Below are 57,765 nucleotides of genomic sequence, written 5' to 3' on the forward strand. Positions count from 1 at the left end.
CTGGCAACAAACAGATCATAGAAGGGAGAGACTGGCCCCAGAGAAAGCTTCCTCAGCATGCGGCCTCCACTTCCTACAGTCCCTTCAGAGGCAGAGAGGCTCCCTGGCAGTGTGACTATCAGCACAATCTGGGAAACATTAAACATCATGGGACTAATGGAGAGATTGACTGAAGCCAGACCATGTTTAGGAGGATTGTGCAACTCCTGTATTGGAAGTGACTGCCAGAGGCTTGAGATAACACAGGAAGAGGAAATCTGGTTTTAGTACATTTTAAAGTGTATTGTTCTTAACCAAGGGCTAAGTATAAGCCTAAATGGTTGTGAGATCTCCAGCCATAAAGCTGTTCTCCACTGGGGGCCCATCCAATATGGGCCCATTAAGATAGAAGCACTGTGGTCTTGACCAACGATGGCTTGACATCTAAAGCTGCCCTATGCAGCAGATATGGAATCTATGGGAGAAGCGCTGGCCTTGTGGTAGCAGGCGTGAATTGTCCCCTTTGCTAAGCAGGGTCCACTCTGGTTTGCATCTGAATGGAAGACTACATGTGATCATGGCAAGATATTCCCCTTTGTGGATGCTGCTGCTCTGGGAAAAGCACCGGCACGTGCAGTGGCCGTGTGCAGGCTGCTGGAAACAAGGAAGCAGCCATGCACAGTCTTTGGCATACCAGTGCCAGTCCCAGATGAGTGGCGGAGGAGCTGGTAAGCACCTGCATCCCACCTTTTTAATGGAATCGATCCCTGCCTTGCCTGCGGCTCCCAAGCCAGCTCATGCACATCCCGACCTTGGAGAAGCTGCTGTCAGTCTGTGGAGACAATACTGAGCCAGGTGGACCAATGGCAGTATATGGCAGCTTCCTAGGTTCCTAAGATAGTTCATTTATTGCAATAGAGCAGTTTGCCATTATACAAAGTCCACCATAAAATAAGAACAAGAGGCCATACACATTGAACATTAAAAAGCATGGAAAATTATATCAGAAATCATGACACCAAGGAAATACCAAAATCTATATAATGGTCCACAGTAATCCATGGCATTATTTTTAGCTTTGGAATGTACTAATAGTGCTTGAGCAAGATATTTTGCTGCAGGGGCGTAGCAAGGTTGGAGTGGGCCCAGAGACAAGATTTTAAAATGCCCCCCCCTCACTGAAGCTCAGTTCATGAAGTAAAGAAATCTTAAATGAGGCTGAATAGTGGTAACAAAAAGCATAGTTATATGTATAACCTATGTGCCACAATAGAACATCATCCGAAATTATTTTTTAAAAGGTTTTGTAAGCTGTGGATGATGCAAGTCATTTAATGCTACTAGAGAAAGACATGCTGTTCTGGTAGCTCCAGGTCTTAACACTCACATCAATTTGGGAGGATGAATATAACTGAAGGAAGCCCAGGTGGTTGCGTGGCTGGGGGAGTGAGTCATGTGATTTGCCTCTGGGGCCCCCTCCAAGGCAGGGCCCCCCCAGACAACTGTCGCCCCTTGCCCTATTATAGTTACGTCCCAGTTTTGCTGTCCTAAATGTGACATACTTTACATTATCCTTCAGCAAAAAATAACTTCTCTCAAGAATATCCCATCTTTGACGTTAACACTGGATAGGGGTTTTTTTTCCATCGAGGTCTCTGGAACTGCCCAGAGGCACGAGTTTTGGACAGTATTGATTGGTTGATTAAGTGCCGTCAAGTCAGTGCAGACTCTTAGCGACCACATAGATAGATTCTCTCCAGGATGATCTGTCTTCAACTTAGCCTTTAAGGTCTCTCAGTGGTGCATTCATTCCTGTCATAACCGAGTCCATCAATCTTGCTGCTGGTTGTACTCTTCTTCTCTTTCCTTCAACTTTCCCCAACATTATGGACTTCTCAAGGCAGTTGGGTTTACACATAATGTATCTGAAGTATGATAGTTTGAACCTGGTCATTTATGCCTCGAGTGAAAATTCTGGATTGATTTGTTCTGTGATCCATTTGTTTGTTTTCCTGGCTGACCATGCTATCCTCAAAAGTCTTCTCCAGCACCAAAGTTCAAAAGCGTCAGTGCTTTTTCTATCTTGCTTCTTCAAAGTCCAGCTTTCGCACTCATAGAGTGTCACGGGAAAAACCATTGTCCAAACGATTCTGATCTTTGTAGGTGTAGACACATCACTGCATCTAAAGACGGGCCTTCTCAGTCGCTGCTGAGATACGATCCTCCCCATCTCTGGCATTTTTAAAAAAACACCTGAAAACCCATCTTTTCGCCCAAGCTTTCTCAGCTTTTTGAAATTTTTTAGGTTTTAATCTCTGGTTTATTTTAAGTTGTTAAATCGTTTTAAGATTTTGCATGTGTTTTTAACTTGTTTTATGCTGTTGTTAACAAATTTGATAAAATAAATAAATATCCTTTCCAAGGCCTTCATTGCAACCTTCATTGGAGTGGGCAAATATTGCTCCGTCTAGATGTGCAAGGTTGATAGAGAAGTATCCCAACAGACTCAAGGCTGTTATTAAAGCAAAAGGTGGTTCAACAAAATATTGACATGGGGGGGGTTGATCCTTTTTCAATCTCAGTAATTCTTGTTTTTTGTCTCCGACACTTTTTCTGGACTGTAATTGTGATGTTTTTCAGTTGGATGTTATAGGTTGCATTGGATAAGTACAGCTGGTGAAGGGAATTTTCTTTGTGTTTTCATTTCAGGATGTAAGGGAACCAGAATTTAAGGTCTACCAAAGGGGGTGATTCTTTCCTATACCCACTGTATATCACTGCTGCCCAATATAGGTGTTTCTGGGATTTGAACCGGCAACCTCTTGCTACCTAGACAAGTTGCTTAAATGGACCATTAATTCAGTTTTAGAAGACTATGTATTGGTTTAACATGCTTGTAGTAAGGTTTAATTTTAACATGTTTTTTAAGAGATAAAATTCATTTTTATTATTAAAAAAATCTTATTCTTACCCACTCTTCCACCACTTTCTGACACCTCTTTAGAACTTTTTCAGCATATATTTAGTAACTGATGTGTGTACCTTCTCTTAATACTGTGAACATTTTCTATTCTAAATATAGGACTAATTAAGTCAAGAAATAGCTCTGCGCAAAGTGCTTTATTTATTTATTTAAAATATTTATACCCCGCCCCTCCAGTGCACTGCTGCTCAGGGCAGCTCACAAGATAGACACAAGATACAATAAAAGTAATAAAATTAACTAAATTAAACAAAAAAGTTGTCCGATTAAAAACCACAATCATTATTAGGATCAAATTAAAGGTTATTTTAAAAGATAAAAACTGAAAGTTATAAAAAGCTAAAGAACCTATCAGATATAACAAAAAGAAAAAGAGCATTAAAAAGTCTCCATAAAGAGGCGTGTTTTAAGATGTTTTTCAAAAACACTGAGGGAGGAAGCTCTTCAGGGAGGGCGCTCCAAAGCCAAGGGGCCACAACGGAAAAGGCAGTCTCTAGTCCCCGCCAACTGGATCTCTGTTAATGGTAGGGCAATGAGCAGGGCCTGAGATGGTGAGCACAGGGCCCTCTGGCAGATTCATATGGGTGAATGCGGTCCGATATTGAGACCCCCTCAATACCTGTCAACAAAAGGCTAGAAATCCAGGGCTTGGGGAAGTGAGGTAGAGTAAGCTGAGTGGCCAAGATCCAGGGGTGTACTGTGTTCAAAAGATAAGTAATCTCTTAGAAGTTTTATATGGAAGGTTTGCTTTAAGGAGTCTCAAACATGGGGCATCTGAGCAATGCAGTCAGGTGGTATTCCTCTGCACCCCTCTAAATACTCAGGGAGTTAAATAGGTTAAAATGTGATTACTACTTATTCTATTCCACTCTTCCTCCAATGAGCTGAGGGTGGTGCACATTGTTCTCCCTGCCCATTTCTCATACTGGTGCTGTGAGGTAGGTTAGGCTGAGCAATGGTGACCAATTCATGGTCTCCCAGAGGGGTTCATGGCTGGGTGGGGATTTGAACCCAGGCCTCACCAGTTCTAGTAAAACCACTGCAGCACACCAGCTCCATACTCATAAAATACAAGTTGTAAGGCTTAGAGAAGTTTCAAAACCAGCTTTTGATACAGCATGGATAGTGTGTCTGTTTACATGTCAGCCATCCAAAGGAAAGAAAGTCAAAAACATGATGTAAATAAGGTAATTCTCCTCGGATCCCAGCTCACCTCTGCTATAAATCAATGCTGAGACAATGTTCTCACACAGTCGTGGTGGGGATTTATGGAGATCAGCTTAGTTCAGTTTTAAACTGAACTAAACCAGAATACAATCCGCAGATCATAGTTTACACTGGTGAATGGGGTCAATAAAGCAGGTGAAGGTTTGTAGTTAGATCAAATTGGTGTACCATTTTGAGCCCTAAGAAATCAGGAAACTATAAAGAAAATATCCAACACACTCAATATGCTATTGCCACAACAGTGCCAGAGATTCAACAGCATCACTTACAACTGTACCCACTTGTGCCTCAAAATATTCACACGTCTGCCATCTTGAATTGGGGTGGATGACACCACCACAAACTACGCCATAGAGGTATCCCTTTGTGTCACTCCCTACAACTGCACCAAATAACCCACTTGTGCCTCAAACATTAACATGTCCACCACCATCTTGAATTGGGGTGGATGGCATCATTACAAACTACACTACTGAGGCATCCCTATGTGTCCCTACAAGTGTATCCAATTTGGTTTGCATCGATCCAGGCATTGTGAAGTTGATAGGGACACACAAAGAACTGGGTGATCTCATAAGCTTACTTTTCTTAAGGATTCCATACTCCCCCTCAGAATTTTTGTTTTTGCATGAAGCAAGCAGCTTTGGGAGGCTGCAGACTTGCACAGAAGAAAGTTGAGGTTGCTTAACCCTTTCCCCTCTGGCTAATTAAAAACAAAGCAAAACTCAAAAGCACTCTTCCCCATTGTTTCTTCTGTGGAGAAATGTTTTTAGCTTTTAAAACTCCACTCCATTATCAGTTAATTCTGCTCAAAAAGATGAATAAGGAACACAGAAATTTCCTTACTGATTGCCCCACTATCAAACTGCTAACAAAACCAAAATATTTTAATGATGGAGTTATTATAGTATTTGTAATGGGTCTGTGTCTCTGAACTTTGGATGTATGTTAAGCAGAGAAAAGCAATGGCAGGAATCCATATAGGAGATAGGTTCTAGCTAAGAGGATTGTGTCAACCAAAACATTTGAAACCGTGGCAAGTTGTCCTTCAACTCATTGAAATTGAAGGACAAACTGTTCCTTGCACAGTGTTACACAACTCTCCTCAGCATGAGAGAGCCTGAGTTAACTGAGACCTTTAGCAGGAAATTTCTAAAATACAAACACTAGATCTGACTGAGTTTTAACTTTTCAGAGCCAGGAACAGAAGAACATACACATGCTGTGCCTATAAAGGGCAATTCACACCAAGCCCAAACTCTCTGGCACCCCAGCTGGTCAACAGTCTTTCAGATAATTTATTAGGAAGCTTTTCAGTAAACAGGCATAAGCAACAGGAGGTGGTCAGACTTGGATCAACCACTTCATCTGAAGTAAACCAAATAAACCTTTAATTTACTGTGAAGTTCAAGGTCTTGTGGAAAAGAAAAATAAAGATGAGTGGAACCTTTTAAACCACAACTTTTATTAACTGATAGAAATAGTACAAATTTTGAATTTAACAGAGCAATTTATTCTCCTCTGAAACACCAAAAAGGTTCCCCTTTCTGGGTGGTTACATCGTCAATTCCTGGAAAGAAAAAACAAAACAGTGAGCTAGAATCTCTCCCTCTTTACTCTTTGGGAAGTTTATGGGGCTTCAACTAGTGCCAATCAGGCAGATTGTTTATCTACCCCACATAACGAAGTGGCCTTGGGAACTATTGTTATGGCTTCCTGCAATTTCAGATAGAGGACAGGGAACACTGAGGGCGTAATTCTAGCTGTGAGATAAAGCAATTAGATGAGGACAGGCAAAGACACAGAGCCTGGTTCCCAAGTAGTTGCCTAGGATATAACATTGAGCACTGATGCATTTAAGTTAACTTTAATGGAAACAATCTGGTTAGATCTGCGTGAGAAACCTGAAGTGGTTTAACTGCCACCACTCTCTCTGCCTTCAGGAACCTTGGGGATTATAGTTCTACAAGAAGACTGGCAGTCTCTAACAAGACATTTCTCAGCACCTTTGGAAAGTTAAGTCGTGGCAGCTAAAACCATCTGTAACCTAACATGTGGCCTTGGGCACACTTTGCTTTGCACTTTAGAGCAGTTTTGTGTACTGTTACTTAAAGACAAAAGCTATCAGGAGTTGCTGATGTTACATCTTTTAATATACACATACCACATAAATACTGCTGCAAAAAAACCTACATGCTGTTTTGATTGTGAGTGCCCTCTGGAAAAAGAGGCTAATTGGCCAAACTTATGTCATTGAAAAGAATCAATGAGTAACTCTTCTTAATCTATGTTTGAACAGAGTTTAAAACATGTACAGTATCTTCAAAAGGGTGTGTTAGTGTGTTTAATTTTCAGACATCCTTTCGATATTAGGAGAGACAGTTAAATGCTGGAAGTAGGTCACTTACAAGAAGTAGAAGCATTAGGGCAAGAGCAATGGAGTAGGAAAACAAAGATTTTCAAGAGGTTGATACGTCAGTGAAATTACCAAGTGAAATGCCCCCAGACACTTCTATATCAATTCTCCAGACTCCAGATGCACTGGCCCAGTCAGAAATGCCATCCAATCAGGCACTTACCATAATAGCGTTTACGATATCATTACTGTTATTCTTCAGGGCGCGGACGGCTTTTGCTCGGGAAACATTCGCTTGGGACATAACTAATTCGATGTCCTTCACCTCAACACCAGTCTCATCAACCTGGATGGGAAGAAATTGATTATTTCTGAGGCCAGCTTGTTCAAGTCTTGTTCTGCTAAACAGATGAAGAGCAGTACCATGCAGCCAGTGAGGAGTTCTTCCAACTTAAGTTTCCATTTAACCTAACATTTTACAATAACCATAACGCTTTCCCTAATTCTACAGGAAGAATAGTGCCCATGTTACCACAATTTCCTGGAGAACTTGAAAAGTCACCCATGTTTTCTCAGTGTTTGATTTGTTGATAGAAATACTAGCACTGCATGACCTTGCGGGGTTTTTTTTTTTGGAAGGAGGGGAGACGAGGGAGAGACAGACATGCTGTAACTGTGAGTTAGCTGCAATATGTGTGCTATATAGAACAAAAACTAATTGGAGAATGGCTGCTTTACTGACATTTAAGAATTGTAACAGACGAAACCCAGCAAGTAATGGCATGGACCTCAGCCTACAGAATGAATTCAGCATACTATTTTTCATACACATATAAAGAAAGTTCAATCAATTGAGTGAAATGGGACTTCCCATACCCTCCCCTCTACTGAAAGGTTGGGAGACCCTGTGGAATATTAAGGCATGTAGCGTGGGGGCTTCAAGAGGTGGGGGAATTTGAGAAAACTGGGCAGAGGCAAGTTGTCAGGATTTCAAATAAATGTTATGTTTTTTGAAGAATCAAAAGACTAGATAAAGTTTAAAGCATTGAGGTGTTATGTTTTTCATGAATGCCAATTTGGGGTGTCTCAATTGTGTACAAAGGCTGTAGTTTTTCCGATGTAATGTAATGTAAGTTTTTCCAATGTAATGGATGTGGCATTCAGGGAACTTGTGTTTAGAAACAGATATCACATTGCTAGACTTGTAGATGATGTTGCTTTGTAAAGTAAGCCTTAACAATTATTCTGTGTTTAAAAGATAGCAGTTTCTCCAAGGTAAATGCAAATGTTAAGAAGCAGAACAAACAGAATAATCTGCTAACCAAAAATCATCAGCATGGCAAAGATGCTTGAACAACCAGCTTCAAAATGTTTTAATTCTGATGGCTACAACATAGGAAGCTGCCATATACTGAGTCAGACCATCCGTCCATCTTGCTCAGTATTGTCTACACAGACTGGCAGCGGCTTCTCCAAGGTTGCAGGCAGGGATCTCTCTCAGCCCTATCTTGGAGATGTCAGGGAAGGAACCTGGAGCCTAGATGCTCTTCCCAGAGCGGCTCCAAGGGGAATATCTTACAGCGCTCACACTTCTAGTCTCCCTTTCATATGCAACCAGGGCGGATCCTGCATAGCTTAAGGGGACAAGTCATGCTTGCTATCACAAGACCAGCTCTCTTCCCATATCGCCAGCTAAGTGCATGCCAACTCATTCCAGAGGGAGTAATGTTTTCCAGGCTCCGGTACAATTATAGTCACTAGTATTCTGTGAAGCATGTATGCCCACTAACAACCTCTGACTTGGAAATATTTCCCTATGAAGAAATCATCAACTCTGAAGACATTAGAAGGAAAAAAAACACCTTCCGAATCTATAGACCCTAATACCCCATAAACCTAATTTAGAAAACAACTAAGTTTGTCTAATCTTTCAATTTAAAACAAAAGCAAAGACAATCCTACACACTCTGGCAATTGCCATTCTTCTCAGAATTCTTCCATTCTCAATGTTCTAAAAACTGTCACTTTAAAACCCAATTGTGTTGCTAAGGAATTTTGAAGCTGAAATGTTTAATTGGATAGTTTTGAACCTCTCTCTAGCCATTTGTTTATTTACACATATTATAATTTATCCTGGGTTCTGTCAGGGCTGGGTTCTGTCAGGGCTCCTGGGTTATCCTGTGTTCTGTCAGGGCTGCACAACTTTGGCCCTCCTGCAGATGCTGGACTACAACTCCCATAATTCCTGACTATTGATCCTTGAGTCTGGGGATGATGGGAGCTGTAGTCTAAAAACAGCTGGAGGAATTAAGTTGTTCAGCCTGAGTACAATGCTGTCTTAAGACTAACGCTGCAAAGATGTGGCCTGTCTGCAGTGAGATGTGAAAGGTCAATCACACCGCCAGTGAAATGCAAGCTTGGAATGGCCAGGAATTACTTCTGACAGTTGTCATCTGTTAGCCAGCTAAGTGCATGCCAACTCATTCCAGAGGGAGTGATGTTTTCCATGCTCCGGTACAATTATAGTCACTAGTATTCTGTGAAGCATGCATGCCCACTAACAAAATGGATTCATGAATTTAAAAATGCACCCACAGAGCCTCTTTCACTTCACCCGTCTGTCAATATCTATAACAAGAGACAGCAGCTGGCTTGATTATTTCTATATGTGGCACTCAATACAATGGTTCTGGAAGGGAACCCAAGGAGGTTCGTCATTTGGGAGTGTGCTCAGTGGTCCCTGTTCTGTCCTATAATAAATTACTAAAGCAGCAGCCTGAAGAGTCAAGTTAGAAGAGCCTGGGGACATGACCAGCGTTCTCTCTAAATTTTTCCATCTGTGTGCAGAATGAGTTTTGTTCTGGGCGGCAGTATCAAGGCAGTGCGCGCACAAATATATTCAGAGTGGAACCTTCCTGATTCAACCTGAGCAGGATCTAAAACTAAGTGGACATTCAAAAACTTGTGGGCGCATGTGTGGACAACTTAGAGGGACATGACAACTCTTTCTGGCTGCAGCCCATGCAGGAAAGAACTAGTAGCAGTGGTGTGGCTACCATGTGAAGGAAAGTGGAATGAAATGTTCAACTGAGGAGACAAAGAAAGCGGAACAATTCACATGGGGGTGGGATGGGTCAGTGCAGGCTGGCTAACGGGGCAATGAGAACAGGTAGGCACACATGGAAAGGCATCAGGGTGAAGCAAGCCTCTCCCCTCCCGAGTCTGCAGTCAGGAGTAAGCTCTAGGAAGAAGCAAGGTTACTCTCAACCAGCAGGGGACGACCTTCCTGGCATCCAATACATCTTGGGCACCATGGCTAAAATTAACAAGATTAATATCTTTGATCTGGTAGTGACTCTGCCAGTAGTTAACTCATGTTTGAAGCATGGCATACCTCCTCCTCTTCACTCTCCTCTTGTACGGTGGGAGTCTGTGTGTTTTCCTGAATGTTTGAAACGGCTTCTCCTTGTACTTTGAATTTCTCAGCAGCAGCCAGCTGTGCTTGCTGTGACAAATCTTCAATCTGGTAAGGAGGGGTGAGAAGAGCAAAAGTCAGTGCATGGCTTACTATTACCATAGAGGAAGCAAACGATGAATGAAGTCACCAGGCCCCCACAAGCACCAGAGCTGCAGGAAGTCCCTTTTGCCTTCAATGGAGATTTAGAACCCATATCCCCAGGCTTCATAACGCACAGCAGCAGGGAGCTGCACACTGCAGGTGTTGTTGATTTCAAATTGTAACTCCCAAGGTCGGCCTGGCTAGCAAAACAACTGTGTTGTTATAAGAACTCCTTGCCTGACATTTCTGGACTGAGCTCACCTTTGCCTCCCCAAAGACAATATAGGTGTCTGATGCAGGACTTTTGTATACATCTGGCTTGGTGATGACGAACAGGATGTTCTTGGATTTCCGGATGGTAACCCTGGTTACACCTGTGACCTGGCGAAGACCAAGCTTGGACATTGCCTTAAAAACAGAAGGAGAATATTGGGGGTGGTGGGGGCAGGGGAAGAAGATAAGCTGCTGAGCAACCAAGTAATGGCAGGAACTTAGTTCTCGTCCATTAACATATGAACTACTACTCATGAGTATAAACCTAACATGATAGTGTAAGAGGAGCTCCCCCCACCCAATTAATGCAAACAAAACTTTAAAGCCCTCTGGCTCCTAGCTATATCAGTGACTCTGGGTTACCTCTGTAAGAGCTTATTCTGCAAAATGGGAACACCATTTGAGCAATGGCAAGTACAGCAGAGGATAATGTTTTCCCTTAGTCATAATAAAACTTCATTGTATACAAAATTCCGCTGATGAAGGGGAAATAAATATTAATAAATTCTTCTCTACATTAAATTATGGGTTTTTTTGGACACAATGATTTTTCAGAGCTTTCTCATTCCCCACTACCTTTTAGGAGAGTCCCAGTAGAGTGAAAAATGATCTTGGGGACATGGGTCCATTATGAACGGTGTCACTGTTCCTGCATTACATCTGTCCCCCAGTTGTTTTTATAAAATGAGGATACTATTTCAGAAAGAGCATAGGAATTCTAATCAGCACACCCCACCCATTCTTGGTAACTGAATACATCATGGACCTCGCGAAAGAATTCTTGTGACATGTTGAAAAGATCTAGAAGTCTCTTAGGGTCAAAGGATTTCAGTAGCTACTGCCTTTCCTAGCTGAACTGAGCAGACATTTCCATCCACTTGATTTTACCTTCCGTGCTTTCTTTTCACTCCGGCTCTGTTTTGCTTTGCTCACTGGTTCTTCATCTATTTCAGCTGCTGCTGCAAGCTGCCAGGAAAAAAACAAAAAACAAAACAAAAAGAGAGACTCAAATCGGGATGAAAAAGAATCCTGCCAATAGGCCAAAGCAAGCACAAACAAATACATCTTACTGTGAAGTTTTCTTGAAGACTGGAACAAAGAAGAACTGATCTATATTTTGCTAGTTTAGGAGCATGTGTGTGTGTTATCCACACTTAAGGTCCTTCCACTCCAACCAGAGGGACCAGGGACTTTGAAGGCATAGGACATGCACAAGCATTTTGGAAGTTGCTCCATCACTTTGGAATTCTCTTTGCATGGAGGCCAAGTCTGCCTGCTTTCTGAAAGCAACACATTACCCTCCGCCCCATGTTCTTGTTCAAACTGACTTTTGTCCAGGGATAGTTAACATTGTTACCCACTCCTGGCACAAGTTCCAATTAAATTAAGGCTACAATTGTATCACATAGAGCATTTATAGCATACAACAGGGTTTCAAATATGAAAACATGAACATTTTGGCTCTATTTTTTAAAAACTACAGAAAATCCTGATCAGCTGTTGGCAGCTTAACTTTTTCTTTCTTTTTAAAAAAGGATGATGTTCCAGTGATCATAGGGATAGGAAGTGTCCCCTTCAACACACAGCTACCAGTTGCCCATGGTGTATCTCCCTTTACCCTATCCTTTCTCTCACAATATTTTTAAAATTTATTTTACATTTTATATCCCACCCTTTCTCCAATGAGCCTAGAGTACTACATACTTTAGTTTCTCTTTACAACAACCCTGTGAAGTAGGCTAGGCTGAGAGAGATGTGACTGGCCCAGAGTCAACCAGCTAGTTTCATGGCTGAATGGGGATTTGAACTCAGGTCTCCCCGGTCCTAGTCCAGCACTCTAAGCACTACACCATGCTGGCTCTTCTTTTCTCATTCCCAGTACAAAATCCCAGGAAGAAACCAAACAGTGCAGCTACCTATGTAGATAGTTTAAGAAGTGCCAATTTAACTTTCTGTACTCTTGATTTGTTAGCACAGAATTCCAGACCCTATACTTATTACCTACTAGGCCACAGTCAGTCCTATACACAGTGGTGGCAATGCAAAAATAATCTAGGGCCAAGACAGCATGCGTAAGTGGCACAAAGTGTAAATGGTGTACTGAGCCTGGGTAAGTTTGCTCCAAGATCAGTGTTCTGTGGCCCTTCCCAGCACGCCCATTAAACACAGTCCATAGTCATGTGCTTTCCATCTAGTCCCACATCTTCACCTGTGCCTGCTGTGTTGTAGCCTGTGTGGAGTCTTGTTCTTCAAGTTCTGGCACTGATTCATCGCTGTCGGATTCTGTCCCAGACCCTATAGAAACAAACATGTATAATTTTTATCCAACTTGGGCTCCACTGGGAGTGGTAGGCAAGCCCGGGCAGAACGTGAATGGCTCTGGTGCTTAGTCATATGGACTCTTTCAATTCTTCATTGTGCCAATGTGAATTAAAAACTACCAAGCCAAGAAACATCACAATTATCTGACACTAGAGGAGTTTATTCCCAACACAGGTAGCAAAGCAAAAGAAACATACAGAGAAAGAATGCAATCTAGAAACAACAAACAGCATTGGAGTGGCTGTGTCTTATTCAATAGCAGCTTCAACTTGTGTAGTTACAGGGGAAAGCTGGGTGGTTTGGATATGGTCAGCCTGAGCTGCAAGACAGTGCACATGAAATTCTAGCACTCTCTCAGACAGAGAGTTGATCAACTCAGTATTTCTTTGTGGGTGTTAAACTGACAAGCATTGCCTGCAGTATTACTGGACCTGGTCATGGATATGTGCGTGGGGTGCAGGGTAGGTAAAAAGAGCGGGGGGGGGGGGGCGGGACACACACATACTACTTTTGAAATTCAAAGAGTTCCAGTTATAAGCTAATCACTATATTATAACAGTTGGTAGGGTGTGGATATTCTAGTTAGGCTCCATAGCTTAAGAGTACTTCATAGAATCAGGGCATTACTGGCATTCTCAGGATTGGGATATCATCTCTGCACTGAATAGCAGCTAGAAGCAGCAAAGTGGTAGTTGTACTCTGGTTCAGCTGAGTACAACTCTCAAACACCTCACAACTATGGAGATCAGAAATATGCTGTGGACTTGAGTGCTCCCTATTTCCCACTTGTGTGCAGATTTCCCCTTCCCATTTATGGTTTGAGATTACCATATTTGCTGTGACATCCCAACTGGGCAAGATATGGTTAGCAGTAACTAGGACTGCCTCAAATCATGTTGCTAGATGTTATGACAAATTATGGTTATCACAAACTATGGAAGAGAAAGGAAGATTTGCATGAGAGGGAGGAGGAAGCACACGAGACACCATGGCACATTTCCAATCTTCAAACCATGGCTTGGCGATCTGATTTAATGAGATCTGAATTGAACCTCTGTGACATGGTGAAGGCATCACAAGGACTACGCTGTATGCTTTTAATTCTTCAGCTGTTTAAAGTAACCAAAACACACAGGCTTTAAAAGTTTAGTTTCCTAACAGTGACCTCGATATGCTTCACCTGAAGAGCTAAGCTAATCACTAATTCCTTCAAAGAGACAGCCACTAGAAACGCCCCCCCCCCCCGCCCTCATTACAGAAATGAATTTGGAGTCGGCCTTTTGCTGGCTCATGAGCCTATTTATTGCAGCATGCAGCAATTGTGATGCAGTTGGGAGAGAACAAGGGTGACTGACCAGAGATGTGAAAGCAACAGAAGATACTGAGGCCACATTCTGTTCCTGGAGCAAGTGCAATCAATTATCCTCTCACCTGCCAATGAACTCATGAAGTTGAACTAATTCCAGAATATGCAGAACCCAGCACATTTCCTACCAGTTGTGTATACAGCAGACTACAGTGAGGCAACTGGCAGTTAGACAGAATTACAGTCTATTTACAATCGCTGGTGAGTACCTGAATTTAAAATATAGCATGCATCTTGTACTTAACAGAGAAGTTCCTGCCAACATTAAAAATCCAAAACCAAACAAAAAAAGCCACATTTCTAAGTCTTAAGTGCAAGTACAAATAGAGACAATGCATGCTAAGAGTGGACGGGGGATGTTAACTTTGGAATGCCATTTATTCTTCCACAGCCAGGACATCATATTACATCATAAATACAGAGTTGGCAACGCATACTATGTCTATGAAAATTTCATTCAGAGCAGCCAAAGTAACTGCAATTAAATTAAGATCTGCTAGATATCCAATCACAAAGCAAGCACTAGTATTGGAGAGAGCAGGCTGAGGAAGACCGCAGGTGCTACAGAAAAGGGGGCTGTGGTTAGTTTCTAGGTTACTGCAATTCCAGAAATACCAGTCAAGGCAGGGCTGACATCACACCCTCGAGAAGAGGCTCACAGCAGCCTCAGTGTGAGCAGAACACTGAATTCATGCCACATATACTTATTCTTAAGTCCCAGCACACACAAAGGAGATTTCAAGCAGCTTCAACCGTGACTAGTAATTGCTCAGCCTGGACTTACTTTGGCTTCGCTAAGTTCACTTCTAAAACTACTTTTCTGGACTAACAAACAAAGCAAAGGGCAGGAGTGGGGCTAAGGGCCCCCTGCCTGGACAGACAGGTTAGTATTCAGTGAGCAGTCTGTGATATCCATGCACACAGCAAACTGAGGAGGCAAATACCCTTGTCATTCTTCAGGACAGGCTGTTTAGCAGGAGGAGGAAGAGGAAGAGTTGCTGGGGCCTCAGCAAAGGCCACAGCTGGTTTGGGAGAGAAATCCACCAGGACTGGCTGCAGAGGTGGCTCTCCAACAGGTGCCTCTGGAGGGATCAGAGGTGGCAGCTCGTCGTCTTCGATGATAGCAGAGACAGGGATGGAAGGTTTAGGTGACGCTTCAGGTACAGATGAAACTGGAGGCGGCTGAGCAAGCACAGGGGAAGCAGTCGGTTTTTTGACAGGGGAAGTAGGAGGTGGTGCAGGGGAAGCAGGCTGAGTGAGGAGGTTACTTGCTGCTGGGGCAGAAACAGGGAGATCAGAAAGTGCCAGAGGCAAAGATATTGGTGCCTGTGGAGGCCCCACATCCCCAGCAGAAGCGGCAGGAGCCTGGGACACAGCCAAAGCTGAGGCAGCTGAGTGAACAGGGACAGCACCAGGGCTCAACAAAGTAGGAGAAGCAGGAGTGGATGGGGCTGCAGATGGTGCAGGAGGAGCCAATGGAGAGGTCATGGCCACAGAGCCAGAAGGAGGGATCACAGGTGTTACTGAAGTGGCTACTGGGCCAGAAGCAGAGACAACAGGAGGCTTAGGAAGAGGAGGAGGAGGAGGGGTCACGGGAGAGGTCGCAGATGAGCCCTGGGAGTCAGCTGCAGGGAGAACTGGAGGGGTCGCAGAAGTGGAAACTGGAGGAGTCACTGTAGAAGGCACAAGACTAGAAGCAAGCACTTCTGGCACTACAGGAGGAGCTTTAGGTCCAGGTGCAGGTGCTAAAGGAGAAGCAGGTTTCACAGGCTGCACTACAGGGGTCAGAAGACTAGCTGCAGGCACTGCTGGGGTCAAAGAAGGGGTTATGGGGGCAGGAGAGGGTGACACAGGACCAGAAGCTGTCAGTGCTGGGGCTATAAAGCCAGATGTAGGTGCTAAAGGAGAAGTTGCTTTCACAGGTGATACAGCAGGTGCAAATGGTTTAGAAGCAGATACCCCTGGGGCCACAGGGCCAGGGGTCACAGGAGGACTCACAGGTTGGGGAATAGGTGTTACAGGACTAGAAGCCGGCATTGTTGAGGGCACCGGGCAAGCTATGGGGCTTGATGTAGGTGCTACAGGAGAAACAGGTTTCATAGGTGACGCTTCTGGAGCCAAAGGTTTAGAAGCAGGTGCTCCTGGAAACACAAGAGGGGCGACAGGGTCATGAACAGGTGCCAAAGCAGGCTGGGAAGCAGGCACTGCTGGGGGGTCATGAGAGGCTATGGGATCAGGAGGAGGTGCTAAAGGAGAAGGAGGTTTCTCAGGTGGCATTTCAGGTGCTAAAGGTCCAAGAGCAGGTCTTGCTGGGGCTACTGGAGGGGTTAAGGGGCCAGAAGTAGGTGCCACAGGACTAGAAGCAAGTATGGCTGGGGCTATAGGGCTAGAAGGAGGTGCTAAAGGAGAAGCAGGTTTCACTGATGGCACTGCAGGTGCCAGTGGCTTAGGAGCAGAAACTGTGGGGGTCAAAGGAAGGCTCACAGGGCCAGGAACAGGAGTCACAGGCGGAGAAGCAGGTGCTACAGAAGCAGGCACCCCTGGGACCACAGGAGGGGCTATGGTGCCAGAGATAGGTGTTAAAGGAGAAGGAGGTTTCACAGGTGATGCCTTCGGTGCCAAAGATTTTGGGGCAGTCCCGGTTGGGGCCACAGGGCCAGAATCAGTTACCAAAGCTGAAACCATGGGCTGGGAGGCAGGTATCACAGGACTAGAAGTAGTCACTGCTGGAGCTACGGGGCTAGAAGTAGGTGCCAAAGGAGAAGTCGGGTTCACGAGTGGTGCTGTCGATGCCAAAGGTGTAGGAGGCAGCCCTGCCAGGGCCTTAGGAGCAGGCACTGCTGAAGTCAAAGGGCAGGAAGCAGGAATCACAGGGCCAGAGGTGGGAGCCAAGGGATGAGAGGCCACAGGACAAGTAGTGGATGTCACAGGGGGAGCTACAGGTGTCACTAGCTTGGATACAGGAAATGCTGGGGCCACAAAACTGGAAGCAGATACTGCAGGGGGGATGGGGCCAGAAACAGCCACTACTGACACTGCAGGCAGGGCTACAGGGCCAGGTGTAGGTGCCAAAGGAGATGCAGTTTTTATAGGTGGCACTGCAGATGCCAGTGGTCTAAGGGCAGGCCCTGCTGGGGTCACAGAAGCAGCAACAGGGTCAGAAACTGGTGCCAAAGCAGGACTCTCAGGCTGGGAAGCAGGTGCTAGAGGCCTAGCAGCTGGGGGCACAGGACAGGCTGTGGGGCCAGATGTAGGTGCCAAAGGAGAAGCAGGTTTCACATGCGGCACTGCAGGTGCCAATGGTCTAAAAGCAGGCCCTGCTGGGGACACAGGAGCCACAGGGCCAGAAATAGGTGCTAAAGCAGGAGTCATAGGCTGAGAAGCAGGTACCACAGGCCCTGCTGGGGGCACAGATTCTGTAGGTGGCCCTGGAGGCTCTGATGATCTAAGAGCAGGTCCTGCTGGAGATACAAGGGGCGCAGAGCACATTACTGAGGCCATGGGGCAGGAAGCAAGCCCCACAGGGCCAGAGAGCGATGACAAAGGAGGAGCCACAGGGTCCCAAGCAGGCCCCACAGGTAGTCCAGCGGGAGTCAGAGGACTAGATGCAGGAACTAGGGATGGCACAGGGCTGGAAGTAGTCACTGCAAAGAGATGAGGAGAGAGAGATGCTGTAACAGAAGTTGTGGGTGTAGGTGCAGAAGCAGTTGAATCTTGCACAGGCGTTTCAGCAATGCAGGGAGAAGGAGAAGGTACAAGGGGCGGAACAGGAGTCACTGGTCCAGGAGCAGGGGCCACAGGAGTACCTGGAACTAGAGGAGAGGTCACAGGGCTAAGCACAGGAAGTGGTGGAGATGTGGGCGGAGCAACTGCAAAAACTGGGGAAACAGGAGATGGAACAGAGATTGGGGCCTCAGGGGCAGCAACTGGAACATGAGCAGTGACAGGAACTGTGGGATTGACAGCAGAGCTAAGAGGGAAAGGGCTCAGGGTGACAGGGAGAGCAGCAGGAGCTGAGGCCAAAGGAGAAACCGGAACAACTGGGAGAATGAAAGGAGCTGGGGCAGGGGGGCACGATGGCACCTGAGAAATGGGGGCTGCAAAAGCTGTCGGCACTGGATTAACAGGAGAGGCTGGGGAAGTCAGACTAAGAGCCCCAGGGAGAATGATTTGGGCTGGTGGAGAAGCTTGAGGCCCCAAGGCAAGGCTTGGAGATGGGGAGCTAGCTATTTGTGCAGAGGCAGTCAGATCTGGAGGCTTCAAGGGAGAGGAAGGAGTCTGGGCGACCACAGCTGGAACACTAGGTGACAAGGCAGGGCCAGGAGTAACTGACATTGGGGAGACAGAGGAGGGAGTAGCCACCAAGGAGAAAAACTGTCCAGGTGAGGCAGCAGTGCCAGTAGGTATCAGTGGGGTACTGAAAGGACTGTGCTCAGCAAGGGGAGAGTTGGCTTTATGGGATGAAGGGGAAAGGTGAGCAGCACTAGAAATGGAAGAGCCGGAAACAGCAGCTAAAGGAGAGAAAAAGTGAATCAATGATGAAAAGAAAAACATGGGGAAAGAAAACATGAGTTATCTAGAGCTGCCTACATGGAAATGCAGCTCAGTTACCTGCAGGGCAGAAGATGCTGCAGCTGTTGCCAAAAGGTATCCTATTATTGGTGTTTCCCCCTCACCCAGGCCCTTGCAGCCAAGGTTCTTCAAAGTGTCAATATTTCACAGAGGGCATGCACAGGATCAAGTAATTTAAAACATGTCACCACTCTACAGTTGGATTCCTTGGCATAACCCCCTTTTATTTAGCTATCTGGCTGGCCACCTTGCTAATACTACACACACACATATATATCTCAATTCTAGATGAAGAAACATCTAGTCCAGAAACAAGCTGCAGTGTGTCTATGCTGATGGCATTTAATCCTCCACTTAACAGCTAGGTTCACTTGTTTGACAAGAGCAATGTATTACCAGACTGTCACTATTTCCAATTTGCTTTGTACTGTAGTACAGGTACCGTTTATAAGGTGATGGCTGCTATACCATGAACTTTAATTTGACTACAGAAACAGAGTTTGGAAATATGGGTTTACCATCTGTCTTGAGAAAACATCAATTTGTTCTCCAAACCCAAGTTAAACCAAAGTACAGCAAGTGTGACCAAAGTGCAATCCTCATACAGGTCCCATCCTATTGTTCCAAGGTGCAGGCTTTGGATTCCAACCAAACTTCACATGCACATCTGGCATCTGGCATTCCACAAGTCAGGAGTACCAAGGGCAGTAACTTCTAGAGCTTTGGAGGCCCATCTCAGGGAGCACAAAATGCCATCAGTCTTTCAAACAGACACTCAAATAACAATATAAGGTACCACAACTCATTTTTCAAACCCATTGTGTGTGCCGTACAATAGAAAACTTTCACATTATAAAACCAAATCCTCAACTAAATCTATGCATAATGCTTTGTTTTCCTTACATTCACAATCACGGGTTTTGCCAATCCCAGGGGAAAGCTGTTACAGTATTCTAATTTATATATAATCCCATTATGTCAGCAGAAGGGCTAGGAATAGAACTCAGGGGGCTGAACTTCACAATCCTTATCTATCAACACCCACACACCCCTACCTACCCCTACCTCACTTTACTAAATGCTATGGTTAATGTAATTCAATCAACACAGCACAGCAAAATATTAATGACACACACACTGGGGTTAAGAATGAATACCTGATGCTTGAATGGGAGGTTCAGAAAAACAGGTTGCAGGTGCTTCAGGAGCACCAGCAGGAAAGGTGGGAATATCAGGAGCTAAATGAGGGAGAGTACAGGTTATTAAAGAGCAGACCAAAAAATCCAGGGTCTACTACAATCTAGAAGGCTTGCAGATCCCTGAACTAAAATCTCATTCACCTCAGGCTTGTGATTAATCAAACCTAGGGGGGATATGGGATAAAACTCACTTGCTTTGAGAAGACAAACTCATAGTGTAAGTTGTCTTCCTATATCAGCAGATGGTGCAGGGTTTGGGAAACAAACACTGCCATGCCAGCATCTGTTCCAAATGATGTTAACAGTATCAGCCAGTCATTTTCCTAAGATATGTTGACGCAAAGCCTTAGAACAGTTTCTTTACCTATCACACATTGAAGCTATTCACATGCACACCAAAAACTGGACGAAGGAAGCCCAGCCTGGTTTTTGGTGCGCATGTGTGCTGCTGGAAGCTGCGCAGCTCCTGGCGTGGCAGCAAGCCCACCTAGGGAGCCCACCATGTAGCCTGGGTTTTGGGTGTGAGGGTGCCCCAAGTGGCAAAAATGCTCATAGGTTGGTGCCATGCAGCTTCGCACAGCACCTACACACAAGTAGACTCCTGACCAGTGTCGAGAGACACCCCATGTGTACTCACGTGGTGCATTATGGAAGCTCCAGGGGCCGCCTGGCCCCCAAACCTCCCTACCCCTGGCAGAAGCTGGGTGGCTGATGGCAGCAACATGGACGGGATTGTCTGCAGGGGAGGTAAGCTTTTTGCGGCTTCCTCCCCATATCCCATCCGAGCCCATTCTCCAATCATGAGAATGGGCTCAGTGTGTGGGAAGAAGGTAGATAATTGCACTAAGGGTGCCGGCAAGTTTGTTCCAATAAGCACCAACTTTTATTAAAATAACTGATTTAAACAAAGTTGGAGGCACACTACTGAGAAGAATCATGTAAGAGCTGAGCACAAGCTGTACCGATGTCTGATTGCATGGTACAAGGAGGCATCTATCATGCAACTCAAGCTGCATGGAATGCTAGACTCGTATTGTTTATATTAGAAGAGTAACTCGCATTTCATTGAGATTGGCCTTCAGAAGCCAAGGACAGGACAAAGAAACCCACTTTGTAAACTGAATTTTGCAATGCAAAAATGAGAAGAGATTCTGAGGGGAATCCGTGGTCCTTCACTCTACTATTCACCTAAACTAGAAGACAAATGGAGGAAAGGATCCATCAGCATGATAGCTTCTGCTAACCAGATTCACACTAGGATTGTGCTAAAACTCAGAATTCAGGACACACAAACAGCAAAAAGGTGATGAAAATGCTAGACTGCACCAATCCTCTCTGCCCTATGGAAAGAGAAAGTCTATAACCTACAAAAATCATACCTACTCAATTCTGAAATTCATGTTACTTCACTCCTTATGTTTGGAGCTCTCCCCTTTGCCCCAAGGTTTCCCCACATGTATACCCTGAAAGGATTAGCCTCAATGCTACCATGCATTGATTCTTATTAGTAAGCTAGTGAACAGTCTGTAGTTCTGACCTCTGTTTCCATTAAGCAGATGGATGGTCTTTTGTCTTCTCTCTTACAAAAGAACGAGTTGGCCATTTACGTGCCCACTGGAGGGTTGCAGCAAATCACCTTAAGGGGTTGTTTCAGTGGCTTGATGCTCACTGTTGTGCATCAGTACTTGGGAAGTAACTGAAAAAGCAAGATGTGGGGGGGGGGGGAGTGCACCCTCCCCTGCCCTTAAAGTTATCTCACCCCCCAGCCGTCAAACTGGCCCCTGCTGGTTCCGTGCACATCCCTACCAACTATTTCACAAAAGCACAGAGTCATTCATCCCAAAGTCATATTAAAGCATTACTTTTAAGCTTTATGGCTGTTTCAGATGAAACAGCCTAGATGGCATTACCAACATGTGACATTTCCACTTGCTTTCTTATAAACTATACACTACAAAGCTTACATCCAGGGACAGCTGCAGCAAACTTTGGAAACACTTTTAAAGGAAACATTACTACAAAAGATCAGGAGATCCTTCTGTCCAGCGGAGAGGATGGAACATTTTCACCTCTGCTCTTTATCAGACAAGGAGGGGAGATAAAGGCTGCAGCAGAACTTCTGTATAAGTACACTTGGTCAGCAAAAAAGATATCTACCAGCTGTGCACAGTTATGAATATTTTCAGACTCCTTTACAGAGACTAGCTTTTCCTTATCAAGATTTCAGCTCAAAAAGAGAGTTGGGATTTTAGGAGCCCTGAATTATCATATGGCTTTTAAAATAATAATAATAATAATAATCTTTATTACGGTCGTTGACCAGCACAAGGCTTTTTCAAGTTTTCATTTTTAAAAAATAAATAAAAATGCAGTGATTTCAAGGCCACCCTGTTTCATCTTGAGACCTACCTGAAGGCTCCAGAGCAGTTCCAGCCTGAGAACCCTTGCCTGCCACCTCAGGATTCTTGGTGGCAACTGGTTTGGACTCTTCAGCTGTCAGCATCAATTTCACGGGAGCCCCAGCAACTGGGGGTGGAGTTACTGCAATAGTGTCAACTGTTCAGATACTACCCAGGAAACCTAAGGGTCTGTACATGCCCCATTAGGAAGTTAGAAATCCAAGCAGAATGACAATCCAATAATAAGGAAGCGTGTGGGTTATCTGTAGCTCAGACACAAATTGTATGATAATTAGCAGAACAAACTCTGTGTGAAGAATTTATAAAATAAAAGTCTATTTTGAAGTGAAATTCAGCAAGTTAGCTAGTCTAGTGATAATCAAGAACTGCTGCCATTGCACTGATAGTAGTGATTCTCTTTATTGAGCAGGGGGAGAGTAAGTGGCCCTATCCACCCCCAGCACAGCACCTCCAGTGACTGTTGCTGGTGTCTATCTTATGTTTCTTTTTAGATTGTGAGCTCTTCGTGGACAGGGATCCATCATATTTATTTATTTATTTATTATTTCTCTGTGTAAACCTCTCTGAGCCATTTTTGGAAGGGTGGTATAAAAATCAAAATAATAATAATAAATAATAGAACAGCCATGTATTTGTTGCTGCCATGGGCTGAATTCAGCCTACACCAAGAATACTCTACAACAGCCAATTGAGGCTGAGTTCACGGAGTTCACTGTAGCAGTGGCCATGTACATAACCACCTTGCCATAGACCACTACAGTTGGGAAGTCAATGAGCAGTAACTAAAAATTGACTGCCACAAGCAGAGGTGGTTGTGAACAGGCTTCAAAGTGTGTACCTCAATAGGAACCAGTACCTAAGAGGGCAGAAGGAGACACCCCACACCCTTGTATCTACCAGACTTTAGTAAACATAAGAGGGAGTGAATGCATTTGGCTGCCCTAGATTTGGAACTAGTTGTGCCTGTACAGTTCCTTCTCCTCCCCGCATCTCGTCTCTAGTTTAGCGTGGGTGGCCCCAGGCAGAGTTGCTGGGTGTTGCTTGTGCCGCTTCTTAAATCTAAGAGCGAGTTGCAAAGCTGGAGTGCAGAAAAGCAAAATACTTGCTGCACCCCATTCACCTCTGCATAGCATTCTGCTAGCAGCATCAACTCGCACACAATGCCAAGATCTATGCTGGCACTTACAGCCACTCCTCTCCTTAACAGAAGGTGATGGGAGTGCTGGAACAATGCCCTGGCACAAACAGTCTATTAGGACAACTGGAAATCAGCATGGCCTTTGCTTATAGGCTGGCCAGCCAGAACGTTGGTGTCCTCAGCAGACATTGCTGCTTGCTTGAGGGCAACACTGTTCCATTCCATGCAGCATCATTTCATCCCCTAATAGAACTCCATGGTTTCTCTTGCTCACACATCCCTTGGACAGAAATAATTGCATTTACCCGTCATGCAGTGTTGCAGCATTCCCATGCGTAGGTGAGTGCAGGGAACACCTAGTCACAAAGTCATGCAGTGTCCCCTAAGCCTCAAGGCAGAAATGTAGCAAACAAGGAGGCCTGGCTTTCTGCTAACTGGACTACAGCATCCATGATACCTTCAAGACAGACAATTGGGAAACATAATATATAGTGGGGTTTAGAGTTATTAAGTCTCAGATAAAACACACACACACACTCACACTCACACTCAACACCCTTCAGAACATAGTCAGGGTTTTAAAAAACATGGTGTAGTGGTTAGAGTGCTGGACTAGGACTGGGAAGACCCAAGTTCAAATCTCCATTTAGCCATGATACTAGCTGGGTGACTCTGGGCCAGTCACTTCTCTCTCAGCCTAACTACTTCACAGGGTTGTTGTGAGGAGAAACTCAAGTATGTAGTACACCGCTCTGGGCTCCTTGGAGGAAGAGCGGGATATAAATGTAATAAATAAATAAATTTTAAAAGCTCAGAATCTGAAGACACCAGAATGCAGAACTATCATAGTCAGCACATTTATCAGCTGTGCATCACAGCCAAGTGCAAGATGCGTGAATACCAAACCATCTTGTAAGCTTCTGGCTTGGACTAACACCACAATATACCCCCTTGCTCTTCATTTAAGTCAAGGTGCATTAGGGAATGCTATCAGCTTGAAATCTAGTCAATTTCAAATAGACAGATTAAAAGCATATTCCAGGTTTGGGAACTGGCCAATTCCCCATGGTCAATTTTTAGTTTAAGAGCCACACCAAAGCAGCTTCTACTACCTTTAACGGCAGCCACTAGCAATTTACAAGAGGAAATATTAAGAGCCACAAAATAATTATGGATCAATCATATCCCAGACACTCCCAATCAGTGTTCCCTCTAACAGGGATTACCAGATGTTGTTGACTACAACTCCCATTATCCCCAAGCAAAGGCTATTGCAGCTGGGAATGCTGGAAGTTGTAGTCAATAGCATCTGGGAATCTCTGTTAGAGGGAAGATTGCTCCCAATTCCTGGTTATTGCACAGGTTTAGGAATATCATGAGGGTACATTCAAACTCCATCTCTCTCTTCTAACAAAAACAAAATCAAACCACACACAAAAGCAGAAATAGTGAAACACGGTAGATGACACACAGTGCCTCCACATTATTTGCAACAGCGCATCATTGAAGTATTACTTTCAAGCTAATAGTCCCACGGCATTAGGAGGCAGATGGAGGATTTCAAAGCCAACAGCACACACAGTTGCAACTTCTCTAGGAATTGTGACTTGTATGATACAACACTGATCCAACTATGCCAATAACTTGCACACAAATGAAAGAAATCTTAACTACCAATAATGTGAAATAATGATTGGGTAAACCCAAGCAGAGATGCTTTAAGAGAAGCAGAGTTTACTTTATTACAAGAGACCAAAAATAAGGAGAAAAGGTCAAATGTTTAACATGTACCTAGCATCTGACCTGGTTTAGAGCAGCCAAGACTCATACTTCTCTAGTGTTTCATTGGATAACATCATCAAGTTAGCACACCAAACTCAGAAGCTTCGTAGTTAGTATTTTAGCACATCACACTCTAAAGCCTCTACAACGTTGGAGAGCAGTGTATATCCAACCTCCAATTCATACCGAGCACACTACCACCATATCCCAGGCAGAGACCCTGCAACTCATCCAATTCGGCAGAGATCAAACTTACACAAGAGAACCACACAAGAGAATAATTTGTGTCAACTGATCTGAATTTTCAAAGTCACAACTGGAGAGAACAAAACAATACTGATATAGTGCTTTTGAAAGTTCAAAATGTTTCATGTATATTACCTCAGTAATCCTTACAACTCTGTAAGATAAGTCAATATTATCCCATTTCAGATGGGAGATGTGTAGCTGAAATGGCGACTTCCTTAAGATCATGGCAGAGGTGAGATTTAAACCAGGGAGCTCAAAATTACCACTACACTACACATTCTCAACTATTTGTGTATGAACTCCATCTATCTCCCAAAATGGTTTTACCTGCTCAGTTAATTTAGCTGTCTGGATGAGTTTCAGGTTTCTTTCTGAAGATTTATTGATCACCTGAGACACTAACCTGTCTCAGCCTGAGGCTGTGGCAGCTCCTGTTCTGTTGCTGGGACCGTTTCTGTGGCTTCACCAGGCATTTCTAGAAGGGGAGAAAAGTAAAAATTCAGTCATTCTTCTCCAGAGTAAAAATACTGCATCCACCAACAATCTCCCTCTCTATAATCAGAATATCCAGTAACTTAATAAACATAAGTTATATATAAACACATGTTGCATGTGGAAAGTTCCTAGTTCCCTCACTGGAATCTCCAAGATAGGACTGGGAGAAATTCCTGCCTAAAACCTTGGAGAAGCCGCTGCCAGTCTGTGTAGACAATACTGAGCAAGAGGGACCAAGGGTCTGACTCAGTATATGGCAGCTTCCTATGTTCCTATAAACAAGAAGCTGAATCATTTTCTACAGTGTGATTACTGCTTCCAGGTTCAATTTATACAAGATAGTCATACTAAAAATATATATACATCAAAATTGTCAAATGACTGTATTTAGAATTTTTTTTACTGTCCAACCATTTGTAGACTTTAGCAACAACTCTGCTAAATGGATAGAAGGCAATCTCCACAACAGTGAAGAACACTGTTTTTAGCTTTCTATTAGTAACTTTTAAAATAGAACTTTTAGAAATTTGTAATCTTAAAGGTGATTTTAGCCTGGTCTTTTAACATGTTTAACTTTATTAATCGTTTATTTTACATCATATCTGTTTTGCTGATGTTGTGAGCCACTCAGAGCAGTAGTGTACTGGAGGAGCAGGGTATAAATATTTTAAATAAATAAATAAAGCCACAAGAAATGTAAGGCCCACAACTTAATCTGAATGGGTATAAATGATTGGTTCAACTGTAGGAAACAGTATGCGTGTCTAAAATCAGTTTGATTGGTTCAACTTAACTTGCATCACTGGATCTTTGAGTTTTTCTACAACAATTTACATCTTCTTCCCTCATCTAACAAGCTACATGAGCAGCATAAACGCCATTCTGAGGAACTATAAACAGGCCAGAAACAGAAACTCAAACCTAAGGCAAACTCAAAATGTGTTTTGTGAAGGGCAGATCTATCAACTACTATTAACCATGATACCCAGGTGAATCATCCATATCTAGGCACAGTTTACCTCTAAATGTCACAGTATGGGGACAACAGGGGGAAGCTTGGAAGCTTCCAAGAAACACTTGGTCGATTACTGTTGGAAACAAGAAGCAAGTTTACACAGGTCTTTGATCGCATCCAGTAAGATTCTTCTTACTGCTCCACTACTATGATCCTTCATTTACCTCAATCTGTCATATAGTGAGAAACAGACTTCAACTTATTCTCATATGCAGATCCTGCCCCCCACTCCTGCTCCTCCTCCACCACAAAAAGCAAACTTCCACTTCTTACCACTCCACTAGAAACCACAAAAGCTCAATGTTGGGACAAACCTAAACTCTGTTCACCTCAAGAGCTAACATCATGTCCAACACTGCCGATGCCCTAATTCCCACCTCTCTTCTTAGAACTTGTGATCTTCTACACAAGCCTTAATTGAGGAAAACTCTGATCAGCAACCGGATTTCCTGGAGGACCATTTAGGAATGGAGACCGGAATGGAGGCCCAAGGCCTTTCTGCCACCACTTTGGCAAGTCCTGCTGTCATACACACCACCCCCTTCACGTCTTAATATCGGTAACTGGGGCTGTACCCCTCAAGCGCCTAGATTTGGTCAGGGGCCTTGATCGGACAACTGCAGAACTGGGAGGGGGAGAGACCAGCTTCTTTGCGGAGGATATTCTACTCCCAGCAAGGGCGCCCAGGGGAGGGAGTGCGGGCGCACACGCCTCTCCAACTGGGGAACCGCCAAGGAGCCCCCCGCCTCCTCTTTCAAGTCCCAGGGAAGCTTCCTCTCAGGGCTCCTGCTGCCATTTCCCCTCGAACTGAGGACCCCGTCGAAGCCCCACTACCGCGGCTACGGGACCCAAGTGGCCTATTTACGGGACAGTCACCGCAGCCCAAGCCCAACCTCGCCGGACACTAGCGCCTTCCCCTGAGCGGCCCGAGCCCTCTCCTGCTTCCAGGGCTTCCCGGCAGCTCAGTCGAAGCGTGCCCTGTGGCGGATGGCGGTGGATTGAAACGGCGAAACTTACTGTACGAGACGAGCCGGGCGCAAGATGGCGGCAGAAAAAGAGAGAGCGGAGGAGGGAGGACAACTTCCGGTCCAAGGCAGGAAGACTTCCGGGTCCCAGTAGAGGCCGCTGGTGTAGTATCACTTCAGCGCCTGTTCCACGCGCTGGTACTTCCTAGTCCTCTTGAGCAGAGCGCTTTCTTTCCCTTCCGTTGTTAAAAAGCTTCTTCCCGCAAACGTGCTAAACACTGCAGGGACAGGGGGGAAAACGAAAGCCACTAAAGAAAGATTCACTGCTCAGAATGGTTAATGTAACACCACAGTTCTTAAAAGGTTCCTGTATGGAAAATAATTAACGCTTTTGTGGCATAGACTAACCAAACTGTCGCGGTATATGATTTCAAATCTATTTTGATAAATGTAGAAAGCTTTTTTAAATTTAGGCTTATATGTGCAAAAGCGGCGGGGGTGGGGGTGGAGTCCTGCACATGCACACATTTATGGCACAACGCACACTTACTTTTTATAACTGTCCTGTAAGGTATATCAGTATCTCCATCTTGCTGAAATGAGGGGCACTATAGTTGAATTGAAGCAGCTTCTCTGACGTCACTTATTTATTTAACATATTTATATACTGCCCAAAACGCAGGTCTCTGGGCGGTTTACAACAAAAGCAAGTAAAAAGATTAAAACATTACAACTTAAAATTTTAAAGAACCTTATAACTATTAAAACCCATCAAACTATTAAAACTATCTAATTAAAAGCTACTTAGTTGTGAGTTTGTGGCAGGAGTGATTTGGATGAGAGGTTTCTCAATACCCACATAGGTAGAGAAAAAGAAATCAAGAGGGTGGTAATGGCCTGTTGTAGCAATATAATACATTTATTATGGCAAAAGCTTTTCTGGCCCTAAACCCACTTTATCAGCTGTCTGAAATAGCAGTGGCCATATGAATATATATATATATACGTATACATACTATGAGTAAAGAGAAGCTGGGACAGGGAAATTTTTATTTATGAATTTTATTATTTATCTGATTTACATACCGCCCTTACAAAAATGGCTCAGGGCGGTTTACATCAAAATAAAAACATAAGAACAGCCCTCCTGGATCAGGCCCAAGGCCCATCTAGTCCAGCATCCTGTTTCACACAGTGGCCCACCAGATGCTGCTGGAAAACACAGGCAGGAGTTGAGGGCATGCCCTCTCTCCTGCTGTCACTCCCCTGCAACTGGTACTCAGAGGCATCCTGCCTTTGAGGCTGGAGGTGGCCTACAGCCCTCCGACTAGTAGCTGTTGATAGACCTCTCCTCCATGAAGTTATCCAAACCCTTCTTAAACCCATCCAGTTTGTTGGCTGTCACACATCTTGTGGCAGAGAATTCTACAAGTGGATTTTGCGTTCTGTGAAAAAGTACTTCCGTTTGTTGGTCCTAGATTTCCTGGCAATCAATTTCATGGGATGACCCTTGGTTCTAGTGTTATGGGAGAGGGAGAAGAATTTCTCTCTATCCACTTTCTCCACACCATGCATGATTTTATAGACCTCTATCATGTCTCCCTGCAGTCGTCTTTTTTCTATACTAAAAAGCCCCAGATGCTGTAGTCTTGCCTCATAAGAAAGGTGCTCTAGGCCCCTGATCATCTTGGTTGCCCTCTTCTGCACCTTTTCCAGTTCTACAATGTCCTATTTTAGATGTGACCAGAATTGTACGCAGTATTCCAAGTGTGGCCACACCACAGTTTTGTATAAGGGCATTATAATATTAGCTGTTTTATTTTCAATCTCCTTCCTAATGATCCCTAGCATGGAATTGGCCTTTTTCACAGCTGCTGCACATTGAGTCGACACTTTCAACAATCTGTCCACCACAACCCCAAGATCCCTCTCTTGGTCAGTCACTGACAGCTCAAATCCCATCAGTGTATACTTGAAGTTGGAGTTTTTTGTCCCAATGTGCATTACCTTACACTTGCCAACATTGAACCGCATTTGCCACTGTTGTCCAGTCACCCAGTTTGGAGAGATCCTTTTGGAGCTCCTCACAATCCGTTTTGGATTTCACTACCCAAAAGAGTTTGGTATCATCTGCAAATTGGGCCACCTCGCTGCTTACCCCTGTTTCTAGATCATTTATGAATAAATTAAAAAGCACTGGCCCCAGTACAGATCTCTGGGGGACCCCACTTCTTACTTCCCTCCATTGTGAAAACTCTCCATTTATCCCTACCCTCTGTTTCTTGTCTTTCAACCAGTTAGCAATCCACACATGTACTTGTCCCCTTATCCCATGACCGCTAAGTTTCCTCAGGAGTCTTTGATGAGGAACTTTGTCAAAAGCTTTTTGGAAGTCCAGGTATACTATGTCAACTGGATCACCTTGATCCACACAGTTTGTTGACACTCTCAAAGAACTCCAAAAGGTTGGCGAGGCAAGATTTACCTTTGCAGAAGCCATGCTGGCTCACTCCCAGCAGGGCCTGTTCTTCTAGGTGCTTTACAATTTTATCCTTGAGGATGCTTTCCATCAATTTGCCTGGAACAGATGTTAAGCTAACCGGCCTGTAATTTCCTGGATCGCCCCTGGATCCCTTTTTGAAAATCAGTGTTACATTTGCTAGCAAGGAGGTTGGCAATTTAACTTTTGAGTGCTTTGAGAACTCTTGGATGGATGCCATCCGGCCCTGGCAATTTGTTAGTTTTCAGTTTTTCCAGACAGTTTAGAACATCATCTCTTGTCACTCCTATCTGGCTCAGTTCTTTAGCCGCCATCCCTGAAAAGCCTGGTTCAGGAACAGGTATATACTCAGTATCCTCTGCCGTGAAGACGGACGCAAAGAACTCATTTAGCTTCTCTGCAACCTCCATACCCTCCTTAATAATCCCTTTCACTCCCTCATTGTCTAATGGTCCAACCGCCTCTCTGGCAAGTTTCCTGCTTCTGATGTATTTAAAGAATTGTTTGTTATTCCCCTTGATACTTTTGGCTAAATGTTCCTTAAACTCTCTTTTTGCCGCCCTTATTGTCACCTTGCATTTCTTTTGCCAGAGTTGTGTTCCTTTCTGTTCTCTTCATTTGGACAGGCCTTCCAATTTTTGAAAGAAGTCTTCTTCCCTTTTATGGCTTCCTTGACGGTACCCGTTATACATGCTGGCATCCTCCTGGACTTAGTGGTACCTTTCCTCTTTTGGGGTATAAAATCTAACTGGGCTTCTAGTATTGTGGTTGTGAGTAAACTCCATGCTCTCTGGAGTGAAGTGACTCTCCTGATTTTCCCTTTCAGCTTTCTTTTCACTATACTCCTTATTTTGGAGAAGTTTCCTCTTCTGAAATTCAAAATGTCTGTGTTAGACTTCCTTGGTGATTATCTCCCCGCATTTATGCTGAATTTGATGGCGCTATGGTCACTGTTCCCTAAAGGGTCATCGACACTGACATCATGCACCAGGTCCTGGGTGCCACTCAGAATTATGTCCAAGGTCGCCTTCTCTCTGCTTGGTTCCAAGACCAACTGTTCTAGGGCACAGTCATGTAGCATATTTAGAAATCTGACCTCTTTGTCAGGACCTGACTGTGAATTTACCCGGTCTATGTGTGGGTAATTGAAGTCACCCATTATTACAGCCCTGCCTCTCCTTGATGCTTCCCTGATTTCCTCCTGCAACTCCCAGTCACTGTCAGCATTTTGATCCGAAGGGCGATAGCACGTCCCCGGTAGCACGTTCCCTTTCAGGCCTTGTATTGTCACCCACAGGGTTTCTGTGGAGGACTCCAGTCCACCTAGGTTTTCTAGCTTCTTAGATTCTATCCCTTCGTTAACACACAGTGCTACTCCACCTCCAAGGCACCCCCCCTGTCCTTTCTATAGACTTTATATCCAGGGATAACAGTGTCCCACTGGTTCTCACTGTTCCACCATGTTTCTGTTATGCCCACTATATCTATTACTGCATTAGCAACCAAGCACTCCAACTGACCCATCTTGGCTCGGAGGCTTCTGGCATTGGCATATAAGCACCTATATGCTGAATCTCTCACCTGATGTATGCTATCTTTCTTTTGACTCTTTGACCAGCTGGCACCGGTTCCTGTCTGCTCTTTATGCAGTTCTGTTCTGTGCCCCTCTGTTTTATTTATTTATGTATTTACTTACTCAATCTATATCCTGCCCAAACATACGTCTCTGGGCGGCTAACAATTAAAACATATATAAAAATTAAAACAACGCAACATATAACACATATATGAAAGTTAAAACAATACAATAATTTAAAAACCATAAAATTAACAAACAGTATTTTTAATTAAAAACCTGAGAAGGCTTGGGTAAAAAAACGGTTTTCAAATGTTTTTTTAAAAATAGCCAGAGATGGGGACGATCATAACTCAGCAGGGAGCGCATTCCACAATCTCGGGGCAGCAGCTGAGAAGGCCCGTCTCTGTGTGACCACCAAACGAGTTGGCGGTAACTAGAGACGGACCTCCTCAGATGACCTCAATGGGCGGTGGGGTTAGTAGCGAAGAAGACACTCTCTTAAATACCCAGGACCTAAGCCGTTTAGGGCTTTATAAGTTATAACTAGCACTTTGTATTCCTCCCGGAAACCTATCGGCAGCCAGTGTAACTCCATCAGCAAAGGAGTAACATGGTCTCTCTGAGATGACTCAGCGACCAGCCTGGCTGCCGCATTCTGAACCAAGTGAAGTTTCCGGACTATGAACAAAGGCAGCCCCACGTAGAGCACATTACAGAAGTCAAGTCTGGAGGTTACCAACAAATGTACCACTGTTTTGAGGTCATTGATCTTGAGAAATGGACACAGCTGGAGTATCAGCCGAAGCTGATAGAAAGCACCCCTGGCCACCGCCTCAACCTGAGAAACCAAGGAGAGGTGTGGATCCAGGAGTACTCCCAGACTGCGGACTTGTTCCTTTTGGGGAAGTGTGACCCCATCCAGAACAGGTAGATCAAAATCATCTCTGGAGTTCTGACCTCGCACAATAAATACCTCTGTCTTACATGTATTCAGCTTCAGTTTATTCTCCTTCATCCAGCCCATTACTGCTCCCAGGCAGGCATTTAGGGAGGATATGCCAGCTGCTGAAGAAGTTGACATGGAGAAGTAGATCTGGGTGTCATCAGCATACTGATAACACCCAGCTCCAAATCCCCTGATGATCTCTCCCAGCGGTTTCACGTAGATGTTAAAAAGCATTGGAGAGAGTACGGAGCCTTGAGGGACACCATACTTAAGCTCAGATTTTGAAGAGCAACAATCTCCAATCGACACCACCTAGAACCTGTCTTAGAGATAGGAGCGGAACCACTGTAAAATAGTGCCTCCCACTCCCAACCCCCTCAGACGTTCCTGAAGGATACTATGGTCGATAATATCGAAAGCCGCCGAGAGGTCCAAAAGGACCAACAGAGTCACACTTCCTCTGTCAATTGCCAATTGGAGATCATCCATCAGGCCGACCAAGGCAGTCTCCACCACATAGCCAGCTCGAAAGCCTGTTTGAAATGGGTCTAGATAATCAGTTTCCTCCAAGACAGTCTGGAGCTGAGAGGCCACCACCCTCTCAATTACCTTGCCCAGCCACGGGAGGTTAGAGACAGGCCAATAATTGCTCAACTCTGAGGGATCTAATGCAGGCTTCTTTAGAAGAGGAGACATCCTGCCCTCCCTCAGAGAGAATCCTTTGCATCCTCACACTTTATCTGTATCCTTTGCACCCTCACACTTTAAAGGATGGCTTTTGCCGAATGGGATACTTCCCAGCTCCCATCGGCTGTTCCCCAGGCATCATTTTAAAAGCTGTTCTGCAACCTTTTTGATTTTAAGTGCCAGCAGTCTGGTTCCATCTTGGTTCGAGTGCAGCCCTTCCCTTTTGTACAGGCCTTGCTTTCCCCAAAATGTATCCCAGTGCCTAACAAATCTAAACCCCTCCTCCTGGCACCAACGTCTCATCCACGCATTGAAACCCCTCAGCTCTGTCTCTTTCACTGTACTTGTGCGTGGAACAGGTAGCATTTCTGAGAATGCTACCTTGGAGGTCCTGGACTTCAATACACTACCTATCTGCCTAAATTTGGCTTCTAGTACCTCCTGACTACATTTCCCCACATTGTTGGTGCTGATGTGCACCACAACCGCTGTCTCCTCCCCAGCACTGCCTAAGAGCCTGTCTAGACGCTGCCTGATGTCCGCAACCTTCGCACCAGGCAGACAAGTCACTGTGTGATCAAAACATGGGTCACAAACCCATCTCTCTAAACCACTAATGATCAAATCACTGACCCACTACAAGGAGGCCCCCACCCCCAGAGGAGAATCCCCTGTGCGAAAGGATATGGACTTATCATCTATGGAAAGGGTCCCTTCTAAAGGAGCATTTCCCGCTTCCTCAGACCGATGTCCTCCTTGCCCAAGACCTTCATTCTCCCTGACAGCAGAGGAGCTACCAGCCCTGGAGTGGGATGCCTCTATCATGTCCCTGAAGGTCTTGTCCACATGCCTCTCTGTCTCTCTGAGCTTCTCCAGATCCGCCACCTTGGTCTCAAGGGAACAAATTTGTTCCCTGAGAGCCAGGAGCTCCTCGCACCGAGCACACACCCATGACTTCTGCCCATGGGGCAAATAGTCATATATGTGGCACTCTGTGCAATACACTGGGAAGTGCCCCTTCCCCTGCTGACTTTCTATCTTCATACTGTTTTTGTTGGCTGTTTACAGTATTTAGAGATAGTTTATTAGAAGTAGTTTATTATCTGTTTATTATTATTTGTTTATTAGATAGTTTATTATAAGGATAGGTCTCAGCTGTAATGGTCTCAGCTGTAATGGTCAATTTAACTGTCCAAACAGCCTTTCCGAAGAATATGAGGGATATGATGGAGGAATTTGTATTTATGTTCTCTTCTCCACTAGGCTCCTTGTAATCACAGGAGCTTGTTCCAGACTCCCCCGCACACTTCCTGCTAAACTCCTGCGTCCTCTTTGCTATCCCTGTTTGCTATGCTCTTGGGCCTTCACCTCTTATGTAGAGAGTAGTCTTCAAACTGAGACACAGATGTGAGTCAAAGGAATGTCAAAGGAATGAGGGCCTCACCCAGCCCTAGCTGACTCCACTCCCTCCAGGCAGGGATAAACTAAAACACTGGAATTTGCTAGCCCTGGCAAATCCTAGCCCTGGCAAATCTCCCTCCCCCCTCCCCCCCCCCCTCTCTCTCTCTCTCTCACACACACACACACACACACACACTTACTTCTTAAAGAGAAACCAGCCCCTGAAATTCTCCCCTCTTCCTGTTAGTTTGAAGGGGGAAAGGCTAGATGTTTAGAAAAGCTTGCTAACCTCCTCAGCTGTGTCTGCTCTTCACAGAGTAGTCTTCCAACTCAAAACAAAACAATTTAAATCAAAACTAAATCAAGTTAAAATCATTTAAACATTCAGATCGTTTAAAACCAACATTAAAAATTTAAAACTATAAATCTAATTAAAAGCCTCGGCGAATAAGTGTTTCTTCAGTGCCTTTTAAAAAGTTGCCTGAGATGGGGAGGCTCATATTTCAACAGTGAGTGCATTCCAAAGTTTAGGGGCAGCAATGTAGAAGGCCCGTTCCTGAGTGTTGGGCCCGTTCCTGAGAGTCCCAAATGTGTTGGTGGCAACTGCAGACTAACCTCTCCAGATGATCTTAGCAGGCAGTGGGGCTCATGGTGAAGATGACATTCTCTTAAATACCCAGGACCTAAGCTGTTTAGGGCTTTATAGGCAATAACTGGCACCTTGTACAACATAGGAGTAATATGGTCTCTCCTAGATGACCCAGAGACCAACCAGGCCACCGCATTCTGGACCAACTGTAGTTTCTGGACTATCTACAAAGGCAGCCCCACATAGAGTGCATTGCAGTAATCGAGCCTAGAGGTTACCAGCATATGCACCACTGTTTTGAGGTCATTCATCTCAAGAAAGAGACACAGCTGGTCTATCAGCCGAAGCTGATAAAAAGCACCTCTGGCCACCACCTCAACCTGGGACACCAGGTAGAGGTTTGGATCCAGAAGCATCCCCAGACTGCGTACCTGTTCCTTCCGGGGGAGTGTAACCCCATCCAGATCCAGCAGATCAAAATAATCTCTCGAGTTCCAACCCCGCACAATAAGTACCCCCGTCTTATCTGGATTCAGCCTCATTTTGTTATCCCTCATCCAGCCCATTACTGCCTCCAGGCAGGCATTTAGGGAGGTTATGCCTTCTCCTGATGATGCTGACATGGAGAAATAGATTTGGGTGTCATCAGCATATTGATAACACCCTGCACCAAATCTCCTGATGATCTCACCCATTGGTTTCATGTAGATGTTAAACAACATCAGAGACAATATAGAGCCCTGAGGGACACCATAGGAAAGTTCAGAATTGGAAGAACAACAGTCTCCAAGGCACACCATCTGGAACCTGCCTGTGAGGTAGGAGTGGAACCACGGCAAAGCAGTGCCTCCCACCCCCAATCCTCTCAGACGTTCCAGAAGGATACTATGGTCAATAGCATCGAAAGCCGCTGAGAGATCCAAAAGGACCAACAGAGTCACACTCCCTCTGTCAGTTCCCAAATGGAGATCATCCATCAGGCTGGCCAAGGCAGTCTTTACCCAATAGCCCACCTGAAAGCCAGTTTTAAATATGTCTAGATAATCAGTTTCCTCCAAGACCACCTGGAGCTGGGAGGCTACCACCTTCTCAATCACCTTGCCCAGCCATGGAAGGTTAGAAACAGGCCTGTAGTTACTTAACTCTGAGGGATCCACTTCTTCAGAAGCAGTCTAATGATTGCCTCCTTAAGACAAGGAGGCATCCTGTCTCCCCTCCAGATAAGCATTTATAATCTCTACCAGGCCCTCTACAACAGCCTCCCTGCCAGATAGGAGGCTAAGAAAAGCCAAAAAAATACAGGCAATTACTGTGCAGAACATTTATTTATTTAGCATATTTATATACAGCCCCAAACTCAAATCTCTGGGTGGTTTACAACAAAACACAGATTAAAACCAAATTAAAACAAATTAAAAACAAAATCAAAATTAGAACCAGGCCAAGAAAAAAGCTTTGTATCAAAGGGCCAAAAGATCAAGAGACAATGAAGTGGCCAAGTCACACTTCTACACAGAGCACAAATGAATACAAGGCCTAGTTGGAGTGGATGCACAATGCAAGAAAGGTAGCATAAACACTTACATAGGCACAGAGAACAAGACAAACAATCACTATAGGTATTGAGAAAACCACTCATTGCCAGTTTAGATTTATGCTGTCTAGAACACAGTCACAACTATGAAATGTGTTCTATATTGAGGACTATTATTCTGGTTTGCTTTTTCTTTGTGGGTCACTCTTTATTCCTCCTAATCTTTTTACTGCTGCTTTGCTCCTTTCTCGGCTGCTGTGAGAGGACATCTCCTGGGGACATACCATAGCCAGAGGACCCAGGGAGGGAGTTTATCAGACTACTGGGAAGGAAGAATGTGCTGCATAACTTGTCTGCCAAATGCAGCCTGAGCAGAGTGCATAATGTCAATTTCATAATGTCTTGTGAAAGTGGACAGTGAAGCCCGTGTAGCCGCTCTGCATATTTCCTCCCATGGTGCATTGGTAGAAAACGGTGCTGTGGTGGAGGCTGCTCTAGTGGAGTGTGCTGTAATCCGTAGAGGGGTAGATAGGTATTGAGATTCATTTCCAAGCTAGTGCAGGCTCTGATACAACGTCCAATGACAGCAGAAGAAACATTTTGGCCCATGGATGCCGGAAGAAAGGACACAAAGAAAGTGTCTGCTGTTCTGAATGACGCAGTTCTTTTCAGGTATATCCTCAAACAATGCCAAACATCCAACATGTGCCACTCCTTTTCCCTGGGATGTGTAGGCTTGGGGCAAAAGGAGGGCAGAACCAAATTTTGGGATCTATGAAAAACAGAGGCTACCTTGTGCAGGATCCAGAATTAAGGTCACTGAGTCAGAAGAAAACACATAAAATCTGGGGTTAGCCAAAAGCAAAGCCAACTCTGATATCCTCCTAGCCAATGTAATAGCAACCAGGAAGGCCAACTTCATGGATAGAATCCACAGTTAAATGGATCTGATAGGTTCGAACGGAGGTTTGTGTAGAACTCACAACACCTTGTGCAGGTCCCAAGCAGGGAATCTATGTACAATTGGGGGCAAGGATAAGGACGCCCCTCGAAGAAAACGCTTAAGATGAGCATGTGACGTAACAGTTTTCCCTTTAAACAGTAGAAGAAGAGGAGTCAAAGCAGCTGCATGGCATTTGATAGTATTTGCCTTGAGGCCTTTGTCAAGGCCATCTTGTAAGAACTGCAGAAGCTCCGGCAGAGAACAGGCTCTCGGGGCTAATTTCTTTCCTCTGCACCACCTGATGAATACTCTCCATGTACATTGGTACATTCGATGGGTTGAAGGGCGCCTGGAAGCCATCAAAGTGTCTAGTATGCCTCTGGAGTATCCAAATTTTCCAAGCAGGTCCCGTTCAAGCACCAAGCAGCAACCATGCGGGATCCGGATGACATATCGGGCCTTGAGATAGTAGATCTTGCCAGACCAGTAGGAAGACTGGTGGTCCCGACGTCAGATTGAGAAGCTCTGGGAACCAAGGTCTGCGAGGCCAATACAGGGCCACTAAGATCACTTGGGCACCCAGTTGACGAATGTGTCTGAGAAGTCTGCACAACAGAGGCACTGGAGCAAATGTATATAACAGCATTTGAGGCCACGGAGACGTCATCGCATCTATCCGTTTGGCTTGTGGGCACGGAAACTGGCTGAAGAAGAATGGCACCTGATTTTTCAGAGGAGTGGCAAATAGGTCTATCTGTGGTAAGCCTAGTTTCCTGGAGAGGAACTGGAAGGCCTGGGGATTCAGTTTCCGCTCAGCTGGATGGAGGTCTTGCTGACTTAGCCAGTCCGCTTGAACATTCATCTCCCCACTTACATGAAGCACAACCAGAGAAGCTAAGTGACCTTCTGCCCATTCGAGGAGAAGTTTTGCTTCCCGATGTAGGGAACGAGACCTGGTGCCTCCTTGCCGGTTGACATGGGCCTTGGCCGTCACGTTGTTGGTTTGGACTAGGACATCCTTTCCTATCAAGATCGGCTTGAAGGACACTAGCGCCAACCAGATGGCCTGGAGCTCCATCCAATTCATGCTGTGTGCCTTTTTCTCTGATGACCACTTGTCTTGAGTTGAGTGCGTTAGGCAGTGTGCTCCCCAACCTTGGAGACTTGCGTCCATTGTCACAACTACTCGAGGTGGGTCTAGGAAGGGCTTGGCCCTCTCCAAGTTCTTCTTGCAAAGCCACCAGAGAAGGGAGGATCGAACCTGCTGTGTTAATACAACCGCCTTGGAAGATTTGGATGTGATCGCCGCCTGAAATGGGAGCAGGAACCACTGTAGCTGGCGGAGATAGAACCTCGCCCACAGGACTGAGTCAACTGATGACACCATCAGTCCCAACAGCTGAGCCAGTTTGAGCACTCGTGACTTGTAGGTGGCTAAGACCTTTGAGGCCACAGTCCATATTTTCAGTCTGCATTCCTCTGGTAAAAACAGACAATCCACTCTGGTGTCCAGGATTACTTCCAGATGTTGCAGGTTGAAGGAGGGGATCAGCTGGTTTTTTTTGAGAAGTTGACCCTGAAACCGCAGGTAGACAAGGTTTCTAGAGTAACGTGTACCTCTCTTGCTCCCTCCTGCCTTGAAAGTATTAATAAATCGTCCAAATAGGCGAAGAGTCACACCTTTTTTAGATGAATGTGGGCCACTAGCGGAGCCAACACCTTTGTGAATGCTCTGGGAGCAGACGAGAGGCTGAATGGAAGAGTCCAATATTGGTAATGAGCTCCCATGTAACAGAACCGCAGAAGGCAGCGGGATTGTGGGTGTATGAGGATGTGAAGGTACGCCTTAGTCAAGTCTATTGAGGCCAAAAGATCTCCGTGCTGCAAACTTTCTGCAATAGATTGAAGAGTTTCCATCCGGAACTTTCATTTGCGCACCCAGCGGTTCAAAGATTTTAAATCGAGGACTGCTCTGTAAGACCCGTCCTGTTTGGGCACGGTGAATAAGACTGAATAAAGCCCTTGACGGTGCTCTGGAGACGAAACTGGCTCTATCGCTGCAATGGCTAACAGATGGTCTATGGCCTGTTGTAGAATTAGGTGTTTTGACATTGACCGTGAGCGTGTAGTAGTTAAGAAGCAAGCCCTGAGGTGCTCTGACAACTCTATGGTATCGCATAATGAGATCGTTTGCAGAACCCACTTGTCTGTGGTGGACGCCTCCCACGCATGGTAGAAGCGAGAGAGGTGCCCCCTACCCCCAGAGAGTCAGTGAGATTGTCGCTGCTTGAATTGCTGGCCTGACTGCTGCTGCCTAGAGTTGGCTCTGGCACCAAAGTTGCCCTTCAACCAGTTTGGGTGCTTATTTCTGTTGTCTCTATCATGGCTGCAAAAGGAAGACCAAAAGGGGCGAAACTGCTGTTGTTGACTCCTGAGAAAAAAGCACCTTTCATCTTTCCTAACCGTAGTAGGAAGTGCTTAGGGCATCATCACCAAACAATTTTGCCACTGAAAATGGGACTGCAGACAAATTGGATTTAGACGCTGAGTCCACCTGCCAATGGTGGAGCCACAATAAGTGCCTGGTGATGACATTATTACCGGTGGCCCTAGCCCCAAAATGTACTGCATTCAGCGATGCGGTCTGTCTGCGATGTACGCTTGAGCCTTTTGCAGCTTCAGAGCGATCTGGCGTTGTCTGGCCGGCTCTGGAGGCGGAGACTGGAGCAACTCATCTGTTCCCAGGAGCGATGCTCTAGAGATAATAGATGTGGCTATAGATGCTCTAATAGAGAGAGATATACATTCATTATTTTAATTTAATTGAAACTCAATCTTCTTTTCAGCCGGATCTTTCAAAACAGACTCCTCATCTCGAGGGAGCACCGATCTGGATGTCAGAGCTGCCACATGCACATCCACAAGAGGAGTTTGAAATTGGGATGCCGCTGGAGGAACAAAAGCATAATGTTTATTAGCAATCGGGGGGACCTTTTCCTGTACAGACGGTGCCTGCCACTCCTGTTGGAGAACCTCTGAGAAGGTACTTGGTAAAGGGAATAGGAGTTCTGGGGTGGTATTTGTAGGCAGCACCAAGGACTTCTAGATTAGAGAAGTCATCTGAGGGGAATAAACGTTTGAATTGGGGTAGCGACTCCCCCTGTACCTGCTGTCCATCTGACCATTCCCCCTCGTCTCTAGATTCATCCCCCAGCTCTAAGTCCACTAGGTCAGGATTAGTTCCCCCCGCAACTCCTGTAACTGAGGGGTTGCGTGGTGTTTGGTTAGAATCCTGAAGTTTCCCTGGACAAGAGGCGATTCATAATTGGAATCATCTGATGAATGCACGGGGGGTAAGCGTGGATTAGCTGATTTATGCTGCCTACGCCTTTTATGGTGCTTTTTGTGACCTTTTCTACTTCTCTTATGGGATTCCTCATGAGAAGAGGAAGAAGAATCAACAGATGAGGAGGAAGGGGATCTCCTCCTCTTATCTACTTGGCACAGCTGAAGTGCTTGAGACAAGGTACTGTTAACCCACTGTTTCCAACTGTCTGGAATCTCTTCCCCAATCATGGCAGGAGGGGCAGGGGCAGTTGGCTGGCATACCGCTGGAGCAGAACTCCCCAATACCTGCCCTACCGGTTCCAGATGCAGAGGATCTTCCTGGGTTATCTCAGCGGCCATTGTTTAGACAGGCCCTGATATCAGGGGCTGCGGCCGATTCTCTGAGGAACCCTCTCCTTCCGGTGAGTGCTGCCCCTCTGCACTCTCCTCCTCTGCTCCTGAATAGCCTGTTGCCTCCAATGCTCTTATACCTGAGAAAGCCTCTAGTACTTGCGCCCTCCGTAGTTGCCTTTGTGCCTTTGCCTGCTCCTCTGCCACACATGACCAATTCGGAGCTTGTTCAGCCTCTGCGGCTGCACCCTGCATTTCGCGGGCTAAATCAAGATGGCGCCCGTCACCAGGCACGCAAGTCTGCAACTGACCCAAATAGCGGCCGCTTGATGAAGCGCTTGCCGCCAAGGTGGAGTATGGCGTGGTCGAGGGTCCCTCACACAAGGATGACGCAGTGGTCCTGGGCATGCCGGGAAGGGATTTAACAGCGGCTGCGGTAGAGCGTACTGATCTGCCTGTTGGGGGCTTTTGTTTGTCGTTCCTGGGTCGAAGGCCCTGCAGGCAAGGCACTCTGCTTGCCTCCATGAGGCAGAGAAGGCAGAAAGGAAGGCAGGGAGATAGACATGAGAGGACACAAGGTGAGACAGAGGAGGATAGACAAAGATTCTAAAAAGGTTCTTCCCCCCTCCCTTTCTTTTTTTTTAGGTAACACGTGAGCCCTTTGGAGACAGAGAGCCATCTTATTTATTTGTTATTTCTCTGTGTAAACTACCCTGAGCCATTTTTGGAAGGGTGGTATAGAAATATAATAATAATAATAATAATAATAATAATAATAATAATAATAATAATAATAATAAAACCACACTGAAGTTAAAAGAAAAATGGGAAGTGAATATATCAGGAGAGTTAGAAAAATCCTCAAGTCCAAACTCAATGGCGGGAACACCATACAAGCCATAAACACCTGGGCTATACCTGTTATCAGATACACTGCAGGAATAATAGACTGGACCCAGGCAGAGCTAGAGACGCTAGATCGTAAGACCAGGAAAATCATGACCATCAATCATGCTCTGCACTCCCGCAGTGATGTAGATAGGCTATACCTCCCTCATAGCTCAGGTGGAAGAGGAATGCTGCAAGTCCATCAAACAGTAGAGGAGGAGAAAAGAGGCCTTGAAGAATATATCAAGGACAGTGAAGAAGATGCACTTCAAATGGTCAATAACGAGAAATTATTCAACACCAATGAAAGAAAGCAGGCCTACAAGAAAGAACAAGTCAAGAATTGAGCAGAAAAATGGAAAAATAAGCCACTGCATGGTCAATACTTGCACAATATAAGCGGAAAATCAGACATCACCAAGACCTGGCAATGGCGTAAGAATGGCAACTTGAAGAAAGAAACAGAGGGTTTAATACTGGCTGCACAAGAACAGGCACTAAGAACAAATGCAATAAGAGCAAAAGTCAAAAAGTCAACCACAAACAGCAAGTGCCGCCTTTGTAAAGAAGCAGATGAAACCATGGACCACCTAATCAGCTGTTGTAAAAAGATCACACAGACTGACTACAAACAAAGGCATGACAAGGTAGCAGGGATGATACACTGGAACATCTGCAAAAAATACAAGCTACCTGTAGCCAAAATCTGGTGGGACCATAAAATTGAAAAAGTTGTCGAAAACGAAGATGTGAAAATATTATGGGACTTCCGACTACAAACAGACAAACATCTGCCACACAATACACCAGATATAACTGTAGTCGAGAAGAAAGAAAAACAAGTGAAAATAATCGACATAGCAATACCAGGGGATAGCGGAATAGAAGAAAAAGAAAAGAAATTGAAATTGAAAGGCTGTGGCAGAAAAAGACCAAAATAATCCCAGTGGTAATTGGCACCCTAGGTGCAATTCCAAAACAACTTGAAGAGCACCTCAACACCATAGGGGCCACAGAAATCACCACCAGCAAATTACAAAAAGCAACTTTACTGGGAACAGCCTATATTCTTCGATGATATCTATAACAACAGCAACAACATTGACAATAAAATGCAGCCATCCCAGGTCCTTGGGAAGGACTCTATGTCTGGATAAAACAAACCAGTCAATAACACCTGTCTGACTGTGTAAATAAATAAATAAATAAATAATAAAGGGTTAGGGAAGAAAACTGGCAGGGACTTGTGAAAGATTGAAACTACTTTGGGGAGAAATGAATCATCAACTCTTAAAACAATCTTGTCCTTATGAAATAACAAGTAAGGAAGATCACAGTGTAACGCCCTCAACTTTCACACCCTCCTGGCTGACTTGACTGTGACCAGAAAAACAGTTTCAAGGGTTAATAATATCAGGTTGCATGTCGCCATGGGCTCGAAGTGTTTACCCATGAGAGCTGAGAGTATGCGGGGCAGGTCCCACGAAGGGGCTACCGAGGGTGCATCTGGGTGGAGATGGGCCAAACCTTTTAGAAACCGTTTAACCTCCTGCAATCTAAACAAAGAGGGATGAGTCAGTCAAGGCGCAGAAGGCAGATATTGCAGCCAGGTGGACCCGTTAGCAATAGGATAATGGTGATACGTATAAATGGGAAATTTCATAATATAACAATTTTGCAAATCTATGCACCTACTGCAGATTCAGAAGAGGAGGAAATTGAAGAATTCTATGCTGAGCTTCTGGAAGCTCGGAAACAGACATCAAAGAAAGATATTGTCTATATTGTGGGAAACTTCAATGCGAAAGCGGACGAAGTGGAAAAATCAGAGATGGTACGCAAGTATGGCCTTGGTGAACAAAATAAGGCGGGAGAATATTTGATTCAGCTATGCCACGAACAACAGTTATATATAATGAACACGTGGTTTGAGCAGCCTAAGCAGTGATTATACACTTGGACTTCACCAAATGGGGAATATTGAAATCAAATCGATTACATTTTATGCCAAGAGAAGTGGAAAAGTTCTATTTTTGCAGTGAAAACGTTCCCTGGTGCAGATTGTGGATCAGATCATGAACTGCTAGTTGCCAAGGTGAAGTTAAGGTGCTTTAGTGTTAAACAATCACCCACAACTCAGAAATTTGATGTTGAGAAGATTCCCCTGGCATATGCGGTTGAAGTTAAGACCAAATTTGAATTGTTTAACATCATGGAAAGACAACCTGATGAACTATGGAGGAAATAGAGACAATCGTCACTGAAGTAGCCCATCAACATATTGCATATAAGCAGCCAATGAAATTGGCTAAGTGGATATCAGATGCTACAATAAAAATTGCAGAAAGGAGAAGGAAAGTAAAAGCTATTGGTGACAGAGAAGAAATGCAAAGATTAAATGCAGAGTTTCAGAGAAAAGTGAGAAAAGATAAAGAAAAATATTGGTCTGAACACTGGAAGGAAATGGAGGAAGCAGTTAAGAGAGGTCATATAAGGGAGTGTTTTGCTTATGTGAGAAAGGTGAGAAGCCTCTTTATGACAAGGAAGGCAATAGAGGACATGATGGGCAGGAATTACATGATCAACAAGCAATTAGAGAAAGGTGGCAGATGGTGGGAATACATAGAACAACTTTATGCAAGTGAAAATCAAAGTCACGTTATAAGATAGGAAGACCACCTACTAGCACTAGAACCAGATATTCTGGAGGAGGAAGTTGTATGGGCACTCAATCAGCTGTCTAACTGTAAAGCCCCTGGAGTTGATGGAGTTCCAGTAGAGTTGAGAGTTTTACCAATAAAGGTTATTGACAGCGCTATGTCAAAGTGTATGGAAGACTTGTTGGTGGCCAAAAGAGTGAAAAAGGTCTGTATTTATACCAATACCAAAGAAAGGTGATACGAAAGACTGCTCAGACTATTGCACCATAGCCCTGATACCACATGTGAGTAAAATTATGTTGAAGATCATTCAACAACATATGAATCCAACTGTCAATAGAGAGATACCAGATGCACAAGCAGGATTTCGAAAAGGAAGAGGAACACGTGATCACATTGCCAATCTTCAATGTTTGATGGAAAAGGCGAAGGAATATCAAAAAGACCTCTATATGTGCTTCATTGACTATACAAAAGCTTTTGATTGTGTTGATCATGATAAGCTCTGGAATTGCCTTAAAGAAATGGGAATATCATTACACCTCATCCAGCTTATACAGTCGCTGTACTCTGATCAAGAAGCCATGGTAAGAATGGCAGATGGAGATACAGAGTGGTTTAAAATTGGGAAAGGCACTCATCAAAGTTGCATCCTGTCTCTTACACTATTTAATACGTACACAGAAATGGTCATGAGAAATGCATATTTGGAAGAATCTGCTATTCGAGTGAAAATTGGTGGTAGGAATATTAACAACCTTCAGTATGCAGATGACACAACATTGCTTGCAGAAAGCAAGAAAGATCTAGAGCGACTAATTTTAAAAATTAAAGATGAAAGTGAAAAATTTGGATTGCATCTTAACTTCAAGAAAACAAAGATATTGACAACTGCAGAGAATACACAAGTAAGTCAGAATGAAGATCAATAATGAGATAATTGAAGCAGTAAAAGAATTTATTTTTCTTGGCTCTAAAATTGATCAATGTGGTGACTGCAGCCCTGACATCAGAAAGCATTTAGCACTTGGAAGAACGGCAATGATCAGCATGAGCAAAATTTGGAAAAGCAAAGATATTAGTCTTCCAATCAAATGTAGACTAGTCAATGCAATAATATTTCCAATAGCTACATATGGCTGTGAAACTTAGACTTTGAAGAAAGCAGATAGGAGAAGGTTGGATGCTTTCGAGATGTGGTGTTGGAGGTGACTGTTGCGACAGCGAGAATCATGAATAAGGAAGTTTTAGATCAAGTTAAACCAATAATATCGCTAGAAGCCAAGATTACTAAACAAAGACTGACATATTTTGGTCATGTCATCCGAACTGATTCACTCGAAAAGACAATTATGTTGGGAATGATCAGTGGAAGAAGGAGATGGGGATGGTCTTGTACTCGGTGGCTGGATATTATTAAAAATGACACCAGAATGACCATGGTGGAATTAAAGGAAGCTGTATGAGATAGGATGGCATGGAGTGCATTGATCCATAGAGTGACCGAGAGTTGGACACGACTGAATGGATAAGAAGGACCCATACTGAAGACATGGAGAGTCCCGATTTCTTTAGACGAAGCAAGTATGACAGGATTGTCGATAATGCTGCTGTGGTGGGATCAGAGCCACCTTCTGAATTCACAAATTCAAAAAAACATTGCCATTTTTCTTTGTACGATGTTATAGTGGAGGGTTTCCTGAACGCAGCCATAACATTCTTCAATTCAGAAGGCCAGGTATTGGGATCCACCAGGCTGCTAGGCGTAACCTTCAAATGTCTGGGTGAAGGATCCGTCCCTCTTGTAGAGATAGCAAGGCTGGTGGGCGGGAAGGCAGATGAAGCGACCGTGGGAGAGTTGTAGGAGACGAGGGAACCATGGGCGATGAGGCCACCATGGTGTCACCAGGATGCAATTTACTTTTTCCAACTCCAACCTCTGAAGGATCTTTGGGAGAAGGACTGGAGGGAACAGATAGAGGAAAGTCCCCGACCATGACGTTGCAAAGGCATTGCCCATAGAGTCTTTCCCCATCCTTGCCCTGGAATAGTAGATTGGGCACTGATGATTGATTTCACTCACGAAGAGATCTATTGCAGGGACCCCCATTGTCAAAAAATATCTTGTAGCACCTTCGGGTCCAGTCTCCACTCATGGGACAAAGACTGTGTGTGGCTGAGACTGTCCGTTAAGGTATTGTCAGGTCCTTTGATATATACTGCAGACAGATGTACCCAATGAACTGTCACCCGGGGCAGATCCCGAGAGAGCGAGAGCGCACAAGCGCGCATGAGGACCAGTTCCCCCTTGACAGTTATACGCCTTTGCCGTGGTGTTGTCTGTCACGATTTGGATGTGGCAGTTCTTTACTTCTAGGAGGAAGCCTCTTAACGCTTTGAAGATTGCCATATACCAGAAATAGGAAAAACGGACGTACCCCTCATGGGGGAGGAGTAAAGAATGAAAAAACTACACACGAAGATAAATAATGCAAAACTTAAAAAAGAGAAATATATGAAGATACAGATGAGAAGGAATAAACACAAAATAAAATAGCAGCTACATTTTGTCTTGACAGGAAATCTTGCAAGTATGTCCTGAGAAGTTTCTTCTTTGGTGGACAAAAAAAGAACTGAGGAGGAGAGTGTGGAGCATGTGACCAAGGTGTAAAGGGGAGGAGCCTATCTACCAATCGGAGAGCCAGAAAAGATCAGCTAGTGAGTGTTTCCGGCAGCTTTCTTCACACAGGCGTGAAGCCCATCTGTGTGACTGGGCAGAGACCACTTAGAGGAACCTGAACTGTTACATTTGCCATTGGTAGCTACACACTAGCAAAGATGCATAGAGTACACCATAATGAATGATTTTTTTAATTTAAAAAGCTTCACTGGGGACACTTGTACTGCCTTTGTGTTGAAAATTAAATTGAACAGGACTGCTTTTTCAGCATATGTTGGAAGATTCTGGTTCTCCCCCTCCCCCGCCATGGTCCCAGGCACCACCATTTTATAAACTGTTTTAGCACAGGCCTGTACCTCTTGAGATCCACTAAACCAAACACAACCTATCAGCTGCCAAGTGCTGGACAACCCCCTTGTTTTTGTTGCCTTTGGTAAGTAGCACAAGGAGGTTTAGCACACCACTGATAACCCAAATTTGGCTTGGCTGGTCATAGCAGACCTGCTTTAGCAGACAATGAGGCTATTCACACTCACGTGCAAAACCAGGCTGAGGGAGCCCAGCTCGGTTTTGCACATGCGTGTGAACCACCAGGATTGGGCCTGATTCTGGCAGCAATCCTGCCTATGGAGCCTCCCTTCTACACGGAGTTAGGAGAGTGAGCACTCTCCTAACCCCGTTTATTTGATAGTATTTCAGCCATGGCTGCTTGCAGCCGCAGCTGGCAAGGGAGGGGAGGGGCGATCCCCATAATGCACCATGCACTCATTTATTTATTTAAAATATTTATGCCCCACTCCTCCAGTACATTACTGCTTGGGCGGCTCACATTTATAAAACAGTTACAATATAAAATCAGACCAATAAAATCAACCAAAATAAACAAGTTAAAAATCCAAGCTAAAACTACAATCAAAATTAGCTTTTAAAATTTCAAATTAAAATCTTAAAGCTAAAAATCTAAGAATTATAAAAACTAAATACTAAAGACCCTACTAGATATACACAACTGGTGAAACATTAAAAAGCCTCTTTAAAAAGATGTGTTTTTAGTTGTTTCTTAAAAACTCTGAGAGGGGAAGCATGGTGAAGCTCTTCAGGGAGGGCATTCCAAAGCTGAGGGGCCACAACCGGAAAGGCCCTGTTTCTAGTCCCCACCAATCGGATCTCTGTTAGTGACAGGGCCATGAGCATGGCCTGAGATGACGAGCGGAGGGCCCTGGCAGGTTCATATGGGTGAATGTGGTCTGACAGGTATCCTGGCCCCAAGCCATGTAGGGCTTTAAAGGTCAATACTAGCACCTTGAATCTAGCCCGGAAGTAGACCGGTAGCCAATGAAGCTGATGCAGGATGGGTGCAATACTCATGAAGCGATACACATCCATGAGCATCCTTGCAGCAGCATTCTGAACCAACTGAAGCTTCCAACCCATCTTCAAGGGCAGCCCCACGTAGAGCACATTGCAGTAGTCCAATCTGGACGTTACCAAAGCATGATTGACTGAGGTCAGGTCCAACTTCTCCAAGTAGGTGCACCAGCCATCGCTGGTAAAAGGCACTTCTGCACACAGCTGCCACCTGTGTCTCCAAGGACAGTGTGTTGGGTCCAGAAGCACCCCCAAGCTGCGGACTTTGTCTTTCAGAGGGAGTGTGACCCTGTCCAAGACCAGATTTACCTCATTACTCAGATAATCAGTTCTATAAACCCAGAGCACTTCTGTCTCATCTGGATTAAGTTTCAGCTTGTTTGTCCCCATCCAGTCCAGAACAGCCTCCAAACCATGGTTCAGAGCATCCACTGCCTCCCTGGTATCTCCCGACTTAAAAGATAGGTAGAGCTGGGTTGTCATCAGCACACTGATGGCACTGCAGCCCACACCTACGGATGACCTCTCCCAGAGGTTTCATGTAGATGGTAAACAGCATGGGAGACAGAATAGATCCCTGTCATACCCCATAAACCAAAGACCAAGGGGTGGAACAAGCATTCCCCATCACCACCTTCTGAGTATGACCTCCAAAGTAGGAGTGGAGCCACTGTATAACCATGTCCCCAAGTCCCAACACAGAGAGATGTCCCAGAAGGATACCATGGTTGATAGTATTGAAAGTGGCTGAGAGGTCCAGGAGAATCAACAGAGTCACACTCCCTCTGTCTATCTCTCGGCATAGGTCATCCACCAGGGCATAGGTCATCTACCAGTTTCCGTCCCATATCCAGGTCGGAAGCCATGTGGTGTGTTATTGGAGCTTCAGGCGGTGGGGCGGTGCATCCCGGCACCCCAGTCCTCAGAGGTACTGGCAGGAGCCGGTGCTCGACTGGGTGGGCAATCCGCCCACCTAGGGACAGCAGGACAATCATCTGCTTTCGGGCTCCCTCCCCACAAACAAGTAGCCCTTTCTCACTGCACATGACCAAGGGCTCAATGTCTGCATACAGAGTGCTAAAAATGAAGGGTTGCCTGTATGCACTTATTTGGGAATGAACCCAATGAATGTGGAAGCTCTTACTTCCAAGTAAACATTCAGAAGATCAGGCTGCAAATCAGGTCCTCTACAAATAAGCTACCACATGAGCATATGAAACTGTCATACCGAATCAGACCATTCATTGATCTAACCCAGTTCTATGTACTCTGCTGACAAGCAGTAGCTCTCAAGGTTCATTATGCCTATAGTGTGCTTCGTTAAAAGAAGCATTCCCTTCTCTATTCACTTTTGGCACATAGGAGTCCATACTTAACTTTACAGGGTTGCTGCAAAAACTGCCAGAAACATGTGGGGAGCTATGTTACATGCCACATGCACAGCCTCTGCACCACTAGATTTTCAAATGGCTTACAGTCAGTGTTCTCTCTAATTTTTAAAATCTGTGTGTGGAATGAGTTTTGTTCTGGGTAGTAGTATCAAGGCAGTGTGCATATACATATATTCAGAGTGGGGCCTTCCTGATTCAACCTGAGCGGGATCTAAAATTGACTGAGCGGACATAAAAAAAACATGTGAGCACACACACCTTAGAGGGAACACTGCTTACAGTACCTTTTTTGCATCCATGGGCATGTACATGTGTGTGCAGATACACACAATGCACCAGGTATAAGGAAACCTGTTGTATCCATGGGGCAGGTTACATACATCTTCCCTGTAGCCCTTGTTCTTTTCTCCCAACATGTGGCAGTTTCCTGCTCCCTCCCCCCACTAGGCTTCATCAGTCTACAGCAGGCCTGCTCAACATAGGCCCCCCCAGCTGTTTTTGGACTACAGCTCCCATAATTTTCAGCCACAGTGGCCAATAGCCAAGGATTATGGGAATTGTAGGCCAATATCTGCAGGAGGGCCCAAGTTGAGCAGCCCTGGTCTACAGGAACCACTCTTGCTTTATAATAATAGCTGTAGACAGATATTGTTTCAGTGTCACGAGTAAATTTAATTTTTTCTTTTCTATAACTGAACTCTTGAGTAACATTCTCATCTAAACATATTTTGCTAAGATAGCACAATACCATATAATAAACAGCACGTGTCATTCTACAAACAATGAGCCAGTAGCTGAAAAGCACCCAAACCATAATACTAGAACCTCAGTAGGAATGTATACCAGAGAGGAGGAAAAGTACCACCAAGTTCAGGAGACCGCCAGCATAGCTATTAAGTAGAGTCAGGGAAGTGATAAAAGGGAAGAAGACTTCCTTCAGAAAATGGAAGAGAACGGAGCATTGGTCTTCACTTACCGTGAAGGCTCCTTCTTGATGCTGGAGCCGAGGACATCTCTCATTGGGTTATCCTTTCCACATGCTCCCAGGCAGGACTAATGAAAATCTGTTACTAGCCTTAAGAGCCTGGAACGGATAACCCCACCCCGTTATATATATATCCGCCAGGATAACCCCGCCCAGTAGCACACAACGAAGTAAATATAAAAAAGAGGTAACATATAACTTATATATATAAATACATATCAGATGAAAACAGTGGAGAATACATAGATCCCACATATATAAGACTAATGCTCATAAACATCTTGGATTCCCATGGAGTAGGCTGGGAGGGCCGAGATGTCCTCGGCTCCAGCATCAAGAAGGAGCCTTCACGGTAAGTGAAGACCAATGCTCCGTTCTCTGATGCCTGGAGCCAAGGACATCTCTAATTGGGACATACCAAAGCCCTGGCCAGAATTACTCTGGGAGGGAGTGTCCCCGCCTACTCCAGGGGAAGAACTTGTTGTAGAACTCTGTGGCCAAAAGCCGCTTGTGATGAGGCAAACACATCGATCTTGTAGTGCTTTGTGAATGTTGATGGTGCCTTCCAGGTTGCAGTTCTGCATATCTCATGTACTGGAGCATTAGTTGAGAAGGCAGCAGATGTGGCTGCTGCTCTAGTTGAATGTGCCAGAATGCGTTCTGGAGCTGGAAGATGTTGAGATTCCTATGTCAATGAAATGCATGAACGAATCCATCTGGCAAGTGTCTGTGAGAATAATTAGCATCCCATTGAAGCTGGTAAGAAACTAGGAAAGAGGGATTCCGACTTCCTAAAGCGCTCTGTGCGCCTCAAATACATCTTTAGGCATCTGCGAACATCTAGCTTATGCCATTCTCATTCCCTTGGATGGACCAGTCTGGGACAGAAAGATGGTAGAATTATATCTTGAGAATGATGGTAGGTGATGAGACCTTCGGCCTAATGAACGGATTTGGAATGAGTTGAACAGAATCCGTCGAGAATACGCATAGATTTTTGTGGGCAGATAGTGCATTCAGCTCTGATACGCTTCTTGCCGATGTTATCGCCACTAAGAACGCAGTCTTGTAAGATAACACCCTTAAGGGAATGGACCTAATTGGTTCAAAGGCCGCAGTTTGCATAGCTTTTAGCACTGTGTGTATGTTCCACAATGGAAAGCGATGGACCACCACTGGAGATAACACAGTTGCACCCCTAAGAAACCTTTTAATATGGGGATGATTTATCACTCTAGATTTAGAGAGGCCGCCTATAACCCCTGTCAGGGAGGCCGCCTGCCTCTTTAAGGTATTTGCCTTGAGACCCTTATCTATTCCGTCCTGAAGAAAAGCAAGAAGATCTTTAACGGACACTGCCCCACGAGGTAACAGATGGCTTGTTGAGCATTGTAGGAACGCTCTCCATGTGTATTGATATATACGCTTGGTGGAATCTCTCGTGGATGCTAGCATAGTATGCAATACTTCGTTAGAATGACCAAATCTACTCAAGATGCACCACTCAGTCTCCAGGTGGCTAGCTGAAACCAACCTGGATCGTGGTGTTCGACTGGACCCTGATGGAGGAGGTCTGCTGAGACTGGGAGAAGCCATGGTTCCTGAGTGGTCACATGATATAGATCTGGAAACCATGGCCTCCTGGGCCAGTAAGGCGCTATCAGGATGACCTGTGCCCTGAGGAGTCTGACCCTGTGAAGAAAGGGGCTAGGAATGGTATTGGTGGAAATGCATACAAAAGTTCCTGAGGCCATTCCGCTGACAGGGCGTCCACTCCCTCCGCTTGTGGACAAGGAAACCGGGTGAAGAACCTGGGAAGTTGTCTGTTCAAGGTTGATGAGAAAAGGTCGACTACTGGATGGCCGAACAGTTGTGTGAGCTTCATGAAGATCCTCTGTTGAGCGCCCATTTGCCGGGTAGTAGTTGTTCCCGACTCAACCAGTCCGCAATGGAGTTGAGGTCACCCTGGACATGGTGGGCCATCACCAGTGCTAAATGAACTTCCGCCCATGACATTAACAGGGATGCTTCTATTTGGAGAGAGCACGACCTGGTTCCTTCTTGCCTGTTTATGTGGGCTTTCGCAGTCGTGTTGTCCATTCTGATTAACACGTAGCTGTTGAGAATCAGGGACCGAAATGCTAACAGGGCAAGGCGTATGGCTCATAACTCCAACCAATTGATGCTGTGCATCCTTTCTTCAGTTGACCAAATGCCCTGGGCTGCTCTGTGTTGGCAATGGGCTCCCCAACCTGTTTTCCTTGCATCGGTTGTAATTATTATTCGAGTTGGTTCGAGGAACTCCTTTCACCGTCTGATGCTGGCATCCGTAAACCATCACTGGAGAGATGTTAGAACTTCTTGAGAGACAAAGATGGTTATATTGACCTTGTTGGAGATGGGTACTCTGAATTTCAGAAGAAACTACTGAAACAGTCTCAGGTGATATCTGGCCCATGGACCGAATCCAGTGTGGCCACTATTAGGCCCAGGAGGCATGCAAGGGACAACAGTCTGGCCTGGCGAACGTGCAGCACTTCTGTGACTTCTGCCTTTAAAGTATTTACCTGTTCCTCTGGTAAGTATAGTCTGTCTTTTGGGGTATTGATCAAGACGCCCAGATGAAAAATCTTGCAAGATGGTAAAAGGTGGCTCTTTCTTTGTTTATGAGAAAGCCATGTTGGTCTAGTGTGTGAAGAGTGAGAGAAAGATCTCTTGTCGCTGTAATCTTGGATGGAAACCTCAGAAGCAGATCATCTAAATAACAGAAGATGCATACTCCTTGCAGTCTTAATCAAGGGTGCCAGCACCTTGGTAAATATTCTTGGGGCTGAGGACAGACCAAATGGAAGCACTTTGTATTGATAATGCACCCTGCAATATTTGAACCGAAGAAGATGGTGACTTTCAGAGTATATTGGAATGTGTAAATATGCTTCTTTTAGATCTACGGAAGCTAACAGATCCAGGTATTGTAAGGCTTCGACTATTGTTCAAAGAGATTCCATGTGAAATTTGTGCTTTGGAACCCACCAGTTCAGGAATTTTAAGTCCAATACGGCCCTGAGAGACTTGTCCTTTTTTGGCACAGTAAATATTATTGAGTATATACCTTGCCCTTGTTGTTGGGTAGGTACAATCTGTTTTGCGCCTATAGACATTAGGTGTTGGATGGCATCTAGAAGACCTAAATGTTTGATAAGTCAATGTGATTTTTGGAGTTGGTAGAAATCTGTTGAGTGGAGCTGTTGATAGCTCTATCTTGTATCCTGTCTCTATTGTAGAGAGTACCCACAGATCCATGGTTGTTTTCTGCCACTGTTGAATGAAGGTTGACAGACGACTTCCCAGAGCTCCCAATGGGGAGTCATTGCTGTTTTTGTGGTTTGGGTTGGCTGGCCAAAGCCTGTCTGCCCTGATTATAGGCCCAGCACCCCACTGCCTATTCCACTGAGGATGTTGGTATCTGAAATCTCTGACTCTCCCTCGAAAGGAAGATCAAAAAGACCAAAAGGGCTGGTACTGTAACTGAAAAGGTCTCCTAGGAGTTGGACGCTCCTGTCTACACAGAGCTGGAGGAAGAGGCATGGCTTTACGTTTGTCTTTTGACTCTACCAATACCTCTGTTAGTGCTTCCTCTCCAAACAACTTTATCCCGTCACAAGGAACCGCTGCCAGATTGGACCGTAATGCGGCATCCACCGGCCAATGCTTCAGCCATAGGTTACGGTGTCCTGCCACTGTAGCTGTGGAGCCCCTAGAAGAAAACCTTATGGCATCCATGGTTGCATCTGAGACAAAGGCTTGTGCCTTCTGGATTTTAATCAGCTGATGCCTTAAACTAAATATGTCAGTAGGAGGTTCCTGGATGAGGTCATCCAACCATACCACAGATGCCCTGGTCAAAATAGATGCGGCAGCTGCGGCCCTCACAGAGAGGGACGAGGCCTCATTAGCTCTCTTAAAGGAAGCCTCATTTTTTTTGTCATTTTGGTCTTTTAAAGCTGACTCCCCATCCCTAGGTAACAATGCCCCATTTAATAGATCAACCACGGGGGCATCTGCCAGAGGTACCTTGAAAATGTCCATGGCCTCTTGCTGAAAGGCATAATATTTATTGGCTACTGCCACTGATTTCCGATTTGATGTGGGAAGGAGCCCTTCCTCCTTAACCGTATCAGCCAGCAACTCTGGTAGTGGTAATAGGAGCTCTTTACTTTTATGCTTAGGAAAAACCAGGGATCCCTTAGTAGGTGGAGCAGTTTCTGCATTGGTAGGAATCTGCAGATCTAATGCATTAATAGCTCTGGACACTAGAGGGCCGAAGTCTTCCTGTGAAAAAAGACGTTGAGTCAGTGTGGATGCAGGGTTATCCTGATCATCTGACCACTCTCCTTCCTCCTTATCAAGTGGATCTATAGGGAGATTGCCCGGTATTGGTACTGTAACTGGGATAGGTGTAGGAGTATTAATAGGTATTGTAATAGGAACAGTTCCTGCACCAATCGGAATTGGAGCTGCCGGGTGAATGGGTGCAAGTGGCTCATTTGGGAGCAGTGGTGGCAATGGGTTATTGGGTGTAATATCAGGCGATTCGCCCCCAGACCCTTCCAATGATAGACCACCCCCTCTTAAATCCAATAATTCAACCCAATATTGTGGGTGAGAAGCCTCCAAGCCTTCAGCATGAGTATGTTTTCTCTTGCGCCTGGCCTTTTTGGGTGGATGGGATGTAGACACCTCAGAGGAGGAAGGAGAAATTGAGTGATCCCTGCCCCTTCTCTTGGTTCTTTTATGCTTTGTAACCTGCTTCAAAGAAACACTTAAAGTTTCTTTGACCCAATTTTGCCAGGAGGTAGGCATTTCCAAGGGGAGATGGCTAGTAGATTCTGAGATGGCTGCTAGATTCTGTACATTAGGAGCAGGCTGGGGGTTAGCTAAGGAGGGGGGGTGTCCCTGGATAGCTGCGACAAGGAGGGATCTCACCAGTCCTGAAGAACCTTTCCTGGGTCCGGCTCCGGCTCCCTGGCGGTCCATGGGAGAAGTGCGGCTCAGATTAGCACCGGTTCCTGGGATTCCCACCGAAATTGTTGCACTGCCACTTGCAAAACCACTAGATGTCACAGCGGTTGCAATGGCACTCCTTGGTTCTTGCAAGCTCGGGTTAGGTGGGAGCTTGCCCGATGACTGGCCCACGCTACCTGGCTGTGGGTCTCCCCTTGCTCACGAGGAGCTCCTCTTGGCACGGGCTAGTAAGGAGGGACCCGGCTTGGCATCCCTGCCCACAGTAATCAAAACTAGATCCGGCGTCCCCTGTATTCGTGCCCTCATTTAGTGCCGTGGCCGGTAATGGCGGCGAAGGCGAACCCGGCGCTCTAGTAGCGAACGGGAAGCCCGTGGACACTAAGATTCTTCTAATAGCCTGTCAGCGTTCCATAAAGGCAACAGACAAGACTACACACACAGAATCGGGGAGGGCAACGTATACAGGAGCAGAGGACAAAAACGGAGATGAAATGGAAAAACTAGATAGAGGGTGTTGGGTTTTTTTTTAAGAATATAGAAAGAAGAGATAACTAGCTTAGGGTAAAAATGAAGACAGATAGATAAGGAATTTACAGATAATAGCCTTTGTAAAAAGGAGCAATACAAAGGATCTCTGCCTAGGAACGCAGCAGGACTAAAAGAACTGGGCGGGGTTATCCGTTCCAGGCTCTTAAGGCTAGTAACAGATTTTCATTAGTCCTGCCTGGGAGCACGTGGAAAGGATAACCCAATGAGAGATGTCCTCGGCTCCAGGCATCAGAGAACAGAAAGAAACAAACTCTGGCAAAAGAAATGCAAGGAGAGAACAAGGGATTCAAAAAGAGAGTTTGGGGAACATATAGCTAGAAGTGTCAAGGAGAATAACAAAAACTTCTTTAAAGATATCAGAAGTAGAAAACCTGCCAGGGAGGCAGTTGGCCCCTTAGATGATGAGGGGGTGAAAGGGATTATTAAGGAGAATAAAGAGATTGCAGATAAGCTGAATGAGTT

The 57,765-nt window shown here is 45.0% G+C and overlaps 2 protein-coding genes across 12 annotated transcripts; one reads left to right on the top strand and one right to left on the bottom strand.

Annotated features, from left to right (window-relative positions):
- Positions 1–5,633: 5,633 nt before the first annotated feature.
- NACA (nascent polypeptide associated complex subunit alpha) lies at positions 5,634–28,101 on the bottom strand. 10 transcript variants are annotated; one of them, XM_053295634.1, is made up of 11 exons: positions 27,953–28,101; positions 25,829–25,900; positions 22,246–22,377; positions 19,795–19,875; positions 15,010–18,576; positions 12,587–12,672; positions 11,266–11,343; positions 10,366–10,512; positions 9,940–10,068; positions 6,769–6,891; positions 5,634–5,759 (listed from the first exon to the last, which is right to left on the bottom strand). In XM_053295634.1, exons 2-11 carry the CDS (start codon positions 25,896–25,898, stop codon positions 5,745–5,747), a joined length of 4,428 nt encoding a protein of 1,475 aa, XP_053151609.1. In that variant the 5' UTR covers positions 25,899–25,900; positions 27,953–28,101; the 3' UTR covers positions 5,634–5,744. The 10 variants fall into 10 exon arrangements, with proteins under 10 accessions (XP_053151609.1, XP_053151610.1, XP_053151611.1 ...); XM_053295635.1 differs by lacking the exon at positions 27,953–28,101 and adding an exon at positions 23,700–23,851; XM_053295636.1 differs by lacking the exon at positions 22,246–22,377 and having other exon boundaries at positions 27,953–28,100.
- Positions 28,102–41,516: 13,415 nt separating this feature from the next.
- Positions 41,517–48,255, top strand: LOC128344779 (craniofacial development protein 2-like). Of its 2 annotated transcripts, XR_008316040.1 has the most exons (3): positions 41,517–41,605; positions 44,346–44,479; positions 47,885–48,255. XR_008316040.1 is itself a non-coding variant. In XM_053295645.1 (2 exons), exons 1-2 carry the CDS (start codon positions 44,279–44,281, stop codon positions 47,963–47,965), a joined length of 282 nt encoding a protein of 93 aa, XP_053151620.1. In that variant the 5' UTR covers positions 44,218–44,278; the 3' UTR covers positions 47,966–48,255. The 2 variants fall into 2 exon arrangements, 1 of the variants encoding a protein (XP_053151620.1); XM_053295645.1 differs by lacking the exon at positions 41,517–41,605 and having other exon boundaries at positions 44,218–44,479.
- The last annotated feature ends 9,510 nt before the right edge of the window (positions 48,256–57,765 follow it).

The sequence above is a fragment of the Hemicordylus capensis genome, chromosome 2 (genome assembly GCF_027244095.1).
Source record: "Hemicordylus capensis ecotype Gifberg chromosome 2, rHemCap1.1.pri, whole genome shotgun sequence".
In the NCBI taxonomy this organism is placed as follows: Eukaryota; Metazoa; Chordata; class Lepidosauria; order Squamata; family Cordylidae; genus Hemicordylus; species Hemicordylus capensis.

Excerpts from the sequence above, each read along its gene's own strand:
- NACA (XM_053295634.1), bottom strand. The coding sequence starts at position 25,898 with ATGCCTGGTGAAGCCACAGAAACGGTCCCAGCAACAGAACAGGAGCTG. Across the intron at positions 19,876-22,245 it reads AACTGCTCTGGAGCCTTCAG|CTCCTGATATTCCCACCTTT; the intron begins GTAGGTCTCAAG and ends TCCCTCATTTAG. Across the intron at positions 6,892-9,939 it reads AGGAGAGTGAAGAGGAGGAG|GTTGATGAGACTGGTGTTGA; the intron begins GTATGCCATGCT and ends CTTCCCATCCAG.
- LOC128344779 (XM_053295645.1), top strand. The coding sequence starts at position 44,279 with ATGGTGATACGTATAAATGGGAAATTTCATAATATAACAATTTTGCAA. Across the intron at positions 44,480-47,884 it reads AAGTGGAAAAATCAGAGATG|GAAATCTTGCAAGTATGTCC; the intron begins GTACGCAAGTAT and ends TTGTCTTGACAG.